Source organism: Eschscholzia californica, unplaced genomic scaffold, assembly GCF_041429995.1.
Source record: "Eschscholzia californica isolate CP2 unplaced genomic scaffold, dmEscCali1.0.p SCAF_3, whole genome shotgun sequence".
In the NCBI taxonomy this organism is placed as follows: Eukaryota; Viridiplantae; Streptophyta; class Magnoliopsida; order Ranunculales; family Papaveraceae; genus Eschscholzia; species Eschscholzia californica.
In genome coordinates, this window is record NW_028238420.1 from 25,086,703 (window position 1) to 25,158,791 (window position 72,089).

Genomic DNA, 72,089 nt, shown 5'->3' on the forward strand with positions numbered 1-72,089 from the left:
ACCTTGAATGACTATATCCATACCATCACCTTCACCATCCAGAAGCATCATTAAAACTTACTTCCATCTGCTGCTAACACTATCATTTTCCCGTCTTCTCTTTCACATTCCACAACCACCATCTTCATATTCTCTTTCAAAAATTAACAACACACCCAATCACCGGTAGTAAAAGAACAAAACGAACAAAGTAGAGATGTACTTTTTTTCCTCTCCCTCACACCCCTAAACATATATATGTCGGGATGTGTCAACTATTCATAGTAAGTATTCGTCTTATCATATTATTCGTAATTACGTATGGTTGACCAATAAAAGAGTCATTTGATTTTGTGCATGTGTTGCACAAACGAGACTTCACTTGACTGGTCTTGTAACACATTGAGTGAGTCCACCAATAATCTCGTTCTTTAAATAGTTTAGTTTATGACGAATGAGTCGTACATCTATGTTAGTTGAAATTCTAAGATTTTGAAAGTAGCACATACCTCGCAGGTTTATCCGAAGTCTTTAATGTCACCAATCTGTGAGTTGCCGAGTCGAATTGGACTTTCTCGATAAGGTACCCACAATATTGATGTTCTCTTGCAGTCACTTTGTGCTTCCCCAAGTCGCATAAATAATGTTTCATATGGATTGAATGTTATTTGGGATGCACTAGACATATCTGTTACAGTCCATGTGAGGACAAAAAAGTAATTACGAACGATAGACTGAATAAAGATCCTTCATCAGATCAGAACAATTACAGGTATCAAGTGAGTGGGTAAAAGTTTTTATGAAAAACGAAGACCAACAAGAAATATAGTAATTCTAGCATTACAATGAGTACTCAGCTGAGGACAATTGATGGAAACAAACCTTAGCTTGTTCAGACAATAGTGCAAGAGTTTATAAGATTGTTGAAGTCTATAACATGGAGCTTCATAATGAGGAACCCAACGGATTAACTTAGTGGCTCGTCCTACGAGCTTAGTGGAGACAGTGGAATTGAAATTCCTACTGATGATGTCTAAATTTGGCGTTCGGTTGTCATTCAGGATAAAAGAGATGAAGGATATATCCGTTCGGTCTGAAGGAGATGTCCTTCCGAAGGAGTGTCCTTCGACCAAGATGGCAATGCGATCAATTTGTCAACTAGGATAACGATGACCATATTGTAAATATCATCTAGTCCGGTCCAATTAGGGGTCGTAGCGTTTTGCTAGAAGCCAACTACGATCGTCGGATCACTTCGGTGATTCGCGGCTAACATAGACCGGATCCTACAACGGGTTACACATAAGAGTGGTAACTTGATCGGAGAGATTTGACTAGACGGGAATAGGCTAAAGATCGATTAGATCCAACTAAATAGGTCGAAAGGGTTCGAATGGCGAGTCAGAACAAGATAGAAAGAACCGGGCTTAAAAGGGGTACCCGGAGCAAGCCTCTAAGTGGCAGCCATGTGATGGCCGTCCAAGGTAAGTGGGCCGACCAGATAAAGCCCATAGTGGGCTGCCCTGGCCGGCCACACTTAAAGGGAAATCCAAAACACCCCAAAAGGGTATTTTGGTAATTATCTTTTATGTGACCCGAAAAATAGAAAGACCTAATTTGAATATGATTCAAATTTGTTTTTCTCTATATAAGGGTCATTAGAGAACATAAAAGGTGTGGATTTTTCTCAGGAAGAAAAATTATACAGCTCTCTCTCTCAATATATAGCTAGTGGAGAGAGAGGATTGTAGAGAAAAAGCTCCCGTTCTATCAATCTAGTCAAGAAGAAGGGTTCTTCTCAACCTTTTATTAAGTCCTAGCAGACTCAAAGGAAGGGAGATCAAGTACACCTACTCGGTGTCTCAAGTAGAGGAGCGACAATTGGAGCTCTCGATCTTTACATGCGATTGGAAAGGTTCGTGGGAAAAACGCGATAAAGGTATTTATTCCCTTCTAGTTCATTGATTAGTTCATGCTATATGATCCTGGTAATCTAGTGTTAAACATATAGATGTTTGAGATTCCGCTTAGAACACTAGACAATTAGATGTATTAGATACATACAAAATCCAACAGTGGCATCACGAGCCGGTTGCATGAAACTATGTCTGACTAGACGAATTAGATTCGAACTTAATTGATTAGATAATTCTATGTTTAGATTTAGGTTTAGACATGAAATTGATTAGTTTAAATTAGATTTAGACAGAAATTGAAAGGATTTCAATGTATAAAACTTTAAAATTTTGGGTTTTTGAAAAGTGTTTTCGAAAAGAAGTTTTAAGATGGTTTTTTTAGAAGAGTTCTCAAAATCTGTTGTTTTTGATGAATTTTCATAAAAAACAGCAGCTAAAGTTGGTTAGAACAGGAAAATTAGAAGGGAGCAGCTGCTGTCCAGGAGCCGGACTAACCAAGACGCGTCCCAGGACGCGTCTGACCAGTCGTGGGCGTCTCGGACTGGGAATCCGAGACCGTCTCGGTTAGAGACGCGCCCGAGAATGTCTCGGACTAGGATCCCAGAAGATTCGCGTCTCATCACGTGAGGTCGCGTCATCAGAAGCGACCAGCACAGTTCGTGTGCGTCTCGGATTTGGAATCCGAGACGCGACCGACTCTGTTTCCACTAGACGCGTCTGGGGAAACCCAAGCCATCTCGGACTTGGAGTCCGAGAAGACCTAGGATGCGTCCTAGGTCAGACGCGTCCCAGGACGCGTCTGGCGCATCCCGACCATCTCGGAGTATACTTGGTCAGACGCGTCCTGGACGCGTTTGAGGGCATGGGACGCGTCTGGACTAGGGCCAGGACGCGTCCACCCGAGAGACTTGGCACGTTCCCGAACGTGCCAACCCGGGTCCGACCATGGCTCGGACCTTGACCATGACCAGTCTAGGTCTTCCCGAGACTAGTCAAAGGGTCTCTTGACCAAGTTTGACTTAAGTCTTTAGAGTTTGACTCGGGCTTTTTGGGCCTTGACTTGAGTGGGAGGTTTTAACTTTTCTTCTTCCGACTTCAACCATATATTTTCCAAAAGTGACCCGGGCCATCCGAATGCCCGAAACCAAAAACGATTTCAAAATCTTTTTAGGATAAAACCAAAACGAGCCATTAGTCCGAATTTTACGAAAACTAGACTTTAGGCACGTTTGACATAGAGATGTCAGTAGTATCTCCCGAATAGCTACTTAGAACATAGCACACCTAGATTCGACCTTAGGAAGCGAACCTCATACATACTTGGGTGTTTTATGAATGTCATATTATTATGTATGTGTGAATGTGAATGCGGGTTCTAGTATGGCCATAGAATTGTTCTATTCTTGTTTTTAAGCACAAATGTGTGCCTGATGTATTAATTAATTTAATTTCAAGTTTTATACGATCTAGGAATCGTTGAGTCTTGTAATTAGAGTTAAGGGTCCAATTGAGTCCATTGAAGAGCCAAAGGATGAGATCGTGGTTCGAGTGGGAGAATTCAATGGAGGTTCGGGGATGGAGATCCAAGGCGAAACAAGCAAAAACCTAAGAAGATTAGATCTTTTAGGTTAGGGGACATACTAGGATCATGTTTGCTTGATTTATTTTCTCGCGCGCATTTACTTATTTATTTACGTTTTCTGTCGTGGATGATTATGTTAGAGTTCACAGTAATGCATGCATGATAAGAACGTAAGAGTCCCCAAAAAGAATTTTGAGTAATGCCTACCCAAATTAAGACACCTGTTGCGCCCTTGTTCATCGATGGTAGGTCATGCCAAAGCAGGGTGCCATCTTTTACCTCGGGACAATACAGGTAGATCTATGAAGAGGTCTACGCGTCTAAATGGTTATTCTCAACGAGTCATCAAAAGGGTTTTGGATTTCGAGGCAAAAGGATGAATTAAACACATAAGTGTTATTCATCAACCAAGAGTCATAGAAGTATGATCAGTAAAGGGTTTACTCACCCAGGAGGGCGGAGTTAAGGGTAGTGCCAAAGTACGATTAACTTCGTAGGAATGGGGTCTTGGAATCGCATTATTCAACCGGGGACGATTTTGAATAATGTGGCAAAAACTGTTTTTGCAATGATAATAAGTTTTAGGATTTTGTTTTATTTTTCTTTTAAATGTATTGTAAATATGACTATTAGGAAATAGTTTTCCAACCTTCGTTCATTCCTTCGGAAGGAATTAAACGAAAGTTATCTTCTTGTTTGGAAAGGAATGCGAGAAATGTTCTCGTATTCGAAATAAAGAAAAAGGCCCGAGAATATCTCATTCCCGATGTTCACTACCACTTCAAACGACTTAGGATATGGTTATCCACCAAGTCTTTTGTGAAACATCCATAAAATTCTTCTCTCACGTAGAGATTAATGATGTGGATGCATACACAACCATTCGACAACTAAAGGAAGAGTTCCACTAGAAGTCGTGTATGGAGAGGTCGGTACCTCTAAGAAAGTCGTATTGAAAAGAACATTTAGGAACAATGAATCTAAGAAACAAGTTCTTAAGATTAAGAAATCAAAGGAATATAAGAAGAATTCTTACGATTCAAAAGGTTGAAGGGTCGACGTAAAGGTTTTTAATGCAATGGCTAGGCCATTCAAGGAAACTACCCTAAGTACCTGGAAGACAAAGGAAAAAGAATTACGAATTCTGATTCTTGTATCTTTGTTAACTAAGTTAATCTAGCAAGTACTGTAGACTCCCTTCATCGGGTTTTTGAGACCGGATGTGCGGCTCAGTGGGAGCTCAAGGGAATTACTTGACTAAAAGGAGAAAGGATCCAAGAGGGAGCAAAAGCAAAGTGTTGTGTAGGATGCTGAAAGGGATCAAAGTCTTCTTTTATACACTGATCTAGGTAGAACTTAATAAATGTTATTATGTTCTTCTAGAAACATCAAATGTTTTAAAACAGTGCTAAATTAACAAAGGGGTTCTTAGAGAACCAAGAGTATTAACAATGATACTATAGGCTATAATCAAAGGATTCAAAGAAGTCAACTTTTGTTTTGTCATTACGTCAAATTGACATAAGACACATGAGGAAGATCCAATTGTATGGACTTCTGCGTCCAAATGACTTAGAATCATAAGACACATGTAAATTTGTTCAAATGGACCATTTGACAAAGTCACCTTTTAGAAAGGGAGAAATGGCTAGTAAACTAATAGTCTTCGTGCATACAGATGTACGTAAAACTATTAATACACTAACTAGAGTTAACCTGAATCCATTTGAAAAAAATATAAGTCATTCGATTGGATTAAGATGATAAATATTTAAATCAAAATTTGATGACCATCAAAGAAGTTACGAAATAGTTTCTCACCTTGCTCCACAAACACATCATATGGGTGATGAGTCCAGTGGGAGTAATCGAACATGTTAGACATGAGTCGATCGATGATGGGTATAAGCCAATCTTCCGAATACTTTCTAGGATATATTCTCAAACACGGTTGTTCTTCCTTAGCTAACCATGTTCCGTCTAGAGCTGAAAAGACACCATAAGAATATGGGTTTGGAATGATTCCAAAGTAATCTTTTCTTAAATGTCTAATGGTATGAAATTAACGTAAATGGTTTCCGAGAACCAAGTTTACATATCAGACAGAATATTTCTTTACGGGATGAAGAAATATTGGGGATTCTTCCACAAGCAATCAGAAAACAAAGTGGTTGTTGCTCGTGGTGTTATCTTCCTCGAAATAAGAGTTATTTCCAAAAGACAAGTGGGAGAAATATTAGATATCGAAGAAATTCGATCTGAGCAACAAACTGACAATGATATACGAATGTCAGTAATTGCGGTTCCTATCTATTCTGAGCCAATAGACATGGAAAGAGAGGTAGAGATGGAAGATCTCGAAGATCCTCCCGCATAAAAATGGATTAGATTCGTAGGAGAACCCTTAAAAGTTGAGAGCGTCTCAAAGTTATTCAAACCCCTTATAGACCTTGAAAGCTCATAAACCTGTCTCAGAGAATGGAGATCCTGCTGAAGAAGAAAATGAGCTAGCTACACAAAAGTTGTGACGGAATCACTCTGAAACATGGCTTGAAGCCATATGATCAGAATGGAATCCATGTCTGAAATCAAGTTTGGAACTTGGTCTATTTGCTTAAAGGAAGGTTCCTATTAAGTCTAGATAGGTTTTTGTGAAAAACAGACAAGGATTGAAACATTGGTGTTTCCCAGAGAAAGACTTAGAAAGAAGGTCGAAAAATTCGTGGTATGGACCAGGAAAGACCAACCCTCGTGTCACAATGCTCAAGACCATAATGATCTATTACTAGAAAAAGAATGTATACATGACACATTCAGGAGGAAGTTAACTCTTCTAAAGACTAGTAAAAATGCAAGCTTCAAAATCTATCGAGGGATTAAAGCGGGCAAGTAGGAGTTAGAATCTTCGATACAACAAAGTATACAAGAGTTGTTTTCTTTGAGAATGAAGAGAAATCTTGAATTCAGGAAGTTCAAGAAGGTTAGTGGGAATGACCCAATTTTCATTGGCCCGGTATGTAGACGACATACTATAGATTGAGTACAACATTCTGATGTTGAAAACAGTATGAAACTGACTCAATAAAAGGACCACACACAAAGGTGAAATGCTTTTGGGCACCAAAATCTACAGAGATAGATTACGAAAGTGAAAAGACTTGTTCAATAAAAGTCTTGAAAAGTCCAAAGTGAAAGACTCAAAAAGGAGTATTTCTACCCAAGTCTCATGCCACATAGCTTAGCAAGATTCAGAATCTGAAGGATTCTGATGAGCAAGCACGCATGAGAAAGATGGTTATGCTAAAGGCATAAAGATCGGTCATGTAGGACATGATTAGCATTCACCTCGACGTCGCAAAATACTTGGAGTATCTATGATCGTCACCAATCAAATCCAGATAAGCTGAGCTGGAACACACAAAGTACTTAAGAAGAACTTGTGAATTCTCGATAGGAAAATAAAAGGTTGAAAAGTCATATATTGCAAACTTCCAAAATAAGATGACAATCTTGACTTGGAAGAACAGTAAACTGGAAAGGTTCCAGGCAGAGACTGTTGCAAACTTTACAAATAAAAGAAAGAAGTTAAAACTTGGGAAGTTTTAATTTAGTAAGGTAATACCAAAGATTATCATCGGATGATAACAAACAAAATCCATATAGATTTAACTAAACTGTCACCTTAGACTAAGTATAGAAATAATACTAAGGTCATAGGCATTAAGCTTTAAGCTTAGACTAATAAGATTGAGGGTGTAAGAGTTACATGGGAAGGCTCAATATTACACTCTTATTATCAGAAATAAGTTAATTATTTCGTCGTCAAATAATGATTTAGTGTTTAATCGACAGTCCAAAAATAGTGAAGCATTCCAAGTAGGTTTATCAGATGCGTGATCTGGTAAATGAAACCCTACTGAGTGAACTTGGAATAGATTCATTATTAACTCCCTAGTCCAGGTCATTGCATGGACAACAATGACTCATGAAGACTAGCATGTGAGATTGACTGATAACGTTGTTTCATAGGCTATAGGAATATAGTATTTAAGTCAATTACATGAGTGTATGATTGGGAATATACACTGGATAACCCAAACATGAGAGTTCTTCAAATGTTGAAAAACGTCATTAACAATCATAGGCAAGATTGGAGAGATTCCTTAAACATGAGTACTCCACTCATCTTATGTAAGGAATGTCGAACTTTGATACCGTCAAACGTCGTGCCGTAAAAGGAGGTTATAAAGGCGGATTACTGGGGGAGACAGGATAGACATGAAGTTAAGTGGGAGTACAAGACTGGATGATCTCCTCCTATTAAGTTAGGATCAGTATCTCCGGGCCACTTGAGGAGAAGCAAGAGAAAAATAAAGACTGCGAGAGAGAGATAGAGAGATAGAGAGTGATGCTGCATAAAATGTCCAGACGTTGACTGACGTTAGAAAGTCAAACCTTGACCTGAAGTCCAACGGGTCAACCCGGCTTAAGGCAGCAGAACAACTAAGCCCTCGACGTTGCGCCACCTACACCCCTAACTGGGAGGTCGGCCAGGACAAGCTAAGAGGCATCAACTCTGTTTCGCCCCCGACACAGATAGATCAACCCTGGAATCACTGAAGGAATGAGGGGAGTCCGTGTAAGCTACGCCTCTGTCTCACGCCCTAAACTGGGGAGACAGGAAAGTGCCTACATCTTACCGACTCAATCCCGGAATCTCTCTAAAAGATCCCAGTCGGTTACAGATCTTAAGTGTTTAAGCAAGCTTGGGCTTCAAGAGTCTGAGAGGAGAACGTATCTCCCAAAAGATCTATCACTTCCGCAAGATATCTACGAACTATCCTTGAACTTAGGAACTTCTATCTAGCTAAGATCCGAGATAGAAACTAAGGGAAACCCTAGATACGAATAAGAGGAAACTTCTCTAAACGGTTTGACGGCCACCGCCTCACTGCAGCCACTAATCAAAGTCGGCTTAACATTGCCTATAAGAGGGCCCCCATCATCTTCCACAAGAGAGGTTCACTTTCTCTAAGTAACATATACTTGCCCCCAAAAGATTCAATCAATATTCAATCTTTTACTGCAAAGAACACCCTGACTGTCTTGAGCGTCAAAGCGGTTTTCGAACTCTTTGCAGGTTTTCCCCCTAGAATCTAGGAGGCAGGAGCAAGAAGGAGGAGTTGGAGCTTGGAGCAAGGAGCAGGAACCAGAGATGGAGCGAGGACAAGGCTAAAGAATCAGACTCAACATCATAGAACATTCACACATAACGGAGGCTGTCATGCATCAACTCATTTTTTCATGCTGATATAACGGAAGTCCATTTTTTGACACCAGCAGAGAGAGAGAAAGAGATAAAACAAAAGTATAGATAGATATGACTACAACGAGAGAGATCTACAACAACGAAAGCGAGGGTGAGAGATTTATGGAGAGACCTAGAGAGAGAACGCCAAAGATAAAAAGTGAGAGCGAGAAAGAGATAGTGGGAGAGAAAGAGAGTGAACGAGATGAGATAATGTGGGAGAGAGAGAGAGCAATATGAGAGAGAGAGAGGAAAATAGAGAGAATAAAGATTAGGGGACAAAGTTCAATAAAACAAACATTTGGGTAAAATATTCCAAACGATCTTTCTTTATACCCAAAACCCTCACTGTTTTTTTTTTTTTTTGGTTTTTGGGTGAAGTTGAATTATAAGCATCAAATCACAAAGGCGGACCAACACCACCTTCTTATAGAGACTGCAGCCTGGCAAGTAGGAGTGTAGGACGATTCGTTTGCCCTTTTATAACCAATCACAGTACATGCAGAGCGTTTTCTGTTTGCTTACTTTACCCCCTTTCTCCTCCACCACTTCTCTCTCTTCTCACACTCTCCGATCACCTTCGCATTTTCTCTCACTACAACAACCATTCCGACCTAGCAACAAAGGTTCTGAAATCGTCCCACTCCGACCTAGCAACAAAAACACCAAGAAAAAGGTACATTTCTAGGGTTTAGGGTTTATCTATTTCTTTGTTTTGGCTTTTCGATTCTTTACATTTCTAGTTTATTATTTCCTTTTCTGTCTCTAATATACTCCTCATTTCTATCTTTTAGGGTTTCTTTCTTCAATGGATATGGAAGAAGATAAATGGACTAGTTCGAGTAGTGATGGTGATGATAAGAAACCTAATGGAGAAGAAGAAATGGAAGTAGATCTCAGTAGTTTGTTAGATTCACCTGGAAAATTAGATGCATTCTCTACTGATAAATCTTCAAAAAGCTTTGGTAGTAAAGCATCTACTTCTACTGTAGAAGAACAAGTTACTCTCAGTGAAGAATTTTTAAACAAGTTTTGTAGAGAAATTTCCATGTCATTTTTCAATGAGTTTGGTCTCATTAGTCACCAAATCAATTCCTATAATGATTTCATTGAAAATGGTATACATAGGGTTTTTGACTCAATTCCTGAGATTACAGTTGAACCAGGTTTTGATCCGTCGAAAAAGGGAGAAGGAGAATGGAGGTATGCTTCTATTTCGTTTGGGAAGGTAACCTTAGACCGACCTACGTTTTGGATTGGTGAGAAGCCTCTGGCTGATAGCAAAAAGGAGTACTTAAATTTGTTACCAAGACATGCTCGGCTTCAGAATATGAGTTACTCTGCTCGTATTAAAGTTGAGACGAACGTACAGGTATATCCATATAATTAAAGAAACTTCCATTTTCAATCATTTTTGGTTATTGTTTCATTTCTTTGATACTTACATGCTTGATAGTTAAGAATATTTACGCGCTGAAAATGTGTCCGATTTCCAAAATAGAGAAACTTTGGATTACATGCCACTTTTGTGTAATCCACTTATACTAACACCTTCTTTACGCCAATCTACGGTGCCACATGAAGCTGATCAATGCATTGATTCTTATAGAGAAATTTTTGACGCAAATGGCAAATCTAAAGATTCATAAGGAAAAAGAAATGAAACGTGTGGTCGCCTGACACCTCGGTGACTTTTAATTATGTAGGATTCTGATAGACTTTGTCCCTCCTCCGTATACCAGTGCACAGTCTAGGTTAGGAAACTACATCAAATTACTCGAGGAAAATGATATTGCGTTGCAAACTTGCAATTAAATGCCCAAGTCACATTAGTTTGTGCACTTAAATCCAACATATGCACAACATGAGCTGATAGCGTCAGGTACCCTGGGGGTTTCAGGATTCTGCTCGAAGAAGTTTCAATGAAGAAATTCAAATTGCAAAACGTGGAAAACAAACCACGAAAGGAAGAAACTATCCCAAGTTAAACATCTTCAAAGAAATTTGGTGGGGTTACAGTTGTTTCGTTCAGGGACGGAACTATGTTGAGGCCAGGAGGGGCCATGGCCCCCCTTGACCTCAACATAGGTATATTACTAATGGGAGGCCCTCATCTCTAAGGGAACAATGTTAGAATGAAAATATTAAGTATTGATTAAGGGTAAACCCTTCATTTATAAGTCAAACTCCTATATGAGTTCATATACCAAATATTAAAGTTTTTACATACTGGAATATAGATACTGAAAATTTAATCGCATATCGATGGGTAAAGGTTTTGGCAAAGACATTTGAGTTGTGTTCTATCGACAATATCCAATGATATGTGCTAAATATTTACTAAATCAGACAGTTGTCAATCTTAAACAGTAAAAATAGTAGGCGAAGTGATCAATAATTACTTTTTTTTGTTCTAGTTGTGTGAAAACAACAACCTGTAAAAAGTACATTTAATACTGATAACTTAATGATCACTTGAACTTGTAAATTTGTTTATTATCTATTTTCTAAAATTAACATATTATAATGATTTATATTTAGTGCAATTGGTATACCGAGAAGATCATCCTTGTGCAAATATCAAATATTTTTTGTATTTTTTGTCGTTGTATTATAGAGATGAATTGACGTAAATAGACTTTAGCAATACATAATGTATTCCATGTAAGAACACTAGAAAAAAAATGAGAAGTTTTCTAAATGTTTGTTTATTTACATTTGGCCCCCCTTGTTTACGACTCCTAGTTTCGTCCCTGGTTTCGTTTTGGCTCAGCTTTCCTGGATTTAATATTTCTCTTAGTTCACCAGAACTATATGAGAAGTACCAACTCTTACCTCGACGCAGTTGCTAATAAAACTTGGAAGTTTAATAAATTGACTTTCAGTATCATAGCAGTGTGAGACTCCTGCTTACTAATCATTAGAGTTTTATTGTAACAAATTGTTTGTTTTGTAGATTTTCCCTCACCAATGATTGCCAGGCAAGTCCAAATCTGACTGTCCCTAACTCCCTTTATGTATCTTGTTCTTAGGGAGATACATTTTAGCATGATGCGTGATATATTTAGTTTCTCTGATACCTTCTGACCTTTTATGACTTGCTCTTGTTTTGGATTTCGTACACAAGGCCCTCAGATCAGTCTTTCATTGATTTGTTGCTTCTATTTATCAGATTTATACCCGAAAGCTTATGAAGAGTGACAAGTTCAAGTCTGGCAAAGAACAATATGTCCACAAAGAAGTGCTGAGCGAGGACAAAAGGGATATTTTGATTGGCAGGATACCTGTGATGGTGAACTCCAGTCTCTGCTGGATGAATGATAACCAAAAAAGGGATTGTGATTTTGACCGTGGGGGCTATTTTGTGATCAAGGGCGCAGAGAAGGTTGGTTTTACTTTTATATCCCTTTTAGCTCGATTCTTATCCCTTTTTATGCTTTGTAGATCACATAGTCCCGGGAAAAAAATCTCCAAATGTATCCGGACTAGTTACCAAGGGAATACAAAAAGATAATGCTTCCTCATATATTCCACCATGATGATTCATTCATGCTATGTTGTCATCATTTATATAGGATTAGTAACTAAGATTGGAGTCAAGAAGACGAGGTTGTAGGGGATTTCATATTTAGATGATATAAGGATATGCATCTCCTTACAGCATAGGTCATAGTCACATACCTACCATCTTAAAGCTCTTATTCTGACATCATCAAGTTATGCTCTGAAACCTAATATGTTTATAGAGTCCTCTTAACTCACTCAACTTCTGTTATTTTATCCTTCTTCAGCCATTGCTTCCCTCGTTTTAATATTTTCACGTACCAAAGTTAACTGAAGTGGTTTGGAACTTTGAAGTATGTTAAAAATGTTTTGGTATAGTATTCTACTTTTTCAAGGCCTGCCCTGCATTTACTGAACTTCATAACTTGCGTGTATTGTGTACTACTTTCTTAATGTCGTGGTAAATGGTAATGCCTTGCTTCAATTGCAAATGTACCCCTTCTGGATGTGATCTTTATGTCTTATAAGTGATTAAGTGGAATCAATTCGCAGGCGTTTAATGTATTTCCATTTAGATGTCACAAGGATAACCTTTATAACTATTTCATTGCAGACTTTTATTGCACAAGAACAGATTTGCTTGAAGAGACTCTGGGTTTCTGATAAGCCGAACTGGAATGTTTCATATAGATCCGAGATGAAGAGGAGAAGGGTATTTATTAAACTTGCTGAAGCAACAATAGGTGAAGATCAATACTTTCATGGAGGGAAGGTTCTTAATGTGTACTTCATGTCTTCCAGCATTCCTCTTTGGGTATTGTTTTTTGCCCTTGGAATGTCATCCGATAGAGAAATTGTTGACATGATTGATGTTGATATTGAAGATGCTAGATGTGCCAATGTCTTGCTTGCAACTATTCATAGTGCAGATAAAGCACGTAAGGCTTTCCGTAAAGAAGGAGAAGCTCTCAAGTGTATAGATGAGTTGATAAGAAGTTCAAAATTCCCACCATCTGAGAGTATTAAGGATATTATTGACAATTTTTTATTTCCAAGTCTTACTACTCCCAAACAAAAAGCTGTATTTCTTGGCTATATGGTCAAGTGCCTTTTACTTTCATACACGGGGCGGCGAAAATGTGAAAACAGAGATGATTTTAGAAACAAACGATTGGAGTTGGCTGGCGAGTTGCTCGACAGGGAGCTACGCGTTCATATCAAGCACCTTGAGAAGCTTATGGTCAGAGCTATGCAGAAAGATCTCTACGGGGACCGTAATCTGCATCCAATTGAGCGCTATCTGGACGCTTCAATCATTACTAACGGTCTTTGTAGGGCATTTTCCACTGGACATTGGTCGCACCCTTTCAAGAGAATGGAAAGGACTTCTGGTGTAGTAGCAACCCTCAGACGGACCAATCCCCTGCAGATGGTATCTGATATGCGAAGAACACGTCAGCAGGTTGCATACGTGGGGAAGGTTGGAGATGCCAGATTCCCGTAAGTCAAAATTTTGAACTCGTCTTGCCTTTTAGCTCTAAACTAGTATTCTTTGGAATCATCGGTTGCATCGGCTTGTCTTTATGACTTCAGTGGCTTGCCCTATTGTGTCATGACTTTTACCTAAAATAAAAGGGATTTATGTTATTCAGTATGTCCGTTATATTTCTCAAGTTCAGAGTGAGTCTCTGCAAACCGTCGATGTTTTTTGTATTTCTCTGTTCCATCTAATTAAGAAACTTGTGTGGTGAATAACCATACAAAAACTAAAAAAACAGGTCATATGGTGTGTTATGTACTATATGTCTAATATTTCACATTATCTTCACATCTCATTCTATTCTAGGTATCTTTGTTGCACTGGGTAAAATATTCACTTTTACACCTTGAAATCTTGAATGACCGTCGAAGTTAACTGATTGCTTTTTCAGATTCATATTTGTATATGTTTCGTCTAGTCCGCTGTTTGATTATAATTAGAGTTCGCAACTTGCCTGAATTGATAGCGAACACTAGTTTCAGGTTGATTTTTGCTGAATCCATGTTTATTGCCACCATCACACTGCATGCGGTATTCTTTTGATTGTTTTTGGTCCTTCAGCAATCCAACATCCCAATTTATCGTACTATCATTTTCAGCCTGAATAATCTACTCAATTTCTTTTGGTAAAGGTCTATAAGATTAACTAGTTAAAACAGTTAGGATTTAAGTTTGTGAGATTGTATTGTGAGAGTAAATGTATGGATTGTTTATGCATCATACAGAATACATATTATTTTGAATGGATCTAAAAATGCACCGGGGTTTAGAATAGCATGTTGAGGAGGTATATGCAAGGCATACCACATAGTGAACTTTACAGACTGTCTTGCTGGTACCCTTACTACATACTGCGGTATCGGATTGATAAGCATTCTAGATCGCATTGTGTTGAATGCTTATCTAGATGTTTCTAGTTAGTTAATAAATTTCCAAGTCTGCTATAGTATCCTTTTCTCATTGAGTTGCAGTATAAATTATTTTTGTCCTTATCTGTTCTATCTGACGCCTTTTTGGTTAGTAGCAGTCTGGCAGAAGTGTAGGTGTTGGAACTGTAATTTTGCACTGTGGAAGAGAGAAACCCGGATAAGTTTCTTTCTACATTGTTGACTGTGATACATCAAATAGAGACATGATGAATTTATGAAAATTGTAAAATATTGATGCCATCTGCTGTTTATGACTTGCATAAAAGTGGCAACTGAGGAAATATTTCTTCTCCTAAGCATGTTAATCAAGTGTTTCAGTATTTTAAATATTCTTTCCACTACAATGATGATTTACTGATGAGGATGAGATGGAAAGGATTGAGTTTTTAGAATAAAGAAAGCAACCATAATCTTCATACCTCACTTGACAACTTAGAAAGAAATACATCTACTTATGACTTGTGAATTGTTGTTTCAGCTTTCATGTATTTAATTTTTAGTATTAACTAGGTCTTCATTGATTTGCAAATGTATTATTTAATTTATTTGTACATGCATAATGCTAAATTGCAATTAAAGTTTGATGCCAGGAAAATGCTTGAACAGGCCTGTATTGGCATTTGTTTTTAAACATTGTAATAAACCGGGTTGATTATACAGAAAAGGAATTTCAAACTGCTATTGATTTACCCACAAATTTGTGATATCTTTTCAGATAGTATTTTCGTAGATTGCATGCTTGTAATGCTCCTGTTATTGTTTTAAAGGCCATGCATGTAAAACTAAGGACATGCATAGCAAAAATCATTATTGTGTATATGTGCCTTAAATTCTCTTCTTTTATCTGGAGACTGGAGAGAGGTGAGTCAAGTACTTGACATGCTTGCCTACTCGTTATCTCTTATTTCTGTATTTTATGAGTGCAGAAACCCTTCCCATTGGGGCAAGTTGTGCTTCCTTTCTACACCTGATGGCGAAAATTGTGGACTTGTAAAGAATATGGCCATTACTGGGCTGGTCTCAACAAACTTGTTGGAGCCTTTGATGGATAAGTTATTCGCGTGTGGAATGCAGAAACTTGAAGATGAAGCTTCTTTTGCCTCATGGAAGGGAAAAGATAAAGTTTTTCTGAATGGGGATTGGGTTGGAATTTGTGACGACTCTCTTTCATTTGTTGTCGATCTGAGATATAAACGTCGAAACAAGGACATTCCGCCTGAGGTACCCTATTCTTCTCCTTCAACTATGTTCCTTTAAGCTATTTGTATAGGCACTTGCCTCTTCAATTATGAGCCAAGGCAAGAAGTGTGTTTGTGTGTCACATGGGCTTCCTTTATTAATTAGTTAGCTATTTTGTGAATATACTGGTGCGTTGTGACACATGTATGAATGAAGGCCAAAACTGAGAAGCACCCAAATTAATATATAGTTCTTGTCTTAGTTACGAGGTCTTCCATTCTTACTAATAATTTAGTACTTTCGGGTCAACCATTATTAGATTATACCTATAAGTAGTTAATCCAGAGTGGCACATTATGGTCCTTTGACGAACTTGTGCGAGTACATATTAGATGACATGCAGAATCTCATATGATACGTTATACCTAGTATCCTATAAGTAGTTAACTAGAGTGGCTCATTAATTTATGTTACTGGTCAAAACAAAACAAATTGTAAACATGAACGCTTAACTGCTCTTAAACCTAGTGCATGGTGAAAATGTGAAACTACCATCCTGTATCGCTGTGAGAGTAGTAATATGTTTGTCGTGGCTTCTTCCCTCATTACTTATAATATCACTAATATCATTATGTTTCCGTACACGGTATATCAAACGGTTCTCGGAGAGCTAGCATATGCGACTTATTAAACTACTAAAATTGTATGTGTAGCGTTTCTATAGTCCGCCTTTTAGATAAAGAGCGTAATCATCTAATTGGGCAATTCTCCCGCACGCTATATTATTACATTACATGTGGTTTTCTCCTTTAGGTGGAAATAAAACGAGATCGGCAGCACGCAGAAGTCCGGATATTTTCGGATTCTGGGAGAATTTTAAGGCCGCTTCTTGTTGTTGAGAATCTAAAGAAGATCAAAATGGTGGCTAAAGGTGGTTACAGTATCCGGACTCTTATGGATGAAGGGGTTGTGGAACTCATCGGAGTTGAAGAAGAAGAAGACTGTCAAATTGCCTGGGGTGTTAAAGACCTATTTGCGGAAGAAAAAGACCAGTCATCTGTGAAGTATACCCACTGTGAACTTGATCTTTCCTTCTTGCTGGGGTTAAGTTGTGGCATTATTCCATTTGCAAACCATGACCATGCTAGGAGGGTCCTATACCAATCTCAGAAACACTCTCAGCAGGCTATTGGGTTCTCAACAACTAACCCTAATATTAGAGTTGACACTCTTTCTCACCAATTGTACTATCCTCAGCGGCCACTTTTCAGGACCATGATATCCGATTGTCTTGGAAAACCAGCATATCCCCTAGGTCACAATGGGATTCTTCCGAAACCAGAATACTTCAATGGACAGAATGCAATTGTCGCCGTCAATGTGCACCAAGGGTACAATCAAGAAGATTCTTTAGTTATGAATCGAGCTTCTTTGGAGCGTGGCATGTTCAGAACGGAACATACAAGGAGTTACAAAGCTGAAGTCGATAATAAAGAGTTGATGGAGACCAAGAGACTCAAGTTTAAGGACAGAGTTGATTTTGGTAAAGCTCAAAGCAAGATTGGACGGGTAGACAGTTTGGATGATGATGGGTTTCCTTTCATTGGTGCCAACTTGCAGAGTGGAGATATAGTTATTGGCAGGATTGCAGAGTCAGGGGCAGATCACAGCATTAAACTAAAGCACACTGAAAAAGGGAAGGTGCAGAAAGTTGTCTTGACTGCAAACGATGAAGGGAAGAACTTTGCGGTTGTTTCTCTCCGACAGGTTTATTCTCTCTCTTCCTCCCTAAATGTATATATATATATATATCACAGAGTATAGACTTGCTTTCTTTTTCCTGTGTCAGATTCATGAAACTTTTGACATGCTCTTTATTTTCATCTGTTTAGTGTTATTTATATTTGAAACTAATAGAGTACGAGGGTCTTAAATCTTTCTAAGTTGAATTGCACTTGCACCATTGCCAAAAATGTTGGAATTGAGTCAATTTACTAACTTTATCAGGGTTTTTGATGATGTCGTCCATATTAAAATCATATTTTCTTCGCATAAATACGAACAAAACATTGGATCGGTTTATAAGTGCAGGTAATTGATTGATTGAACACTAGAAACGGATAGAACCATTATTGTGCTAGATTTGTATTACTTATTTCCATTTGGGGGGTCTCGATGTTGGTTAAATGGTAGTTTTATGTTCTGTTTCGAAGCTTGCAAGGCTAATAAATGTGTACGAAATTTGTGGTTGTTGTTTCGATGCACGGGAGCAGGTTAGATCTCCGATTCTCGGCGACAAGTTCTCAAGTATGCACGGGCAGAAGGGTGTTGTGGGCCTTCTGGAATCTCAAGAAAATTTCCCGTTTACATGCAGTGGTGTAGTTCCTGATATTGTCATAAACCCACATGCTTTTCCAACACGGCAGACTCCTGGCCAACTACTTGAAGCTGCTTTGGGAAAGGGAATCGCTTGTGGGGGTTCAATGAGATATGCTACACCTTTCACAAGTCCTTCTATTGATGCCATAACTGATCAGCTTCACAGGTAAAATAGTCAGTTCCTTTAATCCTCACTATTTTCTTCAAGCATTTAAATTTTTTTTTTGAGAAATTTCGTTTTTAAAAATTCATGACATCTGCTCTGCTACAGGGCCGGATATTCAAGGTGGGGAAGTGAGAGAGTATGCAACGGTCAAAACGGTGAAATGATGAAATCATTAATCTTCATGGGTCCAACGTTTTACCAGAGGCTTATCCATATGGCTGAAGACAAAGTAAAGTTCAGAAACACTGGGCCTGTGCATCCTCTGACACGACAGCCTGTTGCCGACCGTAAGCGTTTTGGTGGGGTAAAGTTTGGTGAAATGGAGAGAGACTGTCTCCTTGCTCATGGTGCATCTGCAAACTTGCATGAACGCCTCTTCACTCTTAGCGATTTTTCGAAGATGACAATATGCCAGAAATGCAACAACATCGCGAACGTGATCCAGCGATCTGTACCAGGAAGTAAGATCAGAGGTCCATATTGCAGGTTCTGTGAGTCTGCAGAAAACATCGTGAAGGTGAATGTTCCTTATGGGGCGAAGTTACTCTGTCAAGAACTTTTCAGCATGGGTATTTGTGTGAAGTTCGAAACCGAACTGTGCTGAAAAGTTGAAGTGCATAGCCCTAGAATACTACGTTTTTAGTTTGTGAAACTGTTAATTCTGCTTGTCCAGGTTGGTCGATGTATGTATTTTGGGGTCTTATTTTGTTGGTGCAACCTCTGTTGTGTAGAAAACTTAAGAGAACGAAAAAGCTTGTAAGTCTCTTGGTAATCACAAGCTTGAGGTATGTTGTTTTGGAAGTTGATACTACATGATATAGCTTCGCGGAAACAAATTGAGATTATACTAAGAGTTACTCTAGGTTTAGTAACTATGAAACATGGTGCAAGGCATAAAACTTAGATCGAGATATAGAAAAACAGATGACAATGGTTGGGCTTTATTTTCTTGATGGAAAGGCTTGGACTAGTATTTATAGTGCTTGGCTAGCTGAGCTCTAGTAGGCTGAGCTCTATTTTCTCCGGAAAATCTCCTATCAAACACAACCTTAATAAAAAATAGTGGAAATGGCTAAAAAAATTGTAGTTCTCCAAAAATAATTAAGTGTCATGTTTATTATGTGTTTAATTGAAGATTTTGATAAAAAAAGGTTCCCAGCTGATGTGGCGGTTGTGATTTTCATCTCTCAACGGCCTAGATTTGGTCAAAGTTTGAAACTACACCCGCCACATCAGCTGGGAACCTTTTTTTGTCAAAATCTTTTGTAACTTTATCATTTCCCTTAATTGAAACATAGGTGTGAAATAACATAATTATCAATCAAGTCAAATATCTAATATTTTTTTTTTGTTATTTTCAAAATACAATTACCTTTAGAAAAAGGAAGGATTTTCAAATTGGTTTTACTAACTAAAAGGAGGGAGGGAGAGAGAGACTTCCTTCCAATAACTTGAAGCAGCGATACTTCATATTCTCCCTCTTACCTTTATCTTCATATTTGTAATCAGTTGTCGTAGTTTCATTCTTCTTCGTACCTATCTTCATATTCTTCTCCGTGATTGGTTTGTTGTTGTCAAAATCTTATGGCTTTTCGTCTATTGCTGCTCAACATCTTCCTAATCAGCTCTCATGGTTTTAGCTTTGTCTTCTTTGTATTCGTCTTCATCTTCTTTTCCGTATCTGGTTCTTCGTCGTCGCCAAAATCTTGTAGTTTTTCTTCTATTGCTGCTAAGGTTAATCTCTAAGTGCATTACTTTTGCCCCATCTTCCTTCATCTGCTGACAACCTTCATTCTCTTTAAATTAGTTAGTTTCTCTTTTTTTTTTTTCAATCACATCTTCATTAGGCTGTATATGTTATTTGATTATAACAGAGAGTTTGTTACTGAAAGCACTTACTGCAAGCTCAGTTTTGCAAGACCTGCTTTGCAAACTGAGTTTGCAATCATTAAATTTGCAAAATGTGTTTGCCCAAATCTCCCGACCCTATCATGGGCACACATATGTTTTGTGAAGTACGTAAGTTTTGAATATCATACTCCTTGGGCATTAAATTGCAAATGGAAATGGAGTTAGTTCTGTGGAAGTGCTGATCAATTTAGGTTGGTATATAGAAATGCCATGAAATTTGGACAACGTTTAGATATGAAAGGAACCATCCTCACCAGACAGTCGTGCTATGTTCAGTTGAAGGTTGTAACCAAATGGTTCAAAGTAGTTCAAAGTGTGGCATTTCATATTATTTCATCTTAAGAAGTATGTTAGCACATTTGTAGTCGTAGTTTTACTAATGCAAACAAGGCAAAAATATCATCCAATGTTGTACCTGATTTGATTATTAACGAAATCAAGGTTAGTCTGGAAAAGAAAGATAAAGATATTGAGTGTTCTTTTCTAACCGATTATGGTTTGAAATTTGCTTACTTTACAGTGTAAAAAACCAAGAAAAAAACACTTTGTTACGGTTTTATATAAGAATATAGTTATTAAAAATTTAATGAATTTCTTATGATTCACGTTCCGTTTTTTTGCTCAACTCCATATTTCTTCAAGTAGAGTACGAAAACTTTCTAGTGCAAACTTAGGTGCTGTTTGTTTTTTTACTTTTTCAGATCTGAAATCTGAATTGGAATCCAATTTAGATTTCAGATGTTTGTTTTTTGGATTTAAGAAATTCTGAAATTCTGGCTGAATTGGGCCAAGGTCTGAATTGGCTTAATAAAGGCCCATACATTTCAGACTTTAAAACAAGTCTGAAAAGTGAACCAAAAATCTGAAAAATTACAAAAGACAGCATATACCCCTGATAAACTTTAAATGACACAATCATATACATCTTTTTCCCTTCTTCAAGAACACACCACCACCACCACCACCACCAGGAATAGACCACCACCACCAGGAACACACCACCACCACCACCACAGTTAACACCACGACCAGCATAGTTAACATCACCACCACCATAGTTAACACTACCAACACACATTCACCACACAACAGAACCACCACCACACAACCAGATCGGAATACCATACCAAACCGCAAATAACCACCACAACATCACCACCAAAGTTATTTTTGTTGGAAGGAAAAGTAGCTAGTAGATATATTGAATTAGAAATTTACAGAGATTTCATGGAATCTATAGCTGAAACATTATCCAGACAGTTTACTATGCATCGAACCGATTTGGGTTGCGAGGGTCATCGTGATTGAACCCTCGCCGGAGATTTGCCATAGGTTATATAGAAAGGGACTGTTGAGAGAAATAAAAAGAGAAAGAACTGGGAGAAGTATCTAGGGTTTCTTAGAGAATGACTGTTGAGAGAGAAAAAAAAGAAAGAGATAAGGGAAGGATCTGGGGTTTCTTTTATTTGAAAGAGATGAGGGAAATATCTAGGGTTTCTTAGAGAGTGGTTGTTGAGAGAGATAAGGAGATGAGGGAAGGATTAGAGTTAGAGAGTGACTGTTGAGAGCGAAAGAGATGAGGAAAGGATTTAGGTTTCTTTTATTTATTTGGTAAAAAAATAGGGAATTTAGGTGGATTGACCTTTGACTGGGTCAAATTTGTTAAAATGACCCTCATTTTGAAGTATTGGACAAATAACCTTATTTTAGCCTTAAACTTTCATATTTGCCCTCGTTATAAAAGGATGTCTAGATAATCTAGACAACCGAAAATAACAAGGATATCAGCCGAGTAAAACTCTCTCTAGTAGAATGAAAACAAGCCATAAACTTCTTCGTTTACTTCTCATTCTCGCGCCGTTTCTTTGGATCGATCACTATCTCTCACACACACTAATATCTTTGATGCAGGTATCGCTATCTCTCTCTCTGGATGTTTTTTTTTTCGGTTCAACTATAGGGTTTTAATGGAGGCTCGTTATTATGGTTTTAATGGAGTCTAACTAGGGTTCTTACTGTTTTGAGAGAAGATCTCATTTCATGAAATCCATGATTTTATTAGTATTATATGAGTGGCATTATTTAAGTTTTATCTTCAAACTACTTCAATTAGGGTTTTAATGGAGTCTAACTAGGGTTCTTACCCACATAATAAATATAGCACATCTCCTGTTTGTCTAAATGCCATAGTGAAGATAAAACTGTCTCTCCACAAGTTTCCTCCCAGAACTCATAGTTTCCTGCTTGAAGAGGGAGTAAGTTTTGCGCAACTTGTTCCTGTCGGTTCAAATGTTTAGCTTTTAAATACTTATTTATGTTGATGAGATTAGAATTAGTCGAAAATTTACTCTTTTTTTAAAGTTCTTTACTCCTTTGTCTCGATTGGGATGTGGAATTTTGAGTAATGGCATAGAAAATTTATTCATGTGTTAGATATAGAGGTCCCACAATTGCTATGAATCTTTATCTTTGTTATATTACAACAGATATATGAAGTAGAGTAGTAGACAGGCAACATATTATTTCCGAACACGTGTTTACATCCATGTCAGTTATACTCATTTTTGTCTGTTAGACTTAGAATATCCGTGCCATCTACTAACTTGCCGAGTCAGTTGTGGCCAGACTCAGTTGATGTCAGCCGAGTCCACTGAGTGGTTCACCTAACCCCTGGCTCAGGACTTCGGCCGAGGATCCACTTGGTGATCCCGAGTACGAGCTGATAGCTGAGTAACTGGGGGTGATTTCTAAAAGTCGTTGAGGTTATTTAATGTAGAAACCTCCAAATTATGCAGAAAAACCTTGAACTTGGTGATCTCTTCTAGCTACTATTTTCCCTGGTCATTTATACTAGATCAACTATGAATAGACAATCTATCAGTAACATATGGAATTGAATGTTTATATACATATATATATATATATGTTTGCAATAGAAGCCCGAGCATATGGAATTGTTGATCTTTATAGGTTGGAATATGACTTTACCTCCTGTACTTATGTAGAAATTCACTTGTTATAATTTATTTGCTTTACTTGTTTGTATTTCTCTAATATGTAATATGTGTTTCTCTATTTCTTTTTATTTTCGATTTATTTTGTGCCAATAAGTTCACCCTTTGATTACAGAATCAGAGCCTACCTGAGTGTCGAAACATATGTCAATTGAATTAGACTACTTTGATTTATCGCTTTAGTACACTAAATTTCCCTTAACAACAAATCATTGATGTAAAAACAATCCATGTTGTTAGAAGTTATTTATCTTTGACTCTATGAAGTTTTGTTAACAATAAGTTTCATACTAAGTGTCATTTTCATTTAAATTTCCCTTAAGAACAAATCATTGATGTAAAAACAATCCATGTTGTTAGAAGTTATTTATCTTTGACTCTATGAAGTTTTGTTAACAATAAGTTTCATACTAAGTGTCATTTTCATTATAGAATTTTACGTTTTTACCAATCTATTGTTTCTTAAAACAGGTACAAACATTTGACCTAAGAACATCATAAGTGATGTTCACCATGTGTTTGTTAATAATCCTCAATGAATCTTCATGTTTGTTGAAGTTTGGTCTTACTTCATTTTTATTATTTCATCTTATGTATTGCTTGATTGTCATTGTACATGTTGAATTCATCTTATGTGTTTTCAATTTACATGTTAAATTCATGTCATGTTTGTATGTATTTTAGAAGTTGGTAGTAATTTTAGTACGTATACATAATGAACTTATCTTTGTTTTGTAGGGTAATTCGTAATGGAATCCGTGAGCATTTGGTTATTTCATGGTGGTAGATTAGAAAATGTGAATAACGAAATAAAGTATATTGGTGGTAAACAAGCCGGAATAGTTGTATCAGGCGGGACTACACTTAGAGAATTTCGTGAAGTTGTTAATGAAATAGTATGTGAAGATAGCACGACAAGTTTGCCAAAATTGAGTTTTATGGTTCCGGCGACGATTCAGAGTCCTTCACCTATGGAAATTCAGGTTGAGCGTGACTTCACATTTTTCTGGACACTTGTCAAAGGTAATTTCCCTACGTGCATTCCATTGTATGTTACTATGGAAGGTAGTTCACACTCTAAAAACGTAGAAAAGGAATACCTAATACCAGAGGAAGTTCCTCAAAGAGAACAAGTGTGCTCGATAGATTTGAACATTCCATTCACTAGCTATCCGACCACCTCACCAAACAGAACAGTTACAGAAGAACCTATGATCAGAAAAAGTGTTGAGGTAGGTGGAGAAGAAGAACCCGGAGATTTTAGACATGACCATTATTCTCTCGATGAAGAAGATTATGTGGTAGATTTGAGTTCTTCGGGTGTAAAGGAAGAACTCGCAGAAGAGTTAAAACCAGACATTTGTTTTAGAGAACAAGAAGACTATTTGTTTGATTTGAGTTGTTCTGAGATTTGGGAATATTCTGATGAAGTTAATTTTGATGTAGGGGGTGGATCATCTGATGATGTTGAAGTACGTAGTGAAAATCCATTTGGTAGAAGTGGTTGCGAGCAGGAGGTTGCGAGCAGGAAAAAGTTAAAGGTAAGGAGCCTTTAGAAGACTTAGGTACGGAAGATGTTGATGTGCCTATAATTGTTCATCCTTTACATGATCTACCACCACTTCTGAGTAGTTTTGAATCTATGTGTAACATCTATGAAGATGAAAACGAAGGGTCAGGTTCAGGAAAGAAAGACTTGGGTGTGAAAGTGTATGAGGTATTTAATGCAAAAGTGCATTAAAAGATAAGATGAGTTTATGGGCTCTCAGTGAAAAATTCGAGTTTCGAGTAAAGAAATCAACAAAGAGTTTATGGTCAATAGCTTGTGCAGTTGAAGGTTGCAGGTGAAATTTACGAGCAAATAAAGTCCGCAGTCATCCCTGTGGTACAAATATGACATTCCTAATTAGTAATAATACAGTTGTTAAGTGGCCTAATATAATTTATACTAATATCAATTTGTGAGATAAACATTTGGTGTTTTTTTGTTGCGGGACAAAATCAGCGTGTTCGACTGCCCATGGATTCTTCTTCCAGTTTTCTTTTCTCCTTCGTTGTCCTCCAACTTTTTCATTAAAAATGGCAACATAGACTTTAAAAAACTCATACCCCTGGTCTGCCGTCGTCCATCTCCACGAATTGAGTCGTAGATTATGATCTTTCTTTGTTTAAGGTGAACAACACCTAGGACCCAATGAACACCTTTACAATTAACCGAAAAATATATTTGGGTCAGCATCTTCCATGATTTGCTTGCTAGTGGAAGTTCTCCATTCAAATATTTCAAACATCTGTCTTCTTCGCCCAACAATGGATCTTTCCGAAAACGGGGTTTCTCGTGACAAGTTTGTAGTAGTTGCTTCGACAAAAAGAGAAGAAAACACAATATTAGTCATGAATATTAGATCATGTTTATAACCAAACTACTAAGAGTAGCAATGAAGATAACCAAAACACGAGAGGGGCACACAAAGAACTATAAAGTTACCAGCAATACTGCTAAACTAAATAAAAAATTCTAAGCATTAACACTTAGTCCCTAACGAGACTGAAATCTAGGATACAAGAGATTGACAAAAGGAATGAAACAAAGGGTTATAAAAGATGACACACAAGATACAAACACTTCGTAATACATAATAATCACAAACTTACAGAAAAGAAACAGTCGGTCGTTGTCCAATCCAACCTGAATCTTGAAGGGTCACAGTTTCTTCTTGTACGGTAGTAATGCAACCCAACATCGATTTGCTGCAACATATGAATGATAGTGATAATCAAGTCTTTCACTCTTTCATTAAATTAGACTACAAATTGTATAAATATAAACAAAAACATAACTCCAATAGTCCTATACCTCGCATGTCAACCAATGGTTCTGCATCCATAGCTGTTTAAACCATTTACCTTCTACGGTTGCAATGCCAACATTTATACGTAGGTTTGTTCTGTTAAAGGTACTCATGAGTCAAATATATAGCTATTATAATTATGAAGAGAAAATTCATATTATAGTAAATTCTAAAATAGGTACTTACTGGTGCTTCTTCCATGCATTTACCCACGACATAAATCTAAGAGTATCGTTGACGTCAAATGTTTCACGAGCGTTACATTTTTTCCTTTTCATCCCTACGTAAGGTGATTTATTGGTTTGAATGCTATCTCTAGGAGGTCTTAGGGCTACAGACGGATACTTTTTTAATATATCGTCAACTTCCTTCACTCGAGCATCGTTAACAGCATTTGCATCTTCATCTACCTTAAACACCTCACTAAACACGCTATATATCGTGTCTAATGACCGTTCGGTCGCATCCTAAAATATAAATAAATTAGGTAGAGGAATAAAAAAGAACCAATTATAATAGTCTCAAAACATAAATTTTTAGCCTCATATAAATTTTATTACCTCCATCAAATCTTCTTGCAATTGGGGGCCGGATTGACCTTCTCTCATCTCAGACAAAGGAAATTTCTTCACTCCATCAACATCATCTCCCACCACATCTGTCGCACCCTACAAATTTTTTTCACTAAATACCTTCTTTGTTCAAATGATTACAAATACTAATACACGCATATATATTACCTTTGTAAAACATTCATTTTCCATTTGATCAAGACGCTCATCTACACCATTATCGCCTAGAGTCTCCTGCAATAAACCGATATGCAAACTCCTCAATATAATGAAATAGTTATGCAACTACACTACCAAATAACGTTACCTCCGGAGACAAACGGTCATGGAACTCTGAGAGGTTCTCCTCTGCATTGGTGTCTTCTACATCATCCTACGGTAAGCAATTTTATTGTATAAATACCTTGTATGATGTAATCTAAATATAGTTCAAACAAAAAAGGAAACTACTACTAATTAAGTACCTTTCTATCCATTTCGGACATAAGCTTCTGTGATTTCTCTTCCATATCTTCTTCAGATCTCTCTAATCCACCACAAACACATATTTTTTTTGATTCCCAATTTTTTATTATCTCGTCACGTCGACGAAGATCTTCTCTAAGGTCAAAAATCTCTTTCTTAAGTAGCTCGGTTTCGCTCCGTGGCCTCTCTTACACTGAAGTCTCTTCTCTATCTTCTCACCTTCTCTATTATAAGGTGTCACTTCCACCTAAAATCATTGGAAGATGAACATGTTAGTATAAGTAATTATAGGGTTACAAAGAATACGTGAATTATAAGAGGATTTGAGACAAACATCTTACATTTGGATCTACAAATTTTTTCCTTAATGATTCAAAAGTGGCAGGTTTGCATTTGGAATTCCACTTAACGATGAGAGGATCGCCATTCCCTCCTGCTTTTCGGTTTGCGCATTCTTCTGCAACTGTGGGTAGGCATTCGTATGCCCAAACCTGCAATCAATTACAACAAAGACAGTTTCACAAAGCTATTCTTTAAATTTAAAAAGTTATTAGATTTGAACTCATTGTGTAAAACTAATAAAAATTAGAAAATAAAATCAAATAACATTACCTGAAATCCAAATGGGCAGCCACTCAAATAATAAGTTATTCCATTTTTCTTCTTCTCTTTCTTTGATTCCATTGCACGAGGCAATGCCTTCTTCAGGCAAGATAAAGTGCGTTGGAAAACCTTAGGATCCCAAGGAAATTTATTGAATTTCTCTATATTATCCACCAACTCTATATGTTCTGTATCTACACTCGTCCTACGAGCATCTTTACCTAACAAAAAATAGTCTAGGCACAACAATAAACAAAGCTTAACTTTATCTACATCAACTTCACAGTCTTCAATACATCTCTTTAAGACTTCCTTGTTGATGCTTGACTCTTCTGAAAAGTATTTCTCTCTCAATGATACCTCGTCAAGATCTTCCTCCATGTCTTCTACAAGCGTGTCTTCTTCATCTACTTTCACATATTTCAACTCCATAATCTCAGAGAAGTCAACAACTGAAAACTTCAATTCCTTCTTACCCACAAAAATCTTCATCGAACCATCATCCATATCCGATGATTTAGTTTCACGCAGCAACATGTTATGCACAAGTACATAACAAAACTTAAGGTCATTTACCTCTAAAAGATGTCCAAAACAACTTTCTTTGAACATTTGCTTTTGTCTATCATTTTTCAAGTTATCTTTAACATAAATCATATCCTCGATCCTTGAAATGCATGTCACTTTCGCACGAGGTGCTTCTTTAGTCTTTAATGGTAAGTTACGTGTCATCCTGCATAACAAATAAGAAATCATATTGTCAACCTCCAATTTTAGTACTAAATATAACTTACCCAAACAAAATATCAGATATTGATGTGCATTCAAACACAATAGATTCTTATGAAGAAACATGTATAAGTGAACAATATAATAAACATGTGAAGAAACATATATAACACAATTTCATAATTCAGCAATCTCAATGGGAGTTATCCACACTTTTCTTAAGAACAACTATGAACATTATACACACTTTGCTTAAGATCAGACCATATAGCTTTATGTATTTATATGAGTTACTTAAGATAATACAATAACAACAATATATAATGAATGTTAATAATGAGCTCATATATAATTACCGAAAGTCTAAGGAAGTAGATCACAAATAAATGAATACAACAAACTCAGTAAAGAAGAAAAATCAAATGAAGTAGATCACAAATAAATGAATACAACAAACTCAGTAAAGAAGAAAAATCAAATGAATGAATAGAACAATTTAATCATAATTAACAGATTATAGAGAGCAAGAATCGCCCCCTTAACAGCTCGTCCGGTGTTTATGAAAGGGATTTCCAACGATACGTTATGTCATCTATTCCCTTTTGCTAATTTTAGCACCTATTTTTGGTAGAATCACACATGTATATAGTTACATGAATATATTTAACAACTTCAATGATCTCATCTAAATTGTATCTAGCTCTACCAAGAAAAAGATTTCTAGCTCCAAACAAAAATGTCAGTTTTATTTTTCAAGTCTTATTTGATTATAGAGGGTAACAACAAGTTTTTTCTGCATAATTTGGAGGTTTCTACATCAAGGGACCTCAAAGACTTTTAGTAACAAACAATAAAATGAATCTTGTAACCTAATGTTTACTATTTTGAGCCTTGATTCAATGAGCTCAAGCTCATACGGGGAGTTATGAGCTTGAGCTACATTGACCGTAGGATTTTCTAGATCAACACACGTAAAAAAAGGTACAACTGTACCCTTACCAACAAGTACTTATAAGTCACACTTTGGATACTTAATTACAGAAATGCAATCATCTTTCCCTTCCCTCTCTAGTCTCTACCGTATCGCACACTGTGTATTTCTCATTTCTTTTAAGAAAAAAAGACTCCAACCCAAACCCTAATCAGATTCTTTTAAATCCCAATTTGATTTAAATGTTTCAAATGCTCATATTGATTCTATTGAATGGAATTGAAGTGTTATGCCTATTATGCCTTTTCTCCTCTTACTCTTGTTATATCTATTAATTAACTCAATAGATTCCCCTCATATCTTGTTCACAAAAATAAGCCATGGTTGATTCAACTTATTATTGTTGCTTGTCCATGATTGGCTGCTAAGTTTGAATAAAACCCATGTTCCCCTTCTTTTAGACCTATAACTACAAGAGAGAAAATATGTATTGAAGCCAAAACGATTCAAACAATGGAAATTTAGGTCTTTCCATTCTTCATTGGAAGATGAATTCTGTAACACCACTTTTGTTCATAGAACATTGGTTTGAGTAATCATCAAAATCATACCAAGTTGAACCCAATAAATATTCCAACAAAATTTCAGAACCAATTCATGGATATACTTAAAATCAACAAGGAAAAAGTGGATGAATGTTATCAACTTTCTGAAATTAACTTCTGAATTCAATGTTACAAACCCACTAGCTATTATCTTCACTCTGACATTTCTACAAACAGGTTATGTGCTATATTTATTATGTGGGCATTATTTCCCTAAACCCTAAATATATATTACTAATAAAATATGGGATGTCATGAACTCAAAGAAGTAAGAATCCTAGTTAACCTCCATTAAAACCCTAACTAGAAGCTTAGCCTCCATTAAAATCCTAATTAGAAGCCTCCATTAAAACCCTATTAGAGCTTGCTCCAAAAAAAATCTAGGGATTTAGGATTTAAATTTGGGGGTTAGGTTTCCCAATTTTTAAGAGAGAGAGAGAGGGATACCTGAATCAAAGAGAGTGATCGATTGAGAGTGTTGCGTGAGAAAGATTGTTCGATTCAGAGAGAGTGCCCGAGAATGAGAAAGATGAGAGAATTGCTTCCCTTTTTCGGTCGACTAGAGAGAGAGAGAGAGAGTAAACTCTGATTTTGGCCAAATTAGGTTGTCTAGATTATTTAGACAATCTTTTATAGTGAGGGGCAAATATGGAAGTTTATGGCTAAATTAGGGTCATTTGACCAATACTTGGAAATAAGGGTCATTTTAACAAATTTGACCCAGTCAAAGGTCAATCCACCTAAATTCCCTAAAAAATACTAACGAGGGGTATAAACGTCATTATCCTAATTCAGATGTCATGATTCAGATCTAAAAAACAAACATCAAACTTGTGTTCAGATTCAACTAAATTCAGATTCAACAAATTTAGTTAAAACAATTTAGATACAACTAATTCAGATTCAGACATATATAAAAAACAAACAACTAATTCAGATTCAGCAAATTCAGTTATGCAAACTGAATTTGCAATCTAGACCTATAAGAGGAATCGGAAGTCGGCGAGGACGAGGAGAGGAATAATGGTGAGGCCTTTGATTTATCAGTGTCGTTGCACAATCTTTAGTCTCTCAATCAATCAGTGGGCTTTCATGCTTCTTAAAATCGATCAAATACTGCAGGCTCTTGAGTTATTTGTTTCTTGAAGCATCTTTGTAGAACTCAAATCTCTCTCGTCTGTCTCTCTCTGTCACTCACTCTCTCGCATGCCTCTCTCTGTCACTCATCTGTAACCTCTCTCACACGGAATCATCTCTCTCTTTGCCACCACTGGCTAGGGCTGGGAATCGATCCGGTCGGGCTTACCCGCGGTACGATTTCAATCGGGCTCGGGCGGTCCGGGCCCAACATCAATATGCCCGATAGAAATTTCGGTCGGTCCGGTCCGGTCAAAACCTCAAAGTCGTCTGTCCAAAGCCCGCCCGTAGCCGATTCTTTTCTTCTGGTACCCGGGTATCGGTCCGGGTTCCGCACTAAATAAATCAATTAGGGCAACTTTTAGGGTCGAATTAGGGCAAATTTTAGGGCCAAAATTAGGGCAAACTTTAGGGCTAAAATTAGGGCAAATTTGTGAATCAAGATGATGAGAAGAAACAAGATGAAATAGATATCAAGAAGAATAATAGATCTTAAAGAAATAGATCTTCATCACCTCTTAAGAAGAAACAAGAACAAACAGACTTAAAAAGAGACAATATGAAACAAATGTTAAAAAGAAACAACTAGAACTAAATCTTAAGAACCAATAGATCTTAAAAAACAGATCTTCATCATGTATTTGTTGTTTGCCTTCGGGCGATCTATTTGTTGTTTTTCTTCTTCGTTTTTGTTCAACGTTATTCTTCTTCTTTCTTCTTCAAGTCTGTTCTTCTTCCACTTCGTTCTTCTTTAACTATGAGACAGAGAGTAGACGAGACAAGTGAGAGAGTTGAGATAGAGAGAGGAGACGAGAGAGAGAGCGGAGACAGAGAAGAGACGAGAGTTCGGGAGATGAGAGAGAGAGGAGACGAGAATAATGAGGTTGGGTTGAATGAAAAATCGATTTATACCCAGGGGAAAACCCTTAATCCAACGGTTGGTAACGTGATCTAATTGTTTTAATCTAACGGTTATTAAGAAATCGGTCCGGGAGGTCCGACCTTGGTAATATGGCATCCGGTCAGAGCTTCAAAACCGAGACCGGCCCGACAACTCTACTCGAGCGGTCCGGTCTTGACCCGTTCGGATTTCGGGCGATCTCGGACGTCCCCGGACTCGGGCGGACACCGGGCGGTTTACGGTCTAACGGTCTTTTTTCCCAGCCCTAGGCCCTGGCTGCAACCAGGGGTAGTTCTGCTAATTTTCCGAAGGGGTAGGGTTAGTTCGGTAAAAGACCCAGGGGTGTTTTTTTTTGAGTTAATTCCTATATGGCCCCCTACTTTGTGACCAGCTTCCTTTATGGCCCCCAAATTTCTATAAATTCAAATATGGCCCCCTATTTTCATGGAAATGTCATAATTACCCTTCCCATTAATATATTTTCAAAATAAAATTAAAAACAAAAAACTAAATTCCACCTCACTTCCCTCTCCACCACTCATCTCTCTCCACGTCACCTCTCTCTCCAACTCACCTCTCTCTCCAACTCACATCTCTCTCTCTCTCTCTCCAAGTCCGCACTCTCATGAAGGTCGTCGGCCGGAAAATTTTCCGGCCGGCGACCTTCAAACTTAAAAAAAAAAAGAATTTTTTTTTTCACTCACCTCTCTCTCTCTCTCCAAGTCAGCACTATCATGAAGGTCGCCGGCTGGAGACCTTCAAACTTAAAAAAAAAAAAAAGAACAGACCAGATTCCGGCGAAGGGAAACCCCCTTCGCCGGAATTTTTAGAGAGAGAGAGATGAGTGAATTTTTTTTTTTTTTTTTTTTTTTTAAGTTTGAAGGTCGCCGGCCGGAAAATTTTCCGGCCGGCGACCTTCATGATAATGCTGACTTGGAGAGAGAGAGAGGTGAGTGAAATTTTTTTTTTTTTTTTTTTTTTTAAGTTTGAAGGTCGCCGGCCGGAAAATTTTCCGGCCGGCGACCTTCATGAGAGTGCTGACTTGGAGAGAGAGAGAGGTGAGTTGGAGAAAGAGAGAGAGGTGAGTTGGAGAGAGATGAGTGGTGGAGAGGGAAGTGAGGTGGAATTTAGGTTTTTGTTTTTAATTTTATTTTGAAAATATATTAATGGGAAGGGTAGTTATGACATTTCCATGAATATAGGGGGCCATATTTGAATTTACAGAAATTTGGGGCCATAAAGGAAGCTGGTCACAAAGTAGGGGGCCATATAGGAATTAACTTTTTTTTTTTTTTTTTCTGTTTTCAAACTTGAGTAAAGAGAAAGAAAGAAGCGTGAGTTCTAAAACTCTGAACTTCTAAACCGTGAGGAATTCGAGACCGAGAGAGAGAGATTGAACCGTGAATCTAATCGAGAGGTGAGAGGTCTTCATCAGTTTCTCCTTCTCAGCTTCCCTAACATCATCATCATCTCTCTATAATGCATATATAAACTGAAGATTCAGAGTTAGAAATCTAGGGTTCTTCATAAACAAAGTCAAGTAATCAACTAATCAAGGGATTATATACTTTTTAGGTAACTAAGGTAAGTAATGTTTCTTTAAGCATTGTTATGCCTATAATTTTCATTTTGCCCTAATCATTGTGTACAATTAGTTCTTATACTTGTCTATTTAAGTGTTTTTGTGTCATGGAACAAAATAAAATTTGATTTCCTGAATGGCAATGAAAGAATTGGGCAAAGCAAAATTCCCTAATACTAGAGATAATTCCCCAGTTCTGAAATTTGGGCAATTGTCATTTAGGGTTCATTCCAGGAGTCTGTATTGGCTGCCTCCAATTTAAGCCATAATGAGTTGATATTTAATAGTTAATAGTAGCATTCCTCTTAAGTATTAGGTATTGTCAAGGTGTTAAGTTAGGCCTTCTCCCCATTCATTAGTTTGGGTAGAATTGCAAACCCTTGCTAAAGTCCAATTGCAAACCCATGTCGTCCAATTGACCATCTTAAATTTCTAAATTGAAAACCCTAAGTCTTAGATTGAATCATTGAAACCTAAAGCCTCAAATCTGAAATTGGAAGATATATTGAAACCTATGTGGAACCCCAATTCATTTGCAGATTTTGTTTTAATTGAAGATAATAGAAATCCTACTTTGGAGAATCCAAAATCCAAAACCCTAAATTAAATTAGTAAAATAACCCCAATTGTGAAAGCACCTTTTCCTAATACCTTACCAAACACTTTAACTTAAAGTCACATGTGAAAATTTTGATTTTCTTTCCTATTAGAAAAAGTTTTTTTTTTCAAATCTAAGTACTTCCCCACGTAACAAACAGACCCTTAGTTGGTTCGAGAACTCATATATGTTAGTTAAATGCTTGTTCAGATCAATCTAGTTTTGGTAGTTGTTTGTGTTTTTACTTTTGATATTTACTGGATCTTTTGATGGGTTATTCTTACTGAATTTTAGACCCCTTAGAGTGGAGCTCTCAATGTGTTTGAGAAAATGTCCAAATGATGTAGATGTAGTATTCATAGAAACTGTGTTTAGTTAAATTCTAAGTTGGTCTTCGTTAAATGATTTTTTGTGAGAAATTTCAAATTTATGCTTTATGGGGACTTTGAAATTGTGTGGCCGTGTGGGTACTAGGAATATATTTCATGTTAGTTTTCAACTCAGAGTATAGTAATTAAAATCTGAAGAAATGATTTTCCCAGATTATGAAGTAGTGTGAGGAATCAATTGTAGAGCTTTAATTACTAATAATTGTTGAAATGCCTGTACCAAATTGTAACTTATGCCTTTATGTTGGGATTTATCAAGATTTATTTATGACTGCTTTTTTGTCTTATTTCTTTATTCTAAGTTTGGAAATTTATTTTATGTTTTTGTTTGTATAAATTTTTGATTTTTGAATCATGCTTGTCTCTCTCTTTCTTGCTTTGTGATGGCCTTCGTCTTTGAGACCTTTGTGACTCTCATACCCTGCTTCCTTAGCAGTATCACTATGCTCAATATATTATCCTTTTTAAGAGCAGTGCTTGATTTTTCAGAATCCTAAAACTGAACTAGTCCAGCAAGATTCAGTTCTATTACTAAATAAAGGTACCATTTTCTTCGTGCTCTCTGGCTAAAGAATGGCAGCAAAGCAAATGGAAGAGATCCAAAGGAAGCTACGATTGCTAAGTTACCCAAGATCAAATGCTCCCTCTCAGTCTCTCTTGTTTGCTGGCATGGAGCGATATGCCCTCCTTGAATGGCTTTTCTTTAAGTACTTCCTCTCCTTCTCTCGGTTTTGAAGCTTTGTTGATTACGTATCTCATTTTCTCTTTACTGTTCTACAGGCTACTAGGTGATAAATCTCCCTTTTCACAACAAAATTCATTAGGTGATGGCATGGACCGTGATGAGGAAACTGCTCGCATCCAATGTGAGTTTTTCTACAATATGTGGATAATTTGCTACCTATCCTGTATGGCAATGATCTATGTACCTTATGTAAAATGTGATGAATGACCTCTAATTTTTAGATTTGGCGGAGATAGCAAAGTTTTTGGGTATTACACCTACCATAGATACAGAAGCCATTCAAGTGAGTTTTTGATTCCCAGTTCTCCTTTGAAATCTACATCCTACAACTCTAGGGTCAATCGTTTTATATTATCAGGGAAGAGGTAGCTACGAAGATCGTGCTGAAATGCTTCGTCTTATTGTGGATCTTGTGGAGGCGAGCTGTTATGCTGATAACCCTGAATGGAGGTTTGATAGTTTATTATCTCATTATCTTGGCACTTATTATTGGTTTTTTCTATGTACTGATTACTTGTACTGTTTTGTTTTCTGCAATGTTCCTTAGTGGATTATAAGTTGACATTCGGTTCATTCCTTTTGTGTAGTATTGATGAGCAAGTGACAAAGGACATACAACTGGTAGATGCCATTGCTGAGAGGCAAGCACAAATATTCTCGGAAGAATGCAAGCTGTTTCCTGCAGATGTGCAGATTCAATCCATATTTCCATTGTAAGTCTTTTCAGCTGAATGTCAATTATGAAAAGTTGATGGGTGCTATGAAGGTGAAATTGCAAAACAATGAAGATTCCAATATGTGAAGTCGCAAGTGCCCAGTGGCCTTATATCTTATTAATATCAATATCTTTTTCCAGTCTTTTCAGATGTGTCTACTCAGTCATTCACATATCATATGCAGTATCCATATGAGTAAACTTCACCTGTATATGAATGTGGATTTAAATAAGTATGAGTACACATTTTCTTGTTCCCAACGTTGCTTTGGGACATTTTCCTTCAAACACTTTTTGAGTAGTATGACATGGCAGCTGTTGTTAACCTTACGTAAAAGGATTTAGGTAGGCATATAGAACATGATAGTGGTTCCTAGTTCCTATATGGCTATACAGCTATACCTATTTTCTATTATGGCTTCTGAAGAATACATTTACCTATTTAGCAATAAGTATTTCTTGGCTTGATATTTTAATTGATCAATAGCTCAAACCTGAATCTACGATTTAGATTATAGTAAGGAGTGTGTTTATATCTCCTCCAAAGTCCTCTTTAATATTCATCAGTAAAATGCACATGTAAATATCGAAAGAATAATGATACCAGACTAATGGAGAAATAAAACATGATAGAGTTTTCTACTATACAACAATATTAAGCCTCAAGTGTTTAAGAAACAAAAAATCTTGATGCTCTTAGTGTTGCATAAACTCAAGGCATAAAAAATTTATACATAAGCATACAAGTGCAAAATCAAAAGAGTCTAGAAGAGCTAAATGTCATCTACTCATCTATCAATGTAAGGCGTCCATCCTCATTATGAACTTTAGATATCATTACGTAAGGATACTTCTGTCATCTTTATAATCACTAAGTTATTGTGTCTTATGGCTTGCTCATCTATTTCATCTCACTGAGCATTGCTCGAGTTTAACTACATATTCCCTGTTATTCGCTTTCCACTTTTGCCCAAAAAAATGTGAGGCCATATGCCTCTTATATCTTTGGACGTTTCATCGAGACGCTTATGCCTCACATATGAAAAAGGTATCCTTGTTTGATACCTCAGATGGGTACTCCTGGAGGAAGAATTCTATGAAATCACCTAGAGGTATAATATCTACTAAGTAACTACCATATACAACATAATAAATTAGTCAGTAAGATAAACAGATAATGATAATACTTTTTCTTATAGGCTTCTATTGATAATATGATTGTTCAAATGACGAAATACCACGCTAAACCAAAAGTTGAGGCGTCAAAATGTGAAATAGAGTGTTTTGATCGGGGGTCGAAGGCGTTGTGTTTGACAAAATAGATTCATGTGTTGCCTTGCTCGTGGTTTTCTTATTACATGTTTGACTACTTCCAGGCTTTCATCTGAATCTTCAAAGAATCTGATGACAAGAATCGACATTCATGTGAAGTTTTTGGATGCACAATGTATCTTATTTTAATTGTTGAAGAAATCTTATGTTTAGGTTCAAGTTGCCTAACAAAAAAAACATTAGTTCTGTACTTCAATCACTTTCAGGCCTGATATATCTGAACTGGAGTTAAAGCTCTCTGAACATTCAAAGAAGCTATCTAGCCTACAACAGATGGTTGATGATTTGGCATCAAAGGTTTACTCCTTTCTGCTTCTTGACGCCAAAAAATTATAGGATCTACTGTTCAAATTCTTTTTTTCCAATACGCATTGTTATCCAATTTCTCTAACTCCACCATTCAGGAAAGAAATTTTTTTTTTCGCTTTATTTGGTCCTCTTATCGGAATAAAATTCATTTACTCCTATTTTGTGGGTGTTAACTTTATCTATTTTGACTGCTTCTAAGTATATCATTGGCCTTTGCACTGTAGCATGCTTACAATCCGGACGAGGAGTATACAGAAGTGGAGTCACAGTTGCGGTTACATTTGGAATCTTTTCTGGAAACTGCAAGGTCCTTCAATTTGATTTACAACAAGGTGCCAGCATGCTTTTACTTCAACGTGCGCTAAGAAAGTGCTATTTATTCCTTGTATTTTAGGTTCTTATCCAAGCAATAACAAAATCTGGTTATTTATCTGGGAGTTATGACACAGTCAACAACTATTCATTAAGAAACTTTTCTTCAATCTAATTAGGAACATGAAAGGCAGCAGTTGGCCTTGCATCCCCTGGAGTCACAAGGGAACCCTCCTATCTGGACTTAACCTGAGTCGGTCTCTGGCTTTTCTTCTGATTCTGAAGACAACGTTCAACTGGATTCTAGTTTCTCGATTTGAAACTTTTGTTGATAAAAGTAATGAAATTAAATATTTCAGGCGACTTGATCCTCATAATAATATAATACACGTTATAGTACCTCTATTTAACAGATTAAGCGTTTATGATATGTACTGCTGACATAATACATATGAAACCGTTTTGTTAGAATGTATTGAATTTCAAGAAAGATTTGTCAGATGTCTTTGTGATTTTATTGTTGCAGGAAATTCGTCCCTGGACACACATGATGGAGGTACCTCAGTTGCATGGATTTGGTCCAGCTGCCAATCGCTTGTTGGAAGCTTATAAAATGCTCCTTAAGGTATGTTTGTAGTTAGCATTAAACTTTTTTAACTATTACTCTGAGAAACACTTCTTTGTCTCTTTCAGTGGCCTAATGGTGTAGATATATCTCATTCTTCCTGTACGACGCCATAAAATTGGCCGGAAGAGCTAAATACGATAAGTAGAACATTAGTATCTCTCCTTTAGAACCATCTTATATTCTTATCTATGCCTTGATCCATAGGAGGAGAAAAGGATAAAAGTAGTTGGAATGATTTTTATGGATTTATTTACAACATATAGAATGTATTTCATACATAAACTAAAGCTTATTTCCTGTTTTAACAATTCAATCTTCACTTTTCTTTTTCTGCAATTCTTACCAATATAGGTTTAAGCCGTTAACTATGGTATGACCGTTCCTGAACTTTTTGTTCTATATTTTCGTTTTTACATTTTCTGCTTTGAAATGGGCACCTTAGGAAAATGGACAGAAAAATGTTTTACCAGTAAAAATTGCAGGATAAATGCTCGTCATTAGTTTTTTAAATTGTTCTTACGGAAGCTCACATGGGCCTTGCCCTCTCAACACTCTTATGTGTTATTTTCTGAGCTCAGGAATAGGAGAAGTTGACTTTTGTGCCTTGCCAACACTGTTGTATAAATTATGATGCCTTCTTGATTTGCACTTTTTCTTACATGTCCAGACACTTTCCACCAGACATACTTCTATCGCTGTTACAAATGATAGTATACGATAATAAATGATGGTGTTTTTATTTGATTTCCCAGTTTCTATGGAACTTGAGGAATCTCCGAGACTCGCATGCAGCAGTTGCCGTAGGATCATCTGAATCGACAGCTGACGAGCAATCTACCTCGATTACAAGAATAATTGCTGAGTGTGAGTCAGCACTAACATTCTATAATCATGATCTTGGAATTCTTTCAGCTTCAGTTGCTCGAGAACGTGGCGAAGAGGTGCCGCCACGATAAAACATGAATTAAACACCCCAAATATTTGGTGGGTACGTGATGGTTGTTTGTTTCTTCCATCCTGTTGGTTTACCTTTCAAATTGGCCTTAGAAAATTCCAAAAATGTATCTAAGTGCTCTATGTACTGATAATGTAACCCAAGATTTTTTTTTCTAGGGCTCAATTTGTTTATCTTAGTTTGAGATGTACTAAAAGTATTATAATGTTGGAATATATTCTCTGTTCACATATTAGTTCTTGTGCCATTGTAAGTGCGACAGATTTTGCTTTTGTAGTCATTGCCGAAATTTTTAGAGCTTCAATATGCAAGAGATTTGTTTGGAGGATCAGTAATATGAATGTGCTGACATCAAGTTTCTCAGTTGCCTTGTCTTCGCAAATTAGGTGCTTTTTTTCTTCTGTTGGTATTGCACACAAATTCGTTGTAGTTTGAATGTAGAACTTAATATTACTCCAAACACCATCAGAGTCTTGATTTCTTGAGATGAAATCAAGGGGAAGGCTTGAGATACCTTTTACTAAGCAGTAAACTTGAGATGAACTTGTATGTAATAGGATTGTGATGATCCAAAAAAATGGTTACCAGTGGACTACGGTCAATAAGTCATGAAAGGACCAGAAGCCACAACAGGTTAACCCGTGTCAAGCCACAATCAGGGGGTCGATACAATTGTCTTAGGCACCTAAGCCCTGTTCTAGCTCAAATGTAACAAGGTCTGTCCTGGGATTACAGAGAAAATAAGGGGGGTCCGCGTTATTAAGGTCGATGCCTACATCAATCCCGAAATATAGGGGGTAAGGGGTAGAAACGTGTTTGATGCTTTAAAGACTTATCAGGAATTCTATATGCCAGTCGTTGAGGATCTTAAGTATTTAGTTCTATGAGAGTTTTGCAAGGAAGAAATTTCTCCCACAAAATTAACAAGATCGGAAACACGGTCTATCAAGTGTCTTTGAATAAGGGAACTTGCCTAAATCAAGTATGCGGGATAACTCCAAAGAGTAATCCTAATATCTCACAACTACGAAATAGTAGTTTCAATACAATACAATTAATCTCAACTACTTCATCAACAATGCCTATAAACAATTGGCTTAAGAAGCCTATAAAAGGTAATGAACTCGCCTTGAAGAAGGCACAAACATACAACGAGTAAGTCACAAATTCATAGACTCGGGTTCACTCAATATTCAATTATTTAACTACAACTACAATTTGACTGTCTTGAGTGTCGGAAAGATTTCTGAATTCCTTGCAGATTTCACCCCTCAGATCGAGAGGAGCAAAGCAGGATTAACGTAGTAGTCTCAACATTTTGAGTGGTAGCGGAAGGAAAATTTGACATCACCAAATTAGCAGTAGAAAGGGAGCTGACTCCAAGTCATAGGACGCGCACTCCTTGCCCAGGACGTGTCATGGCCAGAGCATTCCTCCAACAATTTTTTTGTTGTTGTTCCACCTACTGTTTTGAAACCTTTTTAAAAACCAAATTGAATTTGTTGAAATTCATAATTTTCTTGTTGAAACATTAAAAAAGAAATTGAAATTTTCAAAATCAAATCTTTTGAAACTATTTCAAACTCTAATTTTGAAATCAATTTGAATAATCTTAAATCCAATTCAAAATACATCAAATTGAAGTCCGAAACTCTTTTCAGACTTGTCTATCTGACTAAACAGGTCCGCATTTAGTCTGAAACTAGCCAAGATTAGCTTCGTGCAAGAGGCTCTGACGCTATTGTTAGGATGTGGAGTCTTCTAATGTTCTAAGCGGAATAACATTAGGTTTTAGGATCTCATGCATAAACTAACAATAAACCAGTTCGGGTTGGAGATATGCCTGAATCGCTTTCCCACAGACTAAAATGATCGCCTTTATCCCGAATATCAAGAGCTCCAATTTGCAGCTCTTCTACTTGAGACACCCGAGCAATCCACTTGAGCTCCCACCTTTCAAGTTAGCTAAAACTTTATTCAGAAGTTAGACGAAATAAAGACATTTTTCTTTAGACTAGATAGATAGTTTATCGAGATCTTCTTTTTCCCTCTCACTCTGCTTAAAGAGGCATTCATAGAAATCCTCTTGAGGAAAATTCACACATGTTTCTCTATTAATTAGGTCCATATATAAAGACTCCTAGAGTCAGAGTCAAAGTCTAAATCAAATTAAATTTCCATAAAGACCACAAAAATAGAAAGACTCAGAGTCTAACTTTGAGTGGGATTCCGAGATGGGAAGCTTATCCCATTTGGTATACCTCTTTAGATGTGCATGCCAGATTAGTCCCTTAATGGATTTGTCCTAGCCGGACATGCCATGATTGACCCTATCCTCTTGTCGGGTTTTAAGCCCAACCACCTTTTGATTCGGGCTTTTGGCCCGACCATGCTATCTTCGTCCGAGCCATTTGGCCGGACCACCCTTTTGGGCATATTTAAATGGATATAATCCCTTTATATGCCCAATGCCTCTAGTCATATCTTCTTACCAAATCGTCATTCTTTGGTGTAACTCGTTGTAGGTCGAAGTCAGCCGTGAATCATCCTAGTGATTCACCGATCGTGGTTGGTTTCTAACTAAGCATTACGATCCCGAAACCGACTGCATTTTATTGTCATGTTGACCAAAGAACATCTCCTTCATCATCTTCATGGGCACATCCGCGAGGTATCATTAGATAGCGATGCGCTGGTTGGATCAGGAACACACAGCTTTCAGGAGTGACATAGGTATATACTGTTATCAACAACTGCCTTTCGTGTTAAAAAACATTGGTGCAACATACCAGTGGTTGGTCAATAAAATCTTCCAAGAACAAATAGGAAACACAGTGGAGTACTACGTAGATGACATGATCGTAAAGAGTTAAGAGAGAATGTACCTGATCCCAAACCTCAAGATGGCCATTGATAGGCTCCCAACCTACAACATGAACTTCAATCCCGAGAAGTGTGCATTCGGAGTCACATGAGGAAATTTTTCAGAATTCAATGTCAGTCATAGAGGAATAGAAGTGAACCCTGCCAAGATAACAACTCTGATCGACATCACTAGCCCAAGCAAGCCAAAATAGGTGGAAAGGCTAAAAGGGAGGTTAGCTTCTTTGTCGCGGTTTTTGAGGAAGATGGGAGACAAAGCCATACATTTCTTCAAAACCTTGAGGAAAGTCTCGCGGTTCAAATGGACGACCGAAGCAGAGCAAACCTTCCAAGACCTAAAGGTGCATTTGATGACGTTGACCTTGCTAGTTTTCCTAAACGAGGGAGTCGAATGAAATGTGTACCTGTCAACTTCATAAGAGGCGGGCGTTGTCAGTAATAATGAAAACTATAAATTATGTAGTGCACCCCGACAAGGTGCTCTCGGTAGTAGAATTAAATTATCCAACAGTAAAAAGGTTGGTATATGCTTTCCTCCACACTGCCAGGAAATTGCGACCCTACTTTCAGGCGCACACAATAACGGTGCAAATTGATCAACCCCTTAAGAAATGATTCGACGTACGTAATGATAGACCAACTACTATAAGGAAGATCTTTCAATCATCCTTTGAGAAGATGTTTGGCAAAAGAAGAATAAAAATATGTGATGAAAAAGATGCAATAGGGTCCCGCAGGAAATCACGCAGGTCCTAGAGTACTATAGAGACAACTGACGTTGGCTTAATACTATTGGCTAGACATGCTCAAGGATGGTGTCGAGCATAACAAATACTGCACTCCTTTTCAAAAATACGTAGGTAACATAAGATGCACCTAACCGCTCTAACCCTTATTGTGAGCCCGTACCCCTCCGCACAATGGGGAATCGACCTGGTTGGGCCGTTCACGAAAGGCACGAGGGGGAAGGCAATGTTATCGATAATAGTTGACTATATCACCAAGTGGGTTGAAGCTGAAGTGATGACATGAATACTATGGAAGAACATATTCACTCAGTTCGGGCTCCAAGAATCCTAGTGACGGACAATGGGCCACAGTTCAACAATGACGAAATGAAAGTGTTCCTGACAGAATACGCAGTCAAACCCGCGTACGTCACTGTCAACCATCCCGAAGGTAATAGACAGGTAAAGGTAACCAACAAAACTCTTATCCATTACATCAAACTAAATGAGCAGAGAATGGATAAAATTGTCAAGACAAACTTCCCAATGTAATGTGGGCATATTGCACCACACCTCAAAGAACAACAGAAGAAACACCTTACAAATTGGTGTATGGAACGAAGGCGGTGTTACCGGTGGAGAGAGGAAAGCCCAGCTTGAGAAGAACAAATAATGCATCATGGAGAACTTGGATCTCGTAGAGGAAGTACGAGCCCGCGCTAAGGTAAAAAATCTGGCCTTTAAAAACATTATGGTGAGGCAACACCTAGGTCATACCAAAGAAAGGAAGTTCAAAATAAGGGACATAGTTTGGAGAAATTCCAAATTTATCAAGAGGCCGTCAGTAGAAAAACACTTCCGACATGGGAAGGTCCCAATAAGATAATTAAAGTGTTGTGCCATGGAACGTTCTTCCTCGAAAATGCTTCGAGATATGTGCTACTGCGACCGTAGAATGCAGAGCATCTCAAAATAGCGTTCACCAGGGAAGCTGATGAAAATCAATAAGGTACTCTATACATCTTCAACAACCTTTTCAAAAATAAAAAGGGGGGAATAGCATATGCATATGTGTGTTTGCAAAAATTCAAAGTTTCTATTATTTCAAAAGCTATTTTGCATCATAAATAAAAATTAGTTGAAAACCCCTTTGCATGAATAATAACGACCTTAAGGCGATGAAACCAACCAACGTGGTAAGACTTGATCAATTAGGAAACGTAGTAAGCCTGTTCCACAGGCTTCCGCACCCCTTCTCTTAAATAAATAAACGTGGTAAGTCTGAAAGCAGGCACCGTATTAAGTCTTGCTCCGCAAGGCCACAAAAAATCAAAGTGGTACGTCCTGAAAGCAGGTGGCGTATTAAGCCTTGCACTACAAGTCCACGAAATAAATCAACGTGGTAAACCCTGAAAATGAAGGAGATGTCCTTCAACCAAAGATGCAATGCGAGGAATTTATCGGATAGGACAATTGATGAAGAAGATCATCAAGTCCGGATGATTTAGGGGTGATGTGACACGAAAATGTCACATTTGGAGAGCCTAACTTAGACTAATTAGTCCTTTTTGAGTGTTATCAATAATATTTTATGTGTTTTTCATGTTAGGTACTTATTTTGGAGTTAAGCATGAAATTCGGAATAAAAGGAGCGAATTATCACTATCAGTTCATGTGCCCAAAACGAGAGAAAATGACTTCAAGCAAATCAAATTACAAGTAGAGTCAATGACGAGTCCGATGGTGAAAACGGAAGTCAATTCCAAGTTCGGACGGGGAAGTTATTAAAGAAAGAAGCTCGAGGGTATTTTAGTCCTTTGTGAGAATTTGAAGATGTAGAGCAAGGATGGAGGCGCCCTCTTGGTTTCTAAAACGGCAGCTGCTGTTCGCGTCCTTCAACACACGGGAGAAGAACAGCAGCTACACGGGACTTCAAGGACCCGGCCAACAGCAACTCCGGCAGCAGCTTAGCCTCTCTAGGCACGGGTTCTTGCTCGGGAAGCACGGGACGCGACTTGGGACTGAAGCACCAGCTCGGGACGGCCAAGGGACGGGTGATCTTAGCTCGGGACAGCACACTTGTGGCCGAAATTTTTCCTATCTTGGCCGGATCTTTCTTGACATTTCTGGCCATTTCCTTGGCCGGAAATCTTAGGACTTTTGTTCTTCATCTTGTTGTGTGGCTACCCCTTGTGTTTGATTTGGTTTTTGGTTGAAATTGCTTAGAGAGAGAAAGCTTGGTGAAGCTTTAATGGTGGTTTGTGATAAATGGAGAAGATGATGGTGGTTGCTATGGGGAACCCAGAAAATTGCTAAGGGGAGATCGGCTGCAACTAAAAACTCATATTTTCCGACAATCTTAGCCTCGAACCACATCGAAAAAGGGGGATTCTCTCACCATTTCCTTTCCATTTCTTATTCAATCACCATGTTTAGCTAACTTTAGTTGTCGATTATATGAGATGAATTCGTGATTGTGTTTAATATGATTTGATGTTTTGATTATAAACTGATGTTCATTTATTTCGATTATCGTTTTGATCGTATTTTCATGTGTCTTGTCAAGCACTTCACATAGTTAATAGATGAAACGAAGTATTCGATATCGATCGTAGTCTAAGTCATAATTTCATGTGTCTTGTCATGCACTTTACATAGTTAGGCGACTAGACAACACTTTCGTTGACTCGGGATTAATTGATTATGACTTTTTTTTGACTAAGTATGATCTCCGGATATACGTAGTGCTTATAGACATCACCTTAGGAGTCGAACATCGGTTATACTTTGAAACATTAGATCGGACTACACATAGTCGTAGATTTATCATTATAGATTCCCGGACTTCGACACATCTCTCACTTATTTGTCTCCCGACTCTTGTTCCCCGACTCTTGTTCCTCCGAACTCTTCTCTCGAATCTCTCTCGCCCGTTTACTTTTATCGTTTAATTAGTTTATTTGTTTTCTTTATTGCTTATTCAATCATAACCCCTCATTTATCCTTGTTTCTCTCCTTTTTAGTCTAAGTTAGCTTTTAATATCTAGACCGAGGGATAAGACCCTTCGATATCCAAACTACCTTCCTGTCCTTGGATCGATCCCGGCTTTGCCGGATTACTACTTGATACCTTCGCTTAGGTGTGCAACCTTTTCGGGTGCATCAAGGGGTCGTAGTGTTTAGCTAGAAACCAACTATGATCGCCGAATCGCAAAGCAGTACGCGGCTAACTTCGTCCGGATCCTACAACAGGTTACACAAAGAGTGTCAACTTGATCGGAAGATATGACTAGAGGGATGGGATATATATACATGGGTAAGACCCATAAATATGCCCCTAAGGCCTAAAGGAAATTTAGGCAAAGATGGTACAAAAGGCCCAAAAGAAGGGAATTTGGGTCGGGGCTTAAGAGGATAGTTTTGTGCCCATGGAGGGGCCGACCTAGGCTTGTCCGGGTGGCCTTATAGGGCCGGCCAGATCTGTCCAAGGAGGCATGCTATGGTCGGCCAAGGCTATAGGAAACAAGGGAAATAACAAGTAGTTGCTATTTTCAAGGGTTTCCTTAATCTTATTCAAAAGAGCTTTTATGTAAACTTAGTTAGTGTTTTATTCTAACTTAGGGTTCTATATAATGTCTCTTGAGACTTCAATAAGGTGTGGATTTTTCTGAAGAAGCTTTCAATCTCTACAACATCAGGTAGAGTAAGAAAAAGAGATGATTGCCAACTATCTAGTCAAAAGAAGAAGTGTTCTTCATCAAACCACCATTGGAGTTCTCACTAGGAACAAGGTGGGAGATCAAGTTGATCATTCGGGTGTCTAAAGTAGAGGAGCAACAATTGGCGATCTTGGTATTCACATTCGATTGGAAATGTTTGAGGGAAAATTTAGCGATTAAGGTAATCTCTAACACTTATTAGCTTATGCATGAGATCTTAGGGATACTGGTGTTAGACATATTAGATGTCGGAGATTCCTCTACCAACACTAGGAGATACCACAACCCAACAGAAAACATGCAGCGTAGTAAGCCCTGCTTTGCAAGTCCCATAAATCATGGCAACCAAAGCTATGACTAGGCAAGAAAACAAATCAACGTGGTAAGCTCTGAAGAATCAGGTGGCATAACAAGCCTACTAGACAAACACGAGAACTGTAAGTCTGGATAGCCCAAACACTAACCTGGCAGCCAAAAATCGTAAGCCTAGATAGCCTATGTGATAACTCGACAACCAAAAATGGTAAGCCCGGATAGCCCAAGCAAAAACATGACATCCAAAATATTGTAAGCCTGGATAGCCAAGCGTTAACCCGACAACCAAATACATTAAAACCCTTGTTCGCTGAAGCAACAAAATTTCTAAGGCCGTAACCAAACAGAAAAAAGAAAACTCGTTTTGAATAAACAATTACATCAAACTAACGTGGTAAGCCCTGATGCATCAGGCATCATAATAAGCTCTGCTTCGCAGGCCCCCATATGAATAAAGGTAAGCCATGTACAACATGCAATTAAATAAACAAGTATGTTAGTCGATGTCACGCCCAAAGCTAATCAAATTCAAAAATAAAATCAGAATAATCCCGAACGAAAGATTCTCTGGAGTCTTCAGATCAAATTGATACAAATTAAGCCCTTCTACTCAGGCAAAATACTCGTAACATAAAGTCCCAATAACCCAAGATATGACCTAGCATGGAAACAACAATCACTTTAAGTAAAATCCAGTCTCACATGCATTATCAACAAACAATACAGGTCCATGGATCAAGACATACATGTAAACTAACATCTTTTTTGCTTTTGCAGGGACAAATGTCAAGGATATATTCTTTCGGTCTGAAGGAGATTTTCTTCCGAAGGAGTGTCCTTCAACGAAGATACAATGCGCCGAATTTGTCAAATAGGAAAACGATGAACTTATCCAGAAGATCATCTAGTCCGGTCGAATTAGGGATCGTAAGGCTTAGCTAGAAGCCAACTGCGATCGTCGAATCAATTCGGTAATTCGCGCCTAACATAAACCGGATACTACAATGGTGTGACACCTCAAGCCTTAGCAGTTATCGATATTGTCCCCGCTTTAGACACCTCACGTAGGTACGAGGTTTTGTTCTTGGCGAAGGCTCCACGAGCCCCCAAAAGGCCTCGACACTTACCAAGCTTGAGCGTACACCTATAGCTCAGGCTCCGGACACTCTCGTGAGCGATGTGAGACTATAACAATCCCCCACATGTACGACTTTTTCCTTACTTAGCCACCACCCACCGTGGTGTGAGGTTTTGTTCCATACCGGGAGACCTTGACACTTACCGAGCTTGAGCGTACACCTATAGCCCAGGCTCTGGACACTCTCATGAGCGATGTGGGACTATCAATCCCCCCACCCTTAGTGAAGAGCCGTCCTTGGCTCAGATACCACTTGTGACCCCAAAGCCCTAGTAGTTATCAATATTGTCCCTGCTTTAGATACCTCACACAGGTACGAGGTTTTGATCTTGGTGAAGGCTCCACGAGCCCCCTAAAAGGCCCCGACACTTACCAAGCTTGAGCGTACACCTATAGCCCAGGCTCCGGACACTCTCGTGAGCAATGTGGGTGAAAGAGATATCCTTCGACCACAGATGCAATGCGAGAAATTTGTCGGAGAGGACAATTGATGAAGAAGATCATCAAGTCCAGTCGATTTAGGGGTCATAGTGTTTATCCAGAAACCAACTACGATCTTCGAACTACGAAGTAATTCGCGACTAACTTCGACCGGATCCTACAACGGGTTACACATAAGAATGGCTATTTAATCGGATGATATGACTAGTGGGAGTGAAATATATAATCATGGGAAAACCCCATAAATATGTCTCATAGGCCTAAAACAAGTTTAGGCAAAGATAGCACAAAAGGCCCAAAAGAGGGGTTTTGGTCCTAGGGCCAAAAAGGGACTTTTTGGGCTCGGATTGGGCTGAAAATTGTAGGGTCGGTTACCTTAATAGAGAAGGTTAGATATGCCAATTTTAGCTTGGTTTGGACGTCCCCTCATCAAGGAATTGAGAAAATATCAACTAGTTTCTATTTTCGACTATTTCCTTAATCTTATTCAAAAGGGTCTTTTAGGAAACCAAATTTGAGTGAGACTCTTATTAGGGTTCTATATAATGACCCTTAGGGAAGTGAATAAGGTGTGGAATTACTCTTAGAGTTTTCTTACTCTACAACATCAAGTAGAGAGGAGAAAGTGAGCTAATTCCCAAAAAGCTATCAACTAGTCAAATAAAGAAGAAGTAGTTCTTCTTATTATCTAAATACCATTGGAGTTCTAGATAGCTTACAAGGTGGGAGATTAAGTAGACCATTCGGTGTCCCAAGTAGAGGAGCTACAATTGGAGCTCTTGGTCTTCTAAAGCGATTGGAAAGGTTCGAGGAAAACTAGCGATTAAGGTAAATCACTAACTCTTAGTTAATCATTAGTTTATGCATGTGATCCTGGATACTAATGTTAGGCATGTGGTGGCTAAGATTCCGCTAACAACATAAGTAGACACCAACAATTCCCAACAGTGGCGTCAGAGCCTCTTGCAAATAACTAATTTTTACTAAGTTTCAGACTAATCCATGATTGATTAGCTTGATAGTTATGTTTAAAAGTGATTTAGACATTCAATTTGATTGTTTTGAATTAGGATTCAATAGTTTTCAAATTGATTATCAAGGATTGATGATTGAAAGTGTTTCAAAAGGCTCAATTTTGATTGATTTTTGTTTTGAAAAGTGTTTTCAAAAGTTTTGTTCTTAATGAATTTTAGAATTCTCTCATGAACAAAGAAATTTGGTTTTTAAGTAGTTTCTAAAAATTGGAATCTTCAGCTTGAGAAGCAAAAAAAAAGGATTCATGGAAGTTTCAAAAAAAAAAATTTAGGGTTGCACATGCTGCTGGCGGGACGCGTCCAGAAGACGCGTCCCGGGCATAGTAGCAGACGTGTCTCGTTCGGCTGACTGAGGCTAACTCGGATTGCATATCCGAGTCAGTTGCGTCTACTGTCGAGGGATAAAGGCGCGTCTGGGACGCGCCCCAGGCATCCCGAGTATGTCTTGGGATAGGACTCGAGACATACGCGACAGCTGTGGACGCGTCTTGCACGCGCCCAACAACCCTAGTGTGTCTCAGTCTCACCCGAGACACACGTGACAACACCAGACGCGTCTAGCATGCGTCTGGACCTAGGCTGAACATCCTGGCCTGCAGCCAGGATGCGCCCTTAGCTTCGGTCGAGCCCGAGACGCATCTAGAAGCGTCTGGTTCCGCCGAACGCAGAATTAGTCGGTCTTGAACCAAACCTAATCTAGACCCGACTCTCTTTAGGCCATACCATCCTAGTGGGCCTTGACTTCCGAGTCTTAGGCTTCGACTAATAGATGTTTTTGGGCATTCCGGAGTTGACTAGGGTCTATGGGCCATAGTTCCACGAGTCTTGACTCGAGTTGGAGTTTTTCCGATGAAAGTAAAAAATTTTCTTCCGATTCCACCCAAAATGTTACCAAAATAGTTCCAGGCCACCCGAAGGCCTGAAACGGGTTTTTCTTAAAATTGATTTGTGAAATCATTACGAATCAAACCAATTTTTTCCGAAATTGACCCGGGCCTTCAATAGCCCAAAACGGAGTTTTTCTTAAACTTGATTTTATAAATCATAAAAGATAAAATCGGAACGCACCATTAGTCGAATTCTTCGAATTTAGACTTAAGGTCCGTAATGTGACATATGATGTCAACAAAAGTATCTCCCTGATTATCATGCATATAATTTTTAGCCTTAAATATTATATGAATGCATGTGATGTGAATGCGGGAGACTAATATGGCCATAGAAAGTGTTTCTTTTATTCTTGTTTTAAGCACGAAGGGGTGCAAATTTGTAATTAATTTTAATTTCAAGTTTATATGATGTGCGAATCGTTAGAGTCTTGTAATTAGAGTTTAGGGTCTATGAGTCCAATGAAGAAGTTCGAGGATGAGATAGAAAGGCGAACGAGAGAAATCAATGGAGGTTCAAAGATGTGGATCTAAGGCGAACCAAAGATGAAACAAGAAGAAACCAAAGGAGATTAGACCTTCTAGGTTAGGGGCCATACTAGGATCCATGTCTGCTTGATTTATTTTCTCGAGCGCATTTACTTACTTATTTACGCTTTTATGTCGTGGATGTTAGTTAGGCTAAGTAGTTCCCTATAACACACGCCAGACTAGCGTAAAAGTCCCCTAAAGTAATTTTGAGTGAAGTGCTTATCCAGATTAAGACACTCGTGGCGCCCTTGTTCGTGATGGTGGGTCGGCCTTTGCAGAGTACCATCTCTACCTTGGGACAATGCGGGTAGGCCTATGGCAGAGACCTACATGCCTAAATGGTTCCACTCAACGAGATCAGCAAAATGGATACTCGAGGCAAAAGGATAGATTAGTCATTCATCAATGAAATCTATGAACCGAAAGTCATAAGGGTATGATCAGTGAAGTAGTTCGCTCAGTTGGAACGACGGAGTCGAGGGCAGGGCCCTAGTCCGCTTTACTCCGAGGAACTGGGATCTTGGAATCACGTTATTCAATCGGGGATGGTTTTATATTAAATAATGTGGGAAAATTGAATTTTTCCAAAAACGATGACGAGTTTTTTAAAAACTTTGCAATTCTTTCAGGTAGAATTTAGATGACACAAGAAAACGAGTTCAACATTGAATTACACCTAAGGGAGGTGATGATCAACTTCCTCGAATGGAAGAATGAATCCGAGAATGATTCTCAGATTCAAAAAGAAAGTGTACTAGAATGACCAATCCCAATGTTGACTCATACCAGAGAAGGTCAAAAGCCTTTTGCAAGCAATCGTAGAACATTCTCGTTGAAAGAGTAATGGATGCTAGCACGACCATTAAGACAAACTGAGGAAGAAGTTCCTACAGAAGTCATAAATGGAGAGGTACAAGACCTCCAAGGCAATCTGAAAGTCATCCTAAGAGAAGACACCAGAATCTATCTATCACCCAGTTCAATGTCGGTTGAACAAAGATAGATAAGACCTTAGATGAGTCACTCAGATTGTTATGAAGAACTGAGCAGAACATATGAGAACATCGAGTCTAAGAAAGAGTTCTTGAGATTCAAAAGGGCAAAGGGTCAGTCAAGTGAGAAAAATATTTGATCAAAGAAAAGGCAAGCAGTTGCCGAGTACATGGTCAAGAATGTTCCTCATAACGGTGAATGTTTCCAAACAATGGTTAGACCATTTAAGAGGAAACTACGCTTAGCACCTGGAGGACAAAAGGAATGGAATTATGAACTCAGGTTCCAATATCCTTGTTAACACAGTTAAAAACAAGTATCATAGAATTCCTTCATCAGGTATTTAGGACCAGAGGGAGCAGAAGCAATATTGCTAAGGATGCTGAAAGGGATCGAAGTCTTCTTTTAGACACTGATCTAGAACTTAATAGTAATTATTTAGTTTTAAACCAGTGGTAACTTAACTGAAGGTTAACATTGATAATAACTGAAATCAAGAGATTCAAACTCGTTAACTTAAACATTGTCGCTTAGGTCTTAAGGACCAATTGACAAAGTCACCCTTTTCAGAAAGGCATAGAGACTAGTAATCTATTAGGACTCATACTTCGTTATGCAGACGTATAAGCTTACTTGCAAGAAGCTAACGAGAGCTGCTTCAATATTTACTCTGACAAACTTAATAAAGTATAGAAATGTACAAGTCATCAAGTGTAAGTCGGAATGTTTGAAAGGTTCAAACAAAGTACAAACCGAAGTAAAGAATCACTTTGGCAAGAGAGTTTAAGCCATCCAATTAGATTTAGAGTCGTGAAAACTTGAGTCAAACACTTGATAAACATCAAAGGAGTTTCCTAAATCACTCCATGGAACACATCTGAGGGATGGTAGATTCAGTGGGAGTAATCGGACGCTGCTATGCATGATTCGATCAATGATGGATTTAAGCCAGTCTTCCGAATATTTTTGGATATATGCTAGAAACGATTATTTTCGCACTTAACCTAATCTGTCTAAAGCTAAGCCTGTGTAAAAGTGTTTTACAATGATACAAAAATTAACTATTAGTCTGACGCAATTTCTTTAGAAATTTGGGTTTTTCCACAACCGATTAGAGAACAAAGTATTTGTTGCTCATGATGGTATTCTTGTAATAGTTAGCGTAACAAGATACTAAATATTACAAGAATAAGTGGGAGAAAAGTAGTCGATTTAATTCGACCATGAGAAAAGTCATGAAGAACAATCATGCAAATTGTACAGGCCGAATAAGTTCGACCACGAGCAACAAAATTGTTGAAAGGCAGTAAACCGCGGTTCCTTAGAAAAGGAAAAGGTAAAGATGGAATCTAAGAACCTACCCGCACATAGCGAATGTGATTCGTAGGAGAACTCTCAAGTAGTTGAAAGTAGCTCAAAACGAGAATATCTCAAGTAGTTGAAAGTAATCCAAATTGTTGCTCAAAATCCCTTAAGGTCAAAAGTTCATCTCAAAAACTCAGAAGATTAAGTTATTTCTGAAGAGATAAAAGACCTGCGCAGAGACGGAAACCGACTCTAGCTTTTCGCCAGAAGCCGAAAAATATGGAATCCATATCTCATCAAGCCACGAAGCTTGATAATTTAGTCAACGGAGACTTAAATTAGTTTTCCATGATAAGAAAACTAAGAAGGATGGAAACCTTAGAGTTTCCCAAAACTAGACAAGGCGAATAACATTCTTCTAAGTCCAGTTATGTCCATACACATGATTCAGGAATCCGTTAACGGATTGAAGCACACAAGAGTTGGAATCTTCGATTCATAGAGGTAATCAAAGTAGTTTGATTCCTCAGGAATGAAGAAAATCTTGAATCACGAAATTTCAAGAAGGTAAGTGTGAGTAACAAACTTTCCAGGTCCGTATGCAGAGTACATACAAGAGATTGAGTACAACATTTCTATGTTGTTAAAACAGTCAAGAACTGACTCAATAAAGGACCACACACAAAAGGATAAAATGCCATTTTGGGCATCAAAGGTCTATAAGCATAGATCGATTACATGATAGGATTAAGAACCCTTGGTACACAAAGATTCTTGAAGTCCAAATTCAAAAAGTGCATGACTCGGAAAAGTCTACGAGAACTTCGACCCAAAAACTCATGACAGAGAGCATCGCAAGACTCGGAGTCCAGAAGACATCGATGAGCAAGCACGCATGAGAGAGACATTTATGTACAAAACATAAAGTCGGTCATGTAGGATATTATTAGCATTTATACATCCAGAGCACTGATCTCAACATCCGAATTCGGATTGAAGAATCCGAAACACTACTTAAGAGCATCCTCGAAGGCTGTAGGATGAAGTAGTACTAAAGTTGAACAAGTCATCGTAGCAAACTTCCAGACATGGAAGGAAAGTAGACTGAGAGTATTTCTAGCCGGGAACTGTTGCAAATTCTACAAAAAAAATAAAGCCTTAATACTAGTAAAGATTACTAAAAATTATCAAGGTTGAAGAAAGCGATCTTCAAGTTAATTGCTAATTAGGAAAGTTTAAACTAATTACATCCGTAGTCAAACTAAACTGTCACTTAAGACAAAGTATGAGACTCATACACAAATCTAAGGCATGAGGTATATTTTGAATAAACCTTGACAAGTAAATTGAGTGGGTAAAAGAAGTTTTCGGAAGAGGCTCAAATTTACAAACTCTCGTTATCGGAAATAAATTAGTTATTTCATAGTCGTCTAAGTTTGGTTTAGTATTTAAACGATAGTCCACAGATAATAAAACATTTCGAATAGGTTTGTCAGATACGTGATCTGATGAATGAAACCCCATTAAGTGAACTTGGAATATTTATTATCATCTCCCTAGTTCAGGTCGTTACATGGACAACAATGATTAAGGAAGACTAGTGATGCACCCGAAAAGGTTGCACACCCAAGCGGAGGTATCAAGTAGTAACCGGTAAAACCGGAGTCGATCCAAGGATAGGAAGGTGATTCGGATAACGAAGGAGTCTCGCTCGCCGGTCTAGGTATTACTAGCTAAGTTAGACTAAAAAGGAAAGAAACAAAGGTAATGGAGGTATTTGATCGAATAAGTAAACAAGAGAACAAGCAAAACTAACTAAACAATATAAGTAAAACGGGCGAGAGAGGTTCGAGAGAAGTGTCGGACGAACAAGAGTCGGGAGACGGTAAGACTCGATTCGGGCAACAAATAAGCGAGAGAGGTGTCGAAGTCCGGGAATCCATAATGATAAATCTACGACTATGTGTAGTCCGATCTAATGTTTCAAAGTATAATCGATGTTCGACTCCTAAGGTGATGTCTATAAGCACTACGTATATCCGGAGATCATACTTAGTCAAACAAACATCATAATCAGTTAATCCCGAGTCAACGAAAGTGTTGTCTAGTCTCCTAACTATGTGAAGTGCATGACAAGACACATGAAAATATGACTTAGACTACGATCGATATCGAATACTTCGTTTCATCTATTAACTATGCGAAGTGCTTGACAAGACACATGAAAATACGATCAAAACGATAATCGAATTAAATGAACATCAATTCATAATCAAAACATCAAATGATATTAAACATAATCACGAATTCATCACATTTCATCTCATATAATCGATACACTAAAGTTAGCTAAACATGGTGATTGAATAAGAAATGGAAAGAAAATGATGAGAGAATCCCCCTTTTTCGATGTGGTTCGAGGCTAAGATCGTCGGAAAATATGAGTTTTTAGTTGCAGCCGATCTCCCCTTAGCAATTTTCTGGGTTCCCCATAGCGACCACCATCATCTTCTCCATTTAGAACACAACCTCCATTAAAGCTAACCCTAGCTTTCTCTCTCTAGAAATTTCTAACCCAAAATCAAATCAAACCACATGGGTAGCTAGCCAACAACATGGGGAATAAAAGCCCTAAGGTTTCCGGCCAAGGAAGTGGCCGGAACACCATGAAAATTCCGGCCAAAGATTGATGAAATCCGGCCAAAACATGGAATCCGGCAAAACCAACTTAGATTCGGGCCAAAGGGCGCTGCAGCCGCGTCCCGAGCTTGCTCCCATGTGGCAGTCGCGTCCCGGAGTTGCTGGCCCGAGCTGCAGATGCATCCCGGAGTTGGAGCGTGCTGTCCCAAGCAGATCTTCCCGTGGAAGCTGGTGTGCAAGTTGAAGAACCAGCAGCTGTTGCTCCTGTGTGTGCTGGGTTGCTGCTGTTCCGTGCGGTCTGGTCCGTGCTGCACATCCCGTGCTCCGGTAGCTGCTCGAGCAGCAGCCCGAGCTGCTGCTCGACCGGCCAAAGCTAGGCCGGCCTAGTGTGCTGGCCGGCCTATGCTTGGCCGACCCTCCTCCTTCTTCCTTCTCTCTTTCTAGCTCTCAACCCTTTAGGCTCTCTAACTCAAAGAACAAAAACCCTAGCCTCTTGCCTCTTTTCTCTCTCTCACTCCTTTCAAGGGTTGAAGATGATTGAATAGTAAACTCCCAACTTGTGTTTACTACTCAAACCTAGAGGTGCTCAAAAAGCCGGGCCGGCCCGTGTTGGGCCCGGGACCGGCCCGTTCCGTACAGGCCCGGACCAGCCTGGCCTGTACGAAAAAAGGGCCCAGGTCAACCCGGGTTCTGTCCCGGGCCCGGGCTGGGCCTCTATTTTGGGCCCGACGGGTTAGGCCCGGCCCGGAAAAGCCCGGATTATGCCCGGCAACTTGTTTTTTTTTTTTTTTTTTCTTCTTTCTTTCTTTAAATATTTCTATTCCTCCTAATCATTTATATCCTATTTAGAAAATATAACAAACTTAAGTTGGAGAAAAAATTTTTGGTAAGCTTTAAAAAATCTTATCTAAATATAAATTTAGGAAAGTTGTTGAGTTAGAAAGAAATATTTATATTTATGTTAAGGATTCATATCCTTATGTAAGTTTAGAAAATCTTTTCCTTTTTAAGTTAGAGAATATAAAAAGAATATAGGTAAGTTTCATTAAACCATTTTTGTGTAAGTTTTGGAAAATCTTTTCTTTTCGAGTAAGAGAAGAAATTTTTAGTAAATACTATAAATTTTTTAAGTAAGTTCCATTTTGTTTTAATTTACTTTAGGTAAGTTCGATTTTTTTAGGTAAATTGTCATTACTTTAATACTACGTGATAGGTTTTAATTTCTTTTAAGTAAATTCTATTACAAATAGTTTTATATTAGTAATATTACTTTTTAATTTACTTTTAGGATTAGTTAAGTTTTAATTGAGTTTCACATTAAAAACAGGAAAAAAAAACAGATTAACCTGGTCAAACCCGGGTTTGGCCCGGCCCGGCCTGGGTCAAGTCACGGTCCCGGGCTGGGCCATAGGTTAAGCCAACCCGGGACCGGCCCGGCCCAGGGCTATTCCAGCCCGGGTTGCTTGGGCCCGGCCCGCAACCCGGCCTGGACCGTTCTATTCTAGGCCGGGCCGACCCGGCCCGTCCTTTTGAGCACCACTACTCAAACCCTAGGGTCCTTTGACTTAGTGAAACCCATAAGGCTATTTTGACTTAGACAATAAAGAAGGGTGCCCATAGAATCTCTACATCTTTCTTTCTTCTTCCTTTTCTTTGTGGGCTTTTGGCTTGTCTTTGGGCTTGACTTGACTTCAAATTAGAAACAAAGGAGAGTGCCTTCAAATAAAGACCTTGGCTTCTTTCTTTCATATCTTTTCCGTCCGAACTCGGAGTTGATTTCCGTTTTCACCGTCGGACTCATCATTGCCTCCACTTGTAATTTGATTTGCTTGAAGTCATTTTCTCTCTTTTTCGGCACATGAAATGATAGTGACGATTCGTTCCCTTTATTCCGATTTTCATGTCTAACTCCAAAATAGGTACCTAACATGAAAAACACATTAAATATTATTGATAACACTCGAAAAGGAATAATTAGTCTAAATTAGGATCTCCAAATGTGACATTTTAGTGTCACATCAAGATCCCCAAACTTAAACTTTGCTAGTCCTCGAGCAAATAAAACAAAATAAAAGCCTAACTCACTTTCGAAGGCATCCCGGTTGCATTTAGCGTATGCAACAAGCCTTTAAACCTCTAGGTTACCCCTAGAGGACGAGTTTTGTCTCGTGAGGGTTTCCATAGATGATACCCACAAACATCGAGTCTCATGAGACTCAAGGGTCCAACATCCAAATCATAGATAAGCATAGTTCACATAGTAAAGGGTTTGAGCATGTCAACACATAATGAATCAAGTAAATAGGTTCATGTAAAAGCTAAAGGCCCCTTCACTAATGATCTTACCCTAAAGTGCTAGTGTCATACCATAATGAGCAACATCTATGTTCCGAAGTCACAAAACCTTGATTCCTAAGTTAGTACATTTCGCCTCGACTTCGGCCTCACGGACATACACTCCAAATATGAAAGCACTCAAGAATGGTTCGCTCGTATGTGTGAGTGTGATCACTAACATGGACTCAACACATAAAAAGGGGTGAGGACAACATTTTGGAACGAATGATCTTCGAAAAGGAATTAGCCACTAAATAGAGTGGGGAAGCTCACTCGCCCTTCTCACCCATTTTACCCTCTAAGAATGCCTTCTAAAGGTTAACGGATACTAGAAATGGATGATGATGGTGGATTCCGAGAATGTCGAACTCTTCATGATAGAACCTCTTAAGCATTTCCACATTCGTTTCTTGCTTCGAATACTTATTCATGAACATACACACAAACACACATATATACAATCACATCACTCACACAAAAGAGCTAACATGCTCAAACATAACATAAACAACTTTATTCATCATTCATTTTTTTTTCTTTTTGTCCTTCTTTCTTTCTTTTTTTCACTTTTTCACTTTTTTTTTCACTTTTTTTTTTTCATAACACAACATCACATAAAACAAACATAACTCACACAATACTATATTCGTGCAATCAACTTTTTCCATTTCATACTTGCTTTGACATTCTTCTTTCTTTCTTCTCATGTCTTCATTCTCGAGATATAAGATGATGATGGTAATGGAGTATCCGCCTCCCTCTAGTTGGCACTCTTATTGGGTTTCATGGACTACAAGGGTAAGGTTAATTCGCTATCCTAATGTCACTCCTAGCGGCTAAGAAAGTTGAGCCCACGAGATCAAATGAGCTCTTTTGATAGTTACGAGGTTGAGTAGCTCTTCATTCTACTCAGAGTTAGCGTGGAAGAGTACACTCGAAGGACAATTTAGGCTTTGAGCTCTCACATGGGTTAAGTGTCCACTAAAGACTACTCTAGGTCTCTTAGAGATGTTTCCTCTTCACTACGATGTTACTCCCACTTGTAATTTGATTTGCTTGAAGTCATTTTCTCTCTTTTTCGGTACATGAAATGATAGTGACAATTCGTTCCCTTTATTCCGATTTTCATGTCTAACTCCAAAATAGGTACCTAACATGAAAAACACATAAAATATTATTGATAACACTCGAAAAGGAATAATTAGTCTAAATTAGGCTCTCCAAATGTGACATTTTAGTGTCACATCAACTAGCACGTGAGGTCGATGAGATAACGCAGTTTCATGGGCTATAGGGATAGGAATATTCGATTCGACTACGTGGGTGTGTAATAGAGATTATGCATTGGATAACCCTCAAATGAGAAGTACATCACTCGTGATGAATGTCAAACGCTTCTCATTGACAAAATTGGAGAGATTCCTCAAAACATGAGTGCTCCACTCATCTTATATAAGGAATGTTCGACTTTGGTTCCGTTAAACGCCGCGCCGTAAAAGGAGGTTTTAAAGGCGGATACTGGGAAGAACATGATAGACATGAAGTTGAGTGGGAGTACAAGAATGGATAGTGTCATCCTAATTCTATTAGGAAAAGTGTCCCAAGGCCGCTTGATGAGTAGCAACTGAAAATGCGTGGCCGCGCTCAAACAGATTAAAAAGTTAATCGTTTGCCTTTGACAGATGTGCTCGGTATAAAGAAAGTCTGAATGACGTGCCTTATCAGATGAGATACAAATTGACACGGGAATCAAGCATTGCACTTGTTTTAAGTACAAGTGGGAGTCTGAAGGAGATGTCCTTCGACCAAAGATGCAATACGAGCAATTTTTCGGATATGAAAATTGATTAAGAAGATCATCAAGTTCGGTTGATTTAGGGGTCGTAGTGTTTAGTTAGAAACCAACTACGATCGTCGAATTACGAAGTAATTCGCGGCTAACTTCGACCGTATCCTACAACGGATTACACATAAGAATGGCTATTTAATCGGATGATATGCCTAGTGAGAGTGAGATATATAATCATGGGACAACCCCATAAATATGTCTTATTGGCCTAAAATAAGTTTAGGCAAAGATAACACAAAAGACCCAAAAGAGGGGTTTTGGGCCTAGGGTCAAAAAGGAACTTTTTGGGCTCGGATTAGGCTGAAAATTGGAGGGTCGGTTCCCTTAATAGGGAAGGTTAGATCTGCTAATTTTGGTCTTGTTTGGAAGTCCCCTCATCAAGGTATTGAGAAAATAGCAACTAGTTTCTATTTTCGACTATTTCCTTAATCTTATTCAAAAGGGTCTTTTAGGAAACCAAATTTGAGTGGGACTTTTATTAGGGTTCTATATAATGACCCTTAGGGCAGTGAATAAGGTGTGAAATTTCTCTTAGAGCTTTCTTACTTTACAACATCAAGTAGATGTTGGGTATTGTGTTGTCTACTAATGTCGTATAAGCGGAATCTCGACATCTCATGTCTTGACATTAGTACGTCCCAAGATAATGATGCATAAACTAATAGTTAAACTAATAAGAAAATAGATGATTACCTTGATCGCTATTTTCCCTCGAACCTTTCAAATCGATTAACAAGACCAAGTGCTCCAATTGTCGCTCCTCTACTTGGGACACCGAACGATGTATTTAATCTCCCTCCTTGAAAGCTCGCTAGAACTCCAATGGTGGTTTGATAAGAAGAACACCTTCTTCTTGTTTGACTAGTTGATAGCTTTGGAATTAGCTCACTTTCTCCTCTCTACTTGATGTGGTAGAGTAAGAAAGCTAAGAGAGAAATTCCACAACTTACTCTCTGCCCTAAGAGTTATTATATAGAAACCCTAATAAGAATCCACCTCCAATTAGGTTTCCTAAAAGACCCTTTAGAATAAGATTTAAGGACATTGCCGAAAATAACAACTAGTTGATATGTTCTCAATTCCTTGAGAAGGTGACGTCCAAACCCAGCCAAAATTGGCAGATTTTATGTTCCTAACATAAGGAACCGACCCTCCAAAAATCAATCCAATCCGAGCCCTAAAAGTGCTCCAATCGGTTTATGCCCAAAACCCTGTTTTCGGGCCTTTTTGCTATCTTTTGCCTAAATTCTCTTTAGGCCTGTGAGATATGTTTATGGGACACTCCCATGGTTATATCACACTCCCACTAGTCATATCCTCCGATTAAATACCCATTCTTATGTGTAACCCGTTGTAGGATCCGATCGAAGTTAGCCGCGAATTACTTCGTAATTCGACGATCGTAGTTGGTTTCTAGCTAAACAGTACGACCTCTAAATCAATCGGAGTTGATGATCTTCTTCATCAATTGTCCTAGCCGACAAATTGCTCGCATTGCAATCTTGGTCGAAGGACATCTCCTTCAGACTCCCACTTGGACTTAGAACAAATGCAATGTTTGATTCCCGTGTCAATTAGAATCCCATCTGATACGTCACATCATTCAGAGTTTCTTGATATCCGAGTACAACTGTAAAAGGACAAACGATTAACTCCTAATCCATTTGAGCGTGGCCACGCATTTTTCAGTTGTCAACTCATCAAGTGGCCTTGAGACACTTTGTACCTAATGTGATTAGGATGACATAATCCATTCTTGCGCTCCCACTTGACTTCATGTCTATCCTGTCCTTCCCAGTATCCGCCTTTATAACCTCCTTTTACGGCGCTTCTAACGAAACCAAAGTCAGACATTTCTTATATAAGATGAGTGGAGCACTCATGTTTTGAGGAATCTCTCCAATTTTGTCTTAATGAGAAGCGTTTGACGTTCATCACGAGTGATGTACTTCTCATTAGAGGGTTATCCAGTGTATAGACCTTTTATACACCAACGTAGTCGAATTGAATACACTATTCCTATAGCCCATGAAATTACGCTATCTCATCGACTTCCCGTGCTAGTCTTCCTTAGTCGTTGTTGTCCAAGCAACGACCTGGACTTGGGAGATGATAATAAATATTCCAAGTTCACTTAATAGGGTTTCATTCATCTGATCACGTATCTGACAAACCTATTCGAAATGTTTTATTATCTGTGGGCTTTCGTTTAAATACTAAGCCACATTTAGACAACTGTGAAGTAATCAATTTTATTTCCGATAACGAGAGTTTGTAAATCTGAATTTCTTCCGTAAAACTCCTTTTACCCGCTCAGTTTTATCGAGGTTTATTCAGAATATACCTCATACCTTAGACTTGTGTATGAATCTCATACTTTGTCTTAGGTGACAGTTTAGTTTGACTACGGATGTAGTCCGTTTAAACTTTGCTAATTATCAATTAATTTGAAGACTGCTCTCTTCAACCTTGATAATTTCTAGTAACCTTTACTAGAGTTAAGACTTTTAATTCTTATGTAGAATTTGTAACAGTTCCCGGCTTGAAAAACTTTCAGCCTACTTTCCTTTCATGTCTTGAAGTTTTCTACGATGACATGTTCAACTTTTGTACTACTTCATCCTTTAGCCTTCTAGGATGTTTCTAAGTGGTGTTTCGGTTTTCAAACCGAATTTGGATGTTTAAATGCTAATCATGTCCAACATGATTGACTTTATGTTTTTGAACATAAATGTCTCGCGTGCTTGCTCATTGGTGTCTTTTAGACGCCGAGTCTTGCAACGCTCTCCGTCATGAGTTTTTGGGTCAAAATTCTTTTACACCTTTCCGAGTCTCAGATTTTCGGTTTTGAATCTCAAGCGTCTCAGCGTACTGAATCTTTCTAATCCTATCATCTTTTTGATCTATGCTTACTGTGTGGTCCTTTTGTTGAGTCAGTTTGTTACTGCTATACAACATCTTATGTCGTACTCAATATTTTGTATGTACTCTGCATACGGACCCGGAAGGTTTGTTACTCCAACTTACCTTCTTGAGATTTCGTGATTCAAGAATTTCTTTATTCCTCATGAATGAAGACTACTTTGATTACCTCTAAAAATCGAAGATTCTGACTCTTGCGTGCTATAATCCGTCGATGGATTCCTAAAGCATGCGTATGGACAAATCTGGACTTGAAGAATTTCATTCTTCTTGTCTAGTTTCGGGAAACTCGAATGTTTCCATCCTTCTCAGTTTTCTACTCTGGAAAACTAATTTAGGTCTTCCGTTGACTTAAATTATCAAACTACATGTCTTGACGAGATATGGATTCCATGATGATTTTGGCTTCTAGCCAAAATCTAGAGTCAGTTTCCGTCTCTGCGCAGGTCTTTTATCTCTTCAGAAATAACCTTTATTTTTTGAATCTTTGAGATTAGTTTTGACCTTAAGAGCTTTTGAACAACAATTTGGAATATTCTCAGTCGCTTGAGAGTTCTCTTGAGAATTAACATTCGCTATTGTGCGGTAGGTTTTTAAGATCACATCTTTACCTTTTTCCTTTTTCTGAGGAACCGTGATTTACTGTCTTTCAACAGTTTCTTTGCTCTTGGTCGAACTTAATCGGCCTGTACAATTTCCATGATTGTTCTTCATGACTCTTCATGATTTTTCTCATGGTCGAATTAATTCTACTTGTATTTTTCTCCCACTTATTCTTGTAAGAATTAGTACTTTTCTCCCAGAACACTAGGTATGTTAATTACTATAAGAATACTGTCATGAGCAACAAACACTTTGTTCTCTTGATTGTTTGTGGAAAAAACCCAAATTTCTCCTAAAGAAATTGCGTCAAACTTTAGTTAATTTTTGTATCCTCGTAAAACGTTTTTACACAAGATTTAGCCTTTTAGAAGAATTTTTGGTAAATGTGTGGGAAACTGTGTCTAGACTTAGTGGAATTTGGAGGATACAGTTTGATTCGTGTTCTTCATCTTTATCCTTTTGGACACTCCAAATATGGATAGGTTAGAAGTACGTCGACGATCACTCTCTGTTTCTGACTCAAGACTTTCTTTCTTGTCAGTTGATTCATGTTTTGGTTATTTTGGACTTGTTGACCTCATCCCTTTTCGATTTGGATGAACCTGTCTTGTAGGTTTTTAACCAAGTTTAGAATCTTTCGGTATGGTTTGTTTAATTTAGCACTTAATAACATCTCAATGTAGAAATAAACTTCTTTATTGATTCTCCATAATACTTAGTACAGAGTTGATGTTAAAACTAGAAAAACACTTAATCTAGATTAGTGCCTAAAGTAGACTTCGATCCCTTTCAGCATCCTTAACAGTCTAGGTTTCTGCTCCCTCTTGGATCTTGTCTTCTTTAGCCAAATACTCAGTTCCCAGCTGCTCCTATACATTCACAATGATAGGGCATTTTAGGTATCACATACCAAAGATTGGGAATTTTACGGTATTTGATAAATAAATGTTTATACCTAAAGTGGAAACCACTATTCCTTCTTCTTGTCCTCCAAGAACTTAGGGCAGTTTCTTTTCCAGTGGTCCTTGCCATTGCAGTAGAAATATCTTGATGTAGAAGGAATGCCTTTGTTTTGACGTTTAGCAATCCGTTTGCCTTTTCCTTTTAACGCGGGTATCTTCTTCTGCCTCTTGTTCTCTTGAGCCACAAGAATTTCATTCTTTGGCTCCAAGTCCATTGTTAATTTCTCTGCTGCCTGAAGCATTGCATCAAGTTCTTCTAAAGGCTTGTTCCATCCATTCATGGCATATTTCATTTAAATAGATTGAACCCTTTATGAAGTGAAAAGAGGATCATATCATTAGCCGCCGATTGGCTAACCGGAGAACCCAACTCTTCAAGTTTAGCAAAGAGTTTTATCATTTGCCGAACATGAGGACCTACTGGTTTTCCTTCCTCAAGGCGCAGACGCAATAATTTACTAGTTGTATCAAACCTCTCCAATCTCGCTTTTCTTCCGATCGACTCCTCAGTTTTTCGAGTAATGGAGGGGACTTCCATGTTCAGAGGTTTCTCATCAAGAGTAGCCTCCATGGCTGATAACATCCGAGAAGTCATTGATTCTTATTCTGCCCTCTTTTGATTATCCTCTTGATACTATACTTCTTCAGCAGTCAAAAATCCAGTTCTAAAATTGGATAGTCCGAGACATCTAGCTTGTTTTCAAACTTCCCATCCAATCGTTGAAGTATCTCTTGATTCCTTCCTTCATGGATGTTTTCGTTTAACACCTCCCTTAGGTGTATTTCAAGGTTGAACCCGTTTCCTTGTGTCATCTTTTAAAACTACATAAAGAATAACAAAATTTTAAAACTCGTTATCGTTTTTGAAAAACATTAGTTTTCCCATATTATTCAATATAAAAAATTCTCTAATAAAATAAGTGATTCCAAGATCCCAGTTCGTCGGAGTAAAGCGGACTATGAACCCTTTGACTCCGTCGTTTCGGGTGAATGAACTACTTCACTGATCATACCCTTATGACTCTTGGTTGATAGATTTCATTGATGAATGACTAATCTAACCTTTTGCCTCGAGTATCCAAAACTCTTTTGCTGATCTCGTTGAGTAGAACCATTTAGACATGTAGGCCAGTAGAACCATTTAGACATGTAGGCCTCTTCTATAGGCCTACCCGCAATGTCCCAAGGTAGAGGAGATACTCAGCGAAGGCTGACCCACCTTCCTCGAACAAGTACGCAAGGAGTGTCTTAATTTAGATAGGCACTTTTCTCAAAATTACATTTAGGGACTTTTACGCTAGTCTGGCGTTGGTTATAGTGAACTATTTAGCCTAACCCACATCCACAACATAAAGCGTAAATAAGTAAGTAAATACGCGCGAGAAAGTAAATCAAGCAGACATGGATCCTAGTATGGCCCCTAACCTAGAAGATCTAATCTCCCTTGGTTTTTTTCCTGTTACGCCTTTTGGTTCGTCTTAGATCGCCATCTTAGAACCTCCATTGATTTTCCCACTCGCCTTTGGATTCCATCCTCGAGCTTCTTCAATGGACTCATAGACCCTAAACTCTAATTACAAGACTCGAACGATTCGCAGATCGTATACACTTGAAATTAAAATTAATTACAAATATGCACCCATCCGTGCTGAAAACAAGAATATAGAAACAAATCTATGGTCATACTAGTTTCCCGCATTCACTCACATGCATTCATATAATATATCAAGGCTAAGAATTATATATGCATGATAATCCGGGAGATACTTTTGTCGACATCACATGTCACATTACGGACCTTAAGTCTAAATTCGAAGAATTCGACTAATGGTGCGTTCCAGTTTTATCTTTTATGATTTCTAAAATCAACTTTAAGAAAAACTCCGTTTTGGGTTTTGAAAGCCCGGGTCAATTTCGGAAAAAATTGGTTTGACTTTTAACGATTTTGAAATCCGTTTTTAAGAAAAACCTTTTCTGGGTCTTCGGGTGTCCCGATTTGATTTTGGTTATATTTTGGTGGGACCGGGAGAAACAGTTGAGACTTTCGTCAAAAACTCCCACTCGAGTCAAGACTCGTGAAACTTTGGCCTTTAGACCCTTAGTCACCTTCGGAATAGCCCAAAACCATCTATTAGTCAAAGCCCAAGACCTGGAAGTCAAGGCCCACTAGATTGGTCCGGCCCAAAGATGGTCGGGTCAAGTGTAGGCACGGCCAAAGACCGGCCCACATTGAGTATGGCCGAGCCAGACGCATCTAGATGCGTCTCGGGCTCGGCCGAGGTCTTAGGACGCGTCCTGGCCGCAGCCAGGACGTTTGGCCTAGGTCCAGACGCATCTAGATGCGTCCAGACCTCAGGCCAAGCCTTTATGGGTGTCTCGGGTGGTGTCTGGGACACCCTAGGCCGTCCGGATGCATCTCGGATGCATCCTGACCATAGGCCGCATCTCTTAGCATCTCGGTGCAGGACCGAGATGCCAAGGGTGCACCAGACGCGACCATCGCGGCTGGTTGGAAGCTTTCAGACGTCTCGGATCACATCCAAGACGTGCTCAGGCTACCCCAGCCACCAGGCGCGTCTAGACGCGTCTGGTGCTGTCTCGAGCATCTCGGCCCAACCGAGATACTTTAGGGCTACTAGGACGCTTCTTGGACGCGTCCTTGAGGTTGCATGTGTCTTGGTCCTAGACCGAGACACACCTGGGACGTGTGGGGAGCGTCCCAGACGCGCCCTTATCCCGGGCCAGCATCCGCATATGTCTCGGTCTAGGACCGAGACATACCCGGAATGTCTGGGGCGCGTCCCAGACGTGCCCTCATCCAGGGACAGCAGACGCGTCTCCCCGACGCGTCCGGCCAGCAGCACATGCAACCCACTTTTAATAACTTCCAAGTTTCTATTTTTTTTAGTTGCTTCTATAGCCTTAAAACCCCAATTTTAGAAACTTCTAAAAAACCAAATTGTTTGTGCTTGAGAGAATTCATAATTCATGAAGATCAAAACTTTTGAAAACACTTTTCAAAACCAAAAATCAACCAAATTGAAACTTTTGAAACACTTTCAATCATCAATTTGGTTTTTCAATTTGAAAACTGATTGAATCCTATTCAATATAATCAAATTGTGAGTTTAAAACACTTTCAAACTCAACTATCAAGCTAATCAAACATGGATTAGTTCAATCTTAGCAAAAATTAGTTATTTGCAAGAGGCTCTAACGCAACTGTTGGGTATTGTGGTGTCTACTAATGTCGTATAAGCGGAATCTTAGACATCTCATGTGTTGACATTAGTACGTCCCAAGATCATTATGCATAAACTAATAGTTAAACTAATAAGAAAATAGATGATTACCTTGATCGCTATTTTCCCTCGAACCTTTCCAATCGATTAAGAAGACCAAGAGCTCCAATTGTCGTTCCTCTACTTGGGACACCGAACGGTGTATTTAATCCCCCTCCTTGAAAGCTCGCTAGCGCTCCAAAGACTAGTTGATAGCTTGGGAATTAGCTCACTTTCTCCTCCCTACTTGATGTGGTAGAGTAAGAAAGCTTAGAGAGAAATTCCACACCTTATTCTCTGCCCTAAGAGTTTCTATATATAACCCTAATAAGAATCCACCTCCAATTAGGTTTCCTAAAAGACCCTTCAGAATAAGATTTAAGGAAATTGCCGAAAATAGCAACTAGTTGATATTTTCTCAATTCCTTGAGGAGGTGACGTCCAAACCTAGCCAAGATTTTCAGATTTTATTTTCCTAAAATAAGAAACCGACCCTCCAAAAATCAGCCCAATCCGCGCCCTAAAAGTACTCCAATCGGTTTCGGCCCAAAACCCTGGTTTCATGCCTTTCTACTATCTCTTGCCTAAATTCTCTTTAGGCCCGTGAGATATGTTTATGGGTCACTCCGATGGTTTTATCACACTCCCACTAGTCATATCATCCGATTAAATACCCATTCTTATGTGTAACCCGTTGTAGGATCCGATCGAAGTTAGCCGCGAATTAGAAGTTCGTAATTCGACGATCGTAGTTGGTTTCTAGATAAACACTACGACCCCCTAAATCAATCGGACTTGATGATCTTCTTCATCAATTGTCCTAGCCGAAAAATTACTCGCATTGCAATCTTGGTCGAAGTACATCTCCGACTGTAGAGAGGAGAAAGTGAGCTAATTCCGAAAAAGCTATCAACTAGTCAAATAAAGAAGTAGTTATTCTTATTATCTAACTACCATTGGAGTTCTAGCTAGCTTACAAAGTGGGAGATTAAGTAGACAATTTCGTGTCCCAAGTAAAGGAGCTACAACTGGAGCTCTTGGTCTTCTAAAGCAATTGGAAAGGTTCGAGGAAAAACTAGCGATTAAGGTAAATCACTAACTCTTAGTTAATCATTAGGTTATGCATGTGATCCTGGGTTACTAATGTTAGACATGTGATGTCTGATATTCCGCTAACAACATTAGTAGACACCACCAATTTCCAGCAGTGGGACTATCACAATCGGGTTACACTAAAGGGCGGTGAGTTGATCATAGAGAATGGACTAGAGGGAACTAGGAAAATAAATGGATTAGATCCAACTAAACAGGCTCAAAAGGTTCGGATGGGATTCAGACAAAGATAGAAAGAACCAGGCCCGAAAGGGAGGCCCAAAACAAGCTAAAGGCGCCAACCATGTAATGGCCGGCTAGGGTAATGGGCCAGCCAGACCAAGCCCACTTAGGTGCTGATTTGGCCGACTATAAACAAAAGAAACCCTAGACGCAAACCTCTTCTATCTAGGAATCCTACTTAGAAAGGGTTTTCTGAGTCTAATATTTTCTATGGTCTGAATCGAATCCTAGTTTGAATATGATTCTAACTTTCGTGTTTCTATATAAGGACCATTATAGAACAGAAAAGGTGCGGAAGTTTCTCAAGAGGAAATCAATCTCTACAACGTCAAGTAAAAAGAGATTTTAGAGAAAAAGCTCTCATTATATATACCTAGTCAAGAAGAATAGTTCTTCTCAACCCTCCATTAAAGTCCTAGCTGACATTAAGGGACGGAGACCAAGTCAACTTGCTCGGGTGTCTCAAGTAGAGGAACTACGATTGAAGCTCTCATCTTTGGGACAAATGCATCGAATTTACTTTGAAAAAAATTGATTAAGGTAATCAACTATCCAATTCTAGTTCATTATTAGTTCTTGCATGTGATCCTGGAAACTAGTGTTAGACATATTAGATGCCTGAGATTCCGCTTAGAATATAGGTGACACCATAACCAAACAGTGGCGTCAGAGCCTCTTGCATGTGCTTATTTTGTCTAGACAAAAATTATTCGAACTTGTTTAGAAAGATAGATAAGTTCGAATAGATTTTCGGACATCAATTTGATAAGTTTGAATGAGATTTAGGCTTAATCAAATAGGTTTTGAAAGAGTTTCAATAAGTTTAAAGCTTTATAACTTTTGTTTTTTGAAAATAGTTTTCGGAAAAGAAGGTTAAAGTTTTAACGAATTTTGAAAAAAGTTTTCGAAATTGAATTTAGGGTTTTGAATCTTAAATTTCCAGCAAGTGGAACAAAGATTTTTTTTTTTTTTTTTTTTTGCAAACAGCAGCTCTGTCTGGCCAGGATGCGTGTCGGCCAGACAAAGATGTGCCTCGGGACTCTCAGTCGCGTCCTAAGACGCGATTGGAGAAGTCCAAACTCGTCTCGAACTAGGAATCTAAGACGCGCAAGGAGGTGCATGCTCCAGACGAGTCTAGGGCGTCTGTGGGCATGCCTAAGCCATTTCGGACTAGGAGTCCGGGATGGCCTAGGACCCATCCTTGGCCAGACTCGTCTGGGACAGTAGGAAGTGTCCCAGCCTAGGGTTGGGACGCGTCTGAGCTATGGGATGACACACATTCTAAACGTGCTGTCCCTAGGCCAACCTATGCTCGGCCCATGCTTAAGCATGTCTTGGCCTTGATCGAGAGTGTCTCGGGCCTTGAACAAGGATTATCCCGAGCCATTCCGAGATCCGTCTAATGCACCCGAAATGTGCAAACCCAAAAGGAGGTATCAAGTAGTAACCTGGCAAAGCCGGGGTCGATCCACAGGGATAGAGAGGTAACTCGGATATCGAATGGTCTAATCGAACGGTCTAGTTGTCACTAGCTAACTTAGACTAAAACGAAAAGGAACAAAGATAATGGGGGGGGGGGGGGTTTGATCGAATAAGTAACTAAAGAAGAAACCCAAGTAAAACTAAACTAAATAATATAAATAAAAAGGCGAGACAGATTTGAGAGAAGAGTCGGAGGAACAAGAGTTAGGAGACAAATAAGTGAGAGAACTGTCGAAATACGAGAATCCGTAATAATAGACCTACGACTATGTGTGGTCCGATCTAATGTGTCGAAGTAAAATCGAAGTTCGACTCTAAAAATTGATGTCTCTAAGCACTAACTATATCCGGAGATCATACTTAGTCAAAGAAACGTCATAGCCGATTAAACCCGAGTCATCGAGGGTGTTGTCTAGTCGCCTAACGATGTGAAGTGCATGACAAGACACATGAAATTATGACTTAGACTTCGATCGATATCGAATACTCTGCTTCATCTATTAATTATGTGAGGTGCATGACACAAAACATGGAAATATGATTGAAACGAGAATCGAATTAAAAGAACCTTGATTCATGATCAAAACAATAAATCACAACAAACACAATCCTAAAATTCATCACAACTTCACCCCATAATTGACACATTAGAGTTAGCTAAACATGCAAATCAAGTAATAAATGGAAAGAAGATAAAGAAGACATGAGTTAAAGCGAGAATCCCCCTTTTTCAATGTGGCACGATGCTAGGGTTGTCGGAAAATATAAGTCTCTAAGTGAAACCGATCTCCCCTTATTAAAATTCTGGTTTTCCTTTAGAATTGCAAATTGGGTGTCCCTAAGATGAATCAGAATGCCCTATATCATTAGTCATCTTCTTGATCTCAAACTCCATCCACAATGAAAGCTTTGTTCAAGCTCTCCCTCTCTAGAAATT

General features: G+C 38.4%; 2 protein-coding genes and 1 long non-coding RNA gene across 6 annotated transcripts; 2 read left to right on the top strand and 1 right to left on the bottom strand.

Moving 5' to 3' along the window:
- Positions 1 to 8,940: 8,940 nt before the first annotated feature.
- LOC147549177 (DNA-directed RNA polymerases IV and V subunit 2-like) lies at positions 8,941 to 19,283 on the top strand. Its single transcript, XM_086671434.1, has 8 exons — positions 8,941 to 9,461; positions 9,580 to 10,157; positions 11,958 to 12,170; positions 12,903 to 13,789; positions 15,685 to 15,979; positions 16,751 to 17,704; positions 18,211 to 18,482; positions 18,588 to 19,283. Exons 2-8 carry the CDS (start codon positions 9,594 to 9,596, stop codon positions 19,084 to 19,086), a joined length of 3,684 nt encoding a protein of 1,227 aa, XP_086527560.1. The 5' UTR covers positions 8,941 to 9,461; positions 9,580 to 9,593; the 3' UTR covers positions 19,087 to 19,283.
- A 6,255-nt stretch (positions 19,284 to 25,538) lies between these two features.
- Positions 25,539 to 26,592, bottom strand: LOC147549178 (uncharacterized). 2 transcript variants are annotated; one of them, XR_015238996.1, is made up of 4 exons: positions 26,446 to 26,592; positions 26,265 to 26,355; positions 26,063 to 26,158; positions 25,539 to 25,766 (listed from the first exon to the last, which is right to left on the bottom strand). It is a non-coding gene; the product is annotated as an uncharacterized LOC147549178 (long non-coding RNA). The 2 variants fall into 2 exon arrangements; XR_015238995.1 differs by lacking the exon at positions 25,539 to 25,766 and having other exon boundaries at positions 25,936 to 26,158.
- A 6,910-nt stretch (positions 26,593 to 33,502) lies between these two features.
- On the top strand, positions 33,503 to 40,002 carry AUG7 (nuclear matrix protein). Of its 3 annotated transcripts, none has more exons than XM_086666804.1 (10): positions 33,503 to 34,465; positions 34,543 to 35,478; positions 35,552 to 35,637; positions 35,738 to 35,799; positions 35,875 to 35,966; positions 36,104 to 36,229; positions 37,770 to 37,860; positions 38,097 to 38,204; positions 38,711 to 38,809; positions 39,565 to 40,002. In XM_086666804.1, exons 2-10 carry the CDS (start codon positions 35,345 to 35,347, stop codon positions 39,766 to 39,768), a joined length of 1,002 nt encoding a protein of 333 aa, XP_086522930.1. In that variant the 5' UTR covers positions 33,503 to 34,465; positions 34,543 to 35,344; the 3' UTR covers positions 39,769 to 40,002. The 3 variants fall into 3 exon arrangements, with proteins under 3 accessions (XP_086522930.1, XP_086522928.1, XP_086522929.1); XM_086666802.1 differs by having other exon boundaries at positions 33,503 to 33,786; positions 35,261 to 35,478; XM_086666803.1 differs by having other exon boundaries at positions 33,503 to 33,786; positions 35,344 to 35,478.
- Positions 40,003 to 72,089: the final 32,087 nt, after the last annotated feature.

Coding starts and splice junctions, on each gene's coding strand:
- LOC147549177 (XM_086671434.1), top strand. CDS start 9,594: ATGGATATGGAAGAAGATAAATGGACTAGTTCGAGTAGTGATGGTGAT. Junction 15,980..16,750: donor ACAAGGACATTCCGCCTGAG/GTACCCTATTCT, acceptor TTTCTCCTTTAG/GTGGAAATAAAACGAGATCG. Junction 18,483..18,587: donor ATAACTGATCAGCTTCACAG/GTAAAATAGTCA, acceptor GCTCTGCTACAG/GGCCGGATATTCAAGGTGGG.
- AUG7 (XM_086666804.1), top strand. CDS start 35,345: ATGGCAGCAAAGCAAATGGAAGAGATCCAAAGGAAGCTACGATTGCTA. Junction 37,861..38,096: donor TTGATGATTTGGCATCAAAG/GTTTACTCCTTT, acceptor TTTGCACTGTAG/CATGCTTACAATCCGGACGA. Junction 38,810..39,564: donor CTTATAAAATGCTCCTTAAG/GTATGTTTGTAG, acceptor TTGATTTCCCAG/TTTCTATGGAACTTGAGGAA.